The sequence below is a fragment of the Leiobunum rupestre genome, chromosome 4, assembly GCF_980474605.1.
Source record: "Leiobunum rupestre chromosome 4, qqLeiRupe1.1.hap1, whole genome shotgun sequence".
NCBI lineage: Eukaryota > Metazoa > Arthropoda > Arachnida > Opiliones > Sclerosomatidae > Leiobunum > Leiobunum rupestre.
This window is the reverse complement of record NC_143387.1, coordinates 47689613-47750560: the sequence shown is the minus strand read 5'-3', so window position 1 is coordinate 47750560 and position 60948 is coordinate 47689613. Positions and strand designations below refer to the sequence as shown.

General features: G+C 36.8%; 2 protein-coding genes and 1 non-coding gene across 4 annotated transcripts; all 3 read right to left on the bottom strand.

The window, feature by feature from the left end:
- Window positions 1–3456: 3456 nt before the first annotated feature.
- On the bottom strand, window positions 3457–20533 carry LOC149948050 (lysosome membrane protein 2-like). Of its 2 annotated transcripts, XM_090172736.1 has the most exons (13): window positions 20131–20533; window positions 19724–19884; window positions 14608–14755; window positions 11140–11379; window positions 10608–10699; window positions 10056–10108; window positions 7950–8019; window positions 7690–7862; window positions 7504–7622; window positions 6137–6210; window positions 5079–5130; window positions 4056–4202; window positions 3457–3973 (listed from the first exon to the last, which is right to left on the bottom strand). In XM_090172736.1, the coding sequence occupies exons 1-13, from the start codon at window positions 20272–20274 to the stop codon at window positions 3770–3772; spliced, it is 1677 nt and encodes a 558-aa protein (XP_090028862.1). In that variant the 5' UTR covers window positions 20275–20533; the 3' UTR covers window positions 3457–3769. The 2 variants fall into 2 exon arrangements, with proteins under 2 accessions (XP_090028862.1, XP_090028863.1); XM_090172737.1 differs by lacking the exons at window positions 19724–19884; window positions 20131–20533 and adding an exon at window positions 17694–17883.
- A 19815-nt stretch (window positions 20534–40348) lies between these two features.
- TRNAA-CGC (transfer RNA alanine (anticodon CGC)) lies at window positions 40349–40420 on the bottom strand. The gene has a single exon. It is a non-coding gene; the product is annotated as a tRNA-Ala (tRNA).
- A 415-nt stretch (window positions 40421–40835) lies between these two features.
- LOC149948048 (F-box only protein 47-like) lies at window positions 40836–43588 on the bottom strand. Its single transcript, XM_090171916.1, has 8 exons — window positions 43506–43588; window positions 43126–43362; window positions 42631–43047; window positions 42400–42573; window positions 42181–42339; window positions 41976–42118; window positions 41155–41308; window positions 40836–41083 (listed from the first exon to the last, which is right to left on the bottom strand). The coding sequence occupies exons 1-8, from the start codon at window positions 43522–43524 to the stop codon at window positions 40977–40979; spliced, it is 1410 nt and encodes a 469-aa protein (XP_090028042.1). The 5' UTR covers window positions 43525–43588; the 3' UTR covers window positions 40836–40976.
- Window positions 43589–60948: the final 17360 nt, after the last annotated feature.

Sequence of the window (60948 nt, the reverse complement as noted above, 5' to 3'; positions counted from 1 at the left end):
AAATTGTAATCGATTTTCCACTGATTGGATATTTTGGGCGGGTTTGACGGCTTATTAATTTGGGTGGTTTTTCCAGTTTCTGATCTTTAGGACGCTTGGTTGTTTTGATTACCTTTGGTCCAGCTTTTTGGGTTTTTTGGAACGATTTCGTTCTGAGACTAAAAACATTGTAACTTGAAAAACTTAAATATAAATTTAGAAAATATTTAATATATTTTAGGGAAAAACATTTTAATTAAGTTCGTACGATGAAATAAAATATATTTTGAGAAGGATCACGGCTAAATTAGTTTATAAAATGTTCATAACAAAGTTTTGTTATCATGTTTCTTATCTCAGAAATGTATTTTCATTTGGCTGTTTTTGACATTTGGGCAGGTTTGGCCGTTTTTGACAGTTTTATTGAATTTGTACGGTGACCGCGTATGAGTTACCGCACCGGACAACCAGGGTCCACCTTTCACGTGCCCCTGGGCTAATAATATCAGGCACTCTTTTTCATACCACCGCGTCATTATTAAGGGCCGGACGGCGCCCCTTCAGAGCGCAGCGCCCTAGGGCTTAGCCCTTCCTAGCCCAATGGTAGAGATGGGCCTGCGGACAACATCAACCTTAACGAAGCCGCTAAGTAAAAATCCACCAATTAGAAAAGAACCTCTGAAACGTTCCAATTTGAGGCACCACCGCCAACCGCCAAGGCACCACCTTAGGCCTAAGTCATCAAGCGACTTTTCAAGCCATTAATTCAGATGGTTGAGTTGAATTTTTGTTATTTAATGTGATATAATAATTGTAAACTCAGCCATTATCCTTTTCTTTAAGAAAAGAGAGATGTCGTGTTTAAACTTCATTTCTCAAATCATATTAGAAATATACTACATTGTGATTGTAGTAACAATGTACTGGCGCCATTGTATTTTGTAACGAGTAACTTCGCTTAAAGTTTATTATTAGTTACTTAACCAGAATCCTTACCCACAATATAGCCAAAAACCACACTATCCTTTTAGCCAACCTTCGGGATCTTAATAATGATCGATTGCGCATGACATTTATTTGACCTTGGGAAAAAAACATCGGCCCAGGCTTTTATACGCCCCTTTAATAGTTGCAAATTCTTCCGTTGCCTGTCAATCATTTATAATTTATGTGGCATTTCAAATTACATGGCATATTACATTTTAATAAATTTAAATTTAAGTTACGTACGCGTGACAGCGTGGGAGTAGATATCACGTTGCGAAGTGCGCCTTGTTTTGCCTTAGGTTGTTTGTGTTTGAAATTGACTTTAGATAATAGCTAAAAGTAGAATTTTTTTCCATCTCTTGAGTCCTTTGCGCGATTTGTATTGAGTTATGCGTTTTGCACGCTTTGTTTATAGCAAGCATTGCATTTTTTAAATATCGCATATAGATACTGCGGTTAGGCATGGTAAAATGTGAGGTGGCGGAGTGGTTAGCACTTTCGCCTCGCTGCATGAGGAGCCGGGTTCGATCCCAACTTGTGGCACTGTGTGAAAACTCGGAACAACTCCTTCCGCCTTGAGTTTGCAAGTTCTCTCCCCACTGGTTCAAGGGGTTTTCTTCCGAGATCTTCGGTTTCCCCTTCCATAAAAACTTGTTGAAGTTAACGGTAATAGTTAGTGTAGAGAGCTGTTGGCTCGAACGCGTGGCATGCAGGGCTTGTCACCACCCTCCTACGCGTTGTAACCCGGCCACCTGAATTAATGGCTTCAAAAGTCACTTGATGACTTAGGCCTAAGGTGGTGCCAAGGGTATTGGCCTAGCTGATTATTATTATTATTAATTGGCTTTTGGTTGCCAAGTTTTGAAGAACTGCTACTTTTATTACCTAGGCTTAAATCTAAATTATTACTAATTTTCGTCTTTTACCATTATCTCTAGCGAACATTCGTCTTTTACCATTATCTGTTCGTAGAGATGTTTTTGATATGGTCACGCTTTTGAAATTGATCAGAGATACGACTTCTGGCCCTTCATACTATATCAAGTTTGCTAGATGTTTAGCCCTGGATCACTCATTTTTCATCCGGAGTGCTAGAACCTGGAACACGTTGCCCACAGACATCAGGGAGGCCTCTGCTCAGTTCACTATTCCACATTTTCGCTCTTTAGTGTCTGAATTTCTTTTGACAAATTGGCTGAATCAAAATTATTAACTTTCACTCTTTTTTTTAAATAATTCTTAAATATTTTTTTTAAATTATTTCTGTATCTATTTATCTCGTGTAATTTTTTTTGTCCCGGTAACCACCACGACTAGGCTTTGCCTCCGTGGTTACCAGTAAAGCTTGTGTTATTTGCAAAATAAATATTATTATGGCGATATATACCTGAAAGTACATTTATAAACGAAGCGAGATCATATTATCTTCCGATTCAATCAGTTTTCATTGTTTCGACGAAATAAGCGTCAGGTAACATGATCAAAGCGTATTCCTCACCTGAAAGCGAGGGGTAGATCACTTCCTTGATTAACGACGCACCCCTCAAACGATTAAATCTGATTTAATCGTAACTATTTTGATTAAATTCAATTTAATCACGATTAAGTTGATTAAATCACGTTTAATCATGATTAGAATGTTTAAATCTGATTTAATCATGATTAAATGATCAAATCTAATTAAAATGATTAAATCCTGATTAAAAAATTATATCGTGATTAGTATGATTAAATCGTACTTTAGTTTTGATTTTAATGATAAATTCTCGATTCGACCGATTATATTGATTAAATCGTGATAAAAATTATTAAATATAATTAAAATTATCAAATCTAATTAAAATGATTAAATCTGTTTAAATGATTAAATCTTGATTAAAAAGATTAGATCTCGTTTAAATCGTGATTAGATTGATTAAATCGTGATTAGATTTTCTAATCTTGATTACCCTGATTTAATCATTTTACTATGATTAAGACGCACCCAAAATGGAAGTGACCTGCCCCTCGCCTGAAAGTTAAATGCAGTGCCTAGTTTGTTTGCGACGTAGTGTGAACTCCGTAAATCTACGGCCATAACCGTAAATCATTTTCGTAAAAAATACCGTGGTTTTTCAGTTTTTAACGATCTTAGTTCACTAGCACTGTTACTATTCGCAATGAAAATTTGTATAACGTGTAAAGAAAAATGTATTTTTTTTCTACTTGGGAAGAAGAACTATTTAAAAATGTAAAACGTCATCTTTGCGTTTCTATCAACTCAAAAGACGTCAATTTTAAGGAACGAATGAGATAGCGGGCTGATTTGATTGGCTCTTAAAGGGAGGAGCTTATTGGCAGACCAAGAGGTAAATTTGGAGGAGTGCTAAAAATCGTCTAAGCATTAATGTCATTCAACCCCAAGTAGAAATAAACGCATTTTTGGTGTAAATAAGAGACAATTCCAACACGAATTTCGTAGGAAAATAATGACAATATTTATTGATGACTGAAGTAGGTATAAAACAAATGACGAGCCCGACAACGTAGTTGGGCGTCAGGTGAGTATAAAATAGCGCGAGCTGGCGATGATTAAAGTCTATTTACATGAAAATATAACCGATTGAGCAGTGATTAAGTGGTCTTTCGTTGTGGTCGAATCTAGTAACATCCGCGATGAACGGGTACTCGACGGGCACTTTTGAGTAGTTTCACCGAATCCCTTTCCCTCTTTCTCTCTGTCTCGAGGGATTCGTGGTAAGATAATAATACTTATAATAACAATAATAATAATAATAATTAATAACGATAACGATAGAGCGCGCTATTTGGATATAGGAAGGCACAGTGCGCCGTCTTTCGCCGTTGGTAATAAATGGAACCCGTTTTTCAGCGTCGACTTGACTATTTTTCCGCTGAGTGACATTTCGTGGAGCGGCTGACATTCGATGTTGAACGGGCCCAAGTCTTTCCCGCTGCTGAAGGAAGCTCTGTTCTTGATGAACTGACCTCTGTGCTTAAAGCAACACTATACGCGGGGAACGATCAAATAGAGTTGTTATTGGGGGATAAGGTGTGACGGTAAACGAAAAATCGGATTGCTCTCATACCTTAACGACAGTGAAGAGAGACGCTGTCACCATAATCAAACTAACTCCGGTGTAGACCAGGACTTTGAGGCCCAAGAAGCCAAGTTCAACCGGAAACAGTAAACGATCTCGGATCTCGGCCGCTTTATCTTCGTCAACTATGCCTTCCTGAGAAAAGAAACAGATATTGCCATTATGATACATTTTTCAGATACATTAATTACAATTTAAATTTAGGAAATAGCCTAATCGAAGGAAGCGTAGCCAAATATTTCATTTGGTGTTAGCTTCCTTCATTCTCTTATTAGTTCGTGGATATTTGACGTCTCAGCGGAAGGGTCATCAAGATTTAATACCAGCACCACTAATAATGAGAAAGACAGCGAGCATTCGTGGCCAATTTCGCGATTCAACATGACATTTTCCATTTGCCAGCTTGGATCTGCTTCAATCAATTTTAGCTAGTTCTATTTGCTATTCATTGGATTTCCGAGATCTCATGAAAACGATCTGCCAATTCTGGCAATAACGGATTTAAATCTCTCTCGAAGTCCCTTTTTTTGCGAGTCCCATTCAACTCGGGAATAAAGCGCTAGAATATCCGAAACAAAAGTACGGTCACGATGCAAATCCTGATGAAGTATTTGTGTTGACTGGGTTAGCTATCAATTTATATAAGGAACTTCTATCTCTCTCACAATATTTCGGATAAAGTGGACGAATTTTGGAATTTCATTCTTATATTTGTCCCTTTGACAAATACCTACAAAATGGAATATTTAAAATTCCTACGTTGAGCTTTTAAGTTGATAAGTTTAAGTCGCTAGATGACTTGGGACTAAGGTGGTGCCTTGGGTATTAGCCTAGCTGATTATTACTAAATTTACGTTTCGATCCTTGTGTTACAAATAACCTTTGAAAAATATTAGACAGACATTCATGAAGAAATTTCCATCAGAAGATTCCACTCGTTACACGCCATAGACCCTAAACTGTTTTTCCCCCAAAATTATCGCACTATCAACGAGAGAAAAGTCAACATACCTCACTCAACCACAAGAGCGGGAAAACCATGTGCTTGGCTTTTTCCAAGAATCTGCGTAAAGAATATTAGACATTAATTGATACGAACATAAGAATCGTAATTAAACACGGCGTAAATAAATAAAATCGTGTCAATAAAAGTTTCGAGCGTTGTTTGGCGCATACGGTAGGTGTCGCGCTATCTGAGGGCATAATATAAATATTAATTTTAATTATTAATCAAGTTAATCAATTCCACCTTAGGTATTAAGCGCGTCAGTGTAAGAATTTTGTAAGGCTTTGTTGTAATCTTGGAAGCAATATGTAAATAAAAATAAATGTTCCTAAAATGATATAGCTTTGGGCGAAGGGCACTACTGACTAAAGCTATCAACGAGAACCTTTTATGTTTAAGATTCGAAACTGTTTAGCAACTGGGGCCAAGGCGTCAAATTTCATTTTCCTCGCAGTACCACGTCTATAAGTACGTGTTAATTTGAATATATCATTTCTAGTTAACTTAAGTATATATATAAAGAAGGTAAATTTTTCTTCATGGTCGCTGGCTCATGAGTTAAATCCACTTTTAATAGTTTCGGTTTCGCCCTTATTGGCGACGAAATTTCCTCCTTCTAATGACTGACTCTGGTACTTAAGACATTTCGATATCTCAGAAGCCCAAACAAAGTGATAGAGGAAGTTTACAATCGTCCCGCGGACAAATTTTACAGTCTGATTAATAAGTTATAACCTTTCTCAAATACGTCATTCAGAAAATAATAGACCCGAGTGGCGGAAATTTTTGGATTAATTTCTCCGAATTTTAATCTATCCGCGATATATAATTTGGAAACAGGAATTTCACGAAATTGACGCTCGCGCGGGGACGCATTCCCAGGCATGACCTTGAGGAAAGACCGCCCCGCGTGAAGCACGGAGCACGCGCGGAAACGAACGAAGGCGGTACTCGCTAACGGTACCGCCTCCGGTTAACGACGCGACCAATCGGATTACGGATATCACGCATTCAAATTAAATGACGCTTTAAGCGTTCAAATTTAATGAAATTTAAAACTTACTCGAAATTTTCATCGGGCCTGATTTCGATATTAGCTTGCATTCTTTTATAGCCTTGTAAAACGAGTCCCGTCATCTGTTTGAAAGAAAGGCGACGGTTAACAGTGGAAGCGACCTTTGACATTCTAGTAATCAATTAATTAATTCTAAATAAAACAAATATCCTGTTTCTAAGACAACTAGAAACTTGAAATGTGAAAGGGAAAATTTGGTGGTCTCCCTCGCTAGCTTATACAGTAAAACTGATTACTTTGTTAGTGAAATATTGTTAAAGTGTAGACAAAGGACAACGGGGAACGTTGGCTTAGATGAATTAGCGAAATAGCTATTAGGAAAACATTTTACAACGAGGAAAAAAGAATTTAGGAAATTTAATTTTCTTATAAAATAATAATACTAAAGAGTTCTTTGTGATATAAGGCAGAGCCAGAGAAAAATAATGATAAGGCAAGGTTTGTAAAAGGGGATTTCAATTTTAAAATTGGCAGAAAATGAAGAGATTTTTCAAATATTTCAAGGAAATATTTGTTTCAATATTGTATACGATCATTTATTTCTAGGAGCTTCATTGTTTGGATAACTAGATTAGCAGAAAATTACGTTTCTGCAAACGATGTTACATCGGGAAAATTGCAATAATGTTAGAAGTCAGCCAGGTAAAGCCAGATTGAAGAAGTTACGAAGAATTTACGAAATTTTGAGACTTTGGTGGAAAACCCCTTCAGTCCGAATTAAACTCGTTTAAGATACAGAGTAAATGTAATTAAATCGTGAAGCGATTTAAAATTTAATTTTCACAAAGCGTCAAACCTTAAAGCTTTACTAAACCTACTTCTAAACAATACACGAAAATTATAATAAGTAATTAATCAGTAATTAATTAATTACAAGGCCTACGGTAACATTTAATTCTCTCGTATTGCCTTCGTGCCCATTGTTTGGCCTTATATTGTCGTAGTATTAATTTTCGCATTGCAAATTACCTAAGACTAATTGAAGGTAGTTCGGCAAAGCTAGAATCTGCAATTCGTTTAAAGTTACGCGAACGAAAATTACAATTTTCCAGTTTCCATAACATTACCGTCATCTATCGGTTTGAAAAATTTAGCACCGAATAAGTTTGTCTCGCGCGAAGATTTAAGATTTATTGGTAAACCCATACAAAGTACAACCCCTTGAAATCGCGGTGTCGTCACCAAATTAAAGAGAGCACGGTTTAAAAAACAATACACAACATTAAACCAAATATATAATATATAGTACTGGAAAGTAACAAATTTAAGTTACAGAAAGTACCACTTGGCCAATTGCGATAAAATAAAAGCGCGTATCAAAACTATCGAAGCTGAGAAACTAGGGGCGTACTTACGGGCTCAATATCAAGATAGGAATCGTGTTTTTCGTGACTAGGCTCGAGACCCTCGAAGTGATCGCGGAATTCTCGGTCTCCCATGTGGAAGTGAGGCAACGACAGAACCACCGGAGCGCCTACATCGAGGACGATTTGAAAAGTTAGCGCCGCTCTTCGGAGTTGACTGCGAAATTTGGAAATTACCTTTTTGGCAAGTAGCGATGGGTAACACACCGGATCGGTTACATTCTTTCAAGTCTCGCATGCAAAAGCACATGTTTTCGTCATTGGCTTCGAATAGCTCCGGAGGACCCACATATCTGTACGTGTCGATTCCTTTCACTTTGGACGGCTCCGAGTACACCATTTTCAAGGACCTTCGCAATTATACGATATTACGATGTAACTTCTGTTTTAAATTTCGAATGATTCAATTTACACGTTTAAGTGTAAACAACACGTACCTGCAAACGTCAGGACTGAAAGCGTACAAGGGTTTGCTTCGGTCCAAATGTGGAGGAAACGATGTACCATCTACGAATTAAATAAAATTCTTTATTATAATCAGAGATAACACGAATAAGTTTATACTCGTAGAAAACGCGAAAATGCGAAGCCGTAGACTTAATTAGAAGGAACTCGTGACCCTAGACTAGACCTTATTATAGAGAACCCGAATATGCGTAGCCGAAAACTCTATCAGAGGGAACCCGAATATGCGTAGTCGAAAACTCTATCAGAGGGAACCCGAATATGCGTAGCCGAAAACTCTATCAGAGGGAACCCGAATATGCGTAGCCGAAAACTCTATCAGAGGGAACCCGAATATGCGTAGCCGAAAACTCTATCAGAGAGAACCCGAATATGCGTAGCCGAAAACTCTATCAGAGAGAACCCGAATATGCGTAGCCGAAAACTCTATCAGAGGGAACCCGAATATGCGTAGCCGAAAACTCTATCAGAGGGAACCCGAATATGCGTAGCCGAAAACTCTATCAGAGGGAACCCGAATGTGCGTAGCCGAAAACTCTATCAGAGGGAACCCGAATGTGCATAGTTATAGACTTTATCAGCGGTAACTCGAATTTGGGTTAGCGTAAGCTTTATGGCAGTGAATATGCACAGCCATAAACTTTATCAGAAGTAACCCTGATATGCTAAATTACCAGTTATTATATTATTTACAACGTGTAAGAATTTGAAATTGCTTTTAGATGCGCCACTTTAGGAATAAAATCACCACTTTTAGAAATATTTCCGTTAAAGAAAATATACTTGTTTTTTTTTATAATAAAAATCAGCTAAGCTAATACCCAAGGCACCACCTTCGGCCTAAGTCATCAAGCGACTTTTGAAGCCTTTAATTCAGGTGGCCGGGTTACAATGCGTAGGACGGTGGTGGCAAGCCTTCACGCCACGCGAGCCAACAGCTCCCTACACTAACTATTACCGTTAACCTTAACAAGTTTTTATGGAAGGAAAAACCGCAGTGGGGCATACGTGACGGAATCGTGGCACGTTTCGAAGGGTTATTGTCACCCCCGGAACGTCTAGTCGTCAAGTGACCCTGAGACCTACCCGCGACTAGACTCCAAAACTGCTCAACTATCAATTGATGGAACGTGAGATCGCTAAACCTTGGCACTATACACTGCTGCAAATCGGAAGGTGCACGAGATAGTTTAAGATTACCAGCCGGAGTTGAGGTGTAGAATATTAATCGCAATTACGGGAATTTTCGCAAATGCGTCAACAACGGGCGATTTTGCCTTTTGGATTCGAACGCGTATCACTGACGTAGACTTATATAAGTGGATAAAAAACTATAAACTCTTTTATCAGTAATTGGTCAGCCCTGAATGGTGCTAACTTTGATGAAAATATGGAGATTGAAATAAACATTTGGGCATTCAAAAATACCCGAACAATAAGTTATACAATTTTAGTTAAAACTCCCATAAGCCAGTTTCAATAATATCTGACACATGCGCAGTTAGACGAAAAAGCGGACGATGATGGTACTATGACGTCATACCTCAGCGTGACCTCGGGACCTATGACGTTAGATTAGACTTTCCTTTCTTGCGAAAAGTACCATCATAATAGTTAATTTTAAAGCCGATAGAGGGCGGTGCTGTTATTGAAACTCGCTTATTGCTCGCGTTAATTATTTTTAAGTTTTATTTATTATTTTAAAATATTGTAATTTTTTTAATTATTTTCAAATATTGTTATTCTTTTTAATTATTTTCTAACATTGTTGTTCTTTAAAATTATTTTGAATATTGTTATTCTTGAAAAGTTATTTTTTAATATTGTTATTCTTTAAAGTTATTTTTTAATATTGTTATTCTTTAAAGTTATTTTTTAATATTGTTATTCTTTAAAATATTTTTAAAACGTTACTTTCTTAATATTGCTTTAAATTGATATTTAATTAGTATCTTAAATTGCTATTTTAATTAGTTATTTTTGAAAAACAAATTCAATATATATTTAAATTATTTTAAATTGGACATAATTTTTGAATTTTAATCTTATCCTTTAAAGAGAATTGTTCAAAAACTTACCAGTTCCATTAAGTTCGGAGCAGCCAGTATTTTTAACCCAGTATGGCAGGACGCTAGAAAAAAACATAAAAAAGAAAGGAATTTTAATCCGAGTGGACTTTGAAAAATTAAGTTCTGATTGATGAATAGAAACAAGTGGGGGGAGGGAGGTAACAAAAAGTGGACGGCCTTAGCTGTCACGAAATTGAAATGAGAAAAGCGACAAAAAATGGAGGTCAAGTTAAAGGGGTAACGAAAGTTTTCAATGCTAAGGAAAGTAATCTGACATAATGCCGAAGAATCATAATACGTTAGAGAAAGGCGTTTGGTTGCTGGCGCTCAACCAAATCCATCCAACCGCCACTATCATTATATGCCCCGAGCGAGGAAAAAGTGGTCAAACCCCGACACCACGCCCCCTTTTTCATCTTTCTAAGGCCTATTCGACGCTTGTAGTCAAATCAAATGAATCGGAGGAGATGCTTGTTATAAATTAAATTGCTATTTACAACATCACTCACGGCGGGTTTTTCCCCGCCACGACAAAGAGAGCGTACATAAATTCCCACTTACTCGGAATCGTTGAATCTGACAATCTCTCCAAAGTTGGCCATGCCTTTTATCCCCGTGTTCACGGTCAAGTCTTTGGTTGGCGTGTTATTTCTCTGTGAAAGATTTTAAGACATTAGTTATTTAGATAACTTCGATGTTATCGGATAAGTCGCTCGTAGGACTTTACCCCCTACTTATCGCTCACAGTAACTGCCCTGTTAGATATCATTAACGTTCGCGTATAAAAACCACCCGTTAGAATCCCGATGATCATGATAGAGAGCTATTTTAATTAAAATATGACGGTAAATGTCAAAAAGGTCGGGAAAATAATTTAGTCATTTCTTAATTTTTCTTCTTTGGGGTACTTAATTTTTAACAATTACGTAAACTGTCAATGTACTAAATTAAAACCTCTATCCCGATAATAGTTATTTTGCAATATATTATCTCATTCGGCGCTTAGAAATTAACATCCTAATATTATTAATAAATTTGTTATTTAATTTTTATTATAAACCTATGAATATATTTTATTGTTAATTTAGCTTACCCCGTAGAAGACGCCGAAAGTAAAGTTTGGCATGAGATCCTCGGAAATTTGCAAGAGATCTCCGTATTGTACGAAAAGGTTCTCAAGTTGCTCGCAATGGTATCCGTCGAAGAGAAGTTCTCGGACAGTGTGCTTGACCACCAACGGACCGAATTCGATGCCAAAAGCGGCCAAAATTGAGGACAGCGGCAAGAGTGACCATCCAAACAGGCTACGGCCGCGCAGAAAATCAGCGACTCCCTGTTAAAAAATCGAGACGTTTTCGTCAATGTGGACCATTAAACATTTTGTACGGCCGGGAGAAGTGGCTCACTCCTGTAATCCCAGGCGTCCGAGAGGCAGAGTTTGTGGAAGGCCGTGTGAGGACGACCACTAATTCCCCAACGGGTGGTTGTCATACTTCCGCCACGGGTGTCCCAACCCTATCCCCAAGTATCCCCCCGTTGGCGTGGCCGTAACACATATCTCGCACCTGATTAATCAAATGGACGAGCGGACTGTATTGTCCCACCCGTCACAATAAAAAAAAACATTTTGTACGGCGTTAATCGCTAAGGGGTTTTGAACCAAAATAAATTCGCGTAAATGACATTTCATGGATACAAATTTTACCTTATTATTTTCACTTTAAACGTTTGATCAAAAATCTAGTTATCGAGTGTCGGTATACAAAACCAAACTATTTATTAAAAGTCATTTTAATCGCGTGTTAAGCGGAAAATCTTCAGCGTTAAAATTAAAATTTAATTAATTCGAATAAATACTTTAAAAATTTACTGTAAAACAAACTTAATTGTACAAAGTTCAATCTAAGAAACTTTCAGTGTCAGGTAATCATCTATCTCCCAGGACAGGTAAATGATCTTATAATGGAAATTTAACTATGTCCAAACATATTACATTAGAAATATTAATTGCTGGAAAAACCAGGTATCATCACGGCGTTTGGGAAAATTTGCAAATTCGAAGAACTGATTTGTTTTTCAATCCAACCGCACGAACCGCGATTTTAGCGCAGTGACTTTTCTTTCTACGAAATGTTGCTTACATTTCGCGTGTTCATACGAAGAGAAGTCTACGTAACCAAAATCTTAAGCTATTTAAACTTCTTTTCGCTTTGGACATTTCAAGTTGTTTTGCTCGTAAAACCGACGTGTTTTCTGAAATTTGCCATTGAACGAAAGCGTTAACAGATTGTGGAATTATTACTTCCATTCACATGAAGCAACTATATGAATATACCTATAAAGATATTTTCGTCTGGTGTTCCCGGAACAAGCGTATATACGCATCCCCTAAAGGTGTTAAATGGAAATTGAGATGAGCCTATTAGGAAACGTTTTTCTCCCAAAACTGATGTCAAAAAGGTCAATTGTCGATCATTTCATAGATAACAACTAACGACCGTTGGGGTAGAATATATCCATTGTCACTACGAAGTATAAATTATTTGTACTAGTTTCTACATACTGGTCACGCCATTAAAATTCATGATGATATTTCTAACACGGACTGAAAGGGGCTGGGACACTTTCGGAATTAGGGACGGTAGGTAATTACTACGCCTTTCGGCTTTGAAAATGAGCCGTATAATACTGATTAAATCCTTAATTTACCTTTAAAGATTTGCGAAATTACGAAAAAGAATGAATAAACTTTCCTAAGTCGGCGTGCTTAGAAAAACGCTCTTTATAACAGTGGTATTAATTATCAGGATAGAAAACATTTCTAACACGGACTGAAAGGTACTGGGAGACTTTCGGAATAAGGGACGGTAGGTAATTACTATTTACTACGCCTTTCGGCTTTGAAAATGAGCCGTATAATACTGATTAAATCCTTAATTTACCTTTAAAGATTTGCGAAATTGCGAAAAAGAATGAATAAACTTGCCTAAGTCGGCGTGCTTAGAAAAACGCTCTTGATAACAGTGGTATTAATTATCAGGATAGAAAACGAGAATTTTGATGGAAAGCCATTTCAACTAAATTGAATAAAGTATACAAGCGGAAAGACGCTCATATTTCTTTATAAGAAAGTTAAAAAATGACTAATTGATTGTTTTCCGAAAAATATCGTATTATACGTCAAATTCGCCAAAGATAAATAGTTAACGCAAACTAGTTTTTTTTCTCTTCACACTCAAAAAATGATTATATAGACACTTTTTCCTGTTTGCTCGCGGAATTTTGGTAGAACGGAATAATAAAACGAGGATAGGGAGGGATAATGTCGAAAGAGTTTGACAACCAGAACCAGACGTTTCTCTCCTCGCGGTTGTTTTTCCAAATTGCGGTCCAAGTGCAAAGCCCAGGGCGTCAGGGATACCCGCTTTTTCGAATGCGAATGCTCGTATACTTTCACCTTTCTCTGACGAGTAGCCACCGGAGATATATCACTTTCTTTATTGTAAATAGCAATATAGACCCTGAGAAGAACTGGTCGTCCTCGACTTATAACCCTTGAATTCCCTTCTCGATTTTTTTGTAAGTACGCGACGATACGAACGAACTGTTTGCTAGCAAAATTTACCGGGAGAGCTTAGTCTATTAACCCGAAACATTCCAACTGCTAACCTATCTCATCAATTTTAGGGGCCCACGGGGTTCTAGTGAGGCCCCAACAGGACATCAAACGAGCCAAACCCAAAGAAGGAGCCTCTTCGTATTTCAATTTTCCGTTTAAAAATGTCACGATTTTGAGGGTTTTGCCCGATGGCTCCGAAGAATTTCAGCCGAGACGCCCGCGTTTGACACGACATTTACAGATAAGCTAAAACACCGAAAAAAGATGTTAGCCGGCCAGACCGTCTGTGGATTGTTTCTAATGATGCCTCTAGGCTTTCACGTTCACTTTCATCCCGCAAATATCCACCTTTTTACTTAGAATGTCGAGAAATTTCATAAATGCACGAGGCCTCTGGTCGGGGATCAGTTTGCGTGATATTGACATTGATTTATATTACGTTTAGTTGTTCCCGGAGTTGATGTCAAACCGATAAATACTCGGAGGAATGAATGTTTTTCTTACAGTCGAGAAATAAGCGAAGTAATTCATTTTAAACCAAAAGTAAAGATAGGACATGAAGCGTGGTTGACTATTTAACGCAAAAAGAGAAATGCTCCAAACGCTCTGACTTTTTGACTTTTGTCGCGAGTATTGAGCTTCTCTTCAGGGCTATTGGGATTAATTTGATATTAACAAATTATCTAATTATTGCACTTTGATTAGTTTAATAAAATTAATATTTTAATAATATAAATTAGTAACTGCGTGCAAAACTATAGAATGTATTTTTATAGCTAACTACTTATAATTTATAATATTTTTGCAGTTACAAATCGGATTTCCAATAAATTTACCGCGAGTAATTTTAAATCCAGTTAATCATTTCACACCTTTAGGAACCTTGAATCTTAAGTTTCAAGTGATTAAGATGATAGCAAGAAGAAATAGAAATAAACGTACCACATCGGGCGCGTTGACGTGGTAAACTTCCTTGTCCAAGCCGTCCTCCAAGGACATGGATTCTTCGAAGTAAAACGTAGGAACTTCTTGATAGGTAACAGTACCTAAAGTGTCGTTCCATTCCTTTATGACTTTACGTTTCTCTTGCCTGTAAACGAGAAAAGAAAAAAATTGAAGCTTTCGCGTCATTTCGCATTGAATTGTTCCCTATCGCGACTATTTCTTTCAGCCGATCCTTGTCCCTGAAAAGTCATTTGAGGGGAAGGGAAGACATTACCACAATCACATTACTAAATTAAATTAACATATTTATTAATAATAACGTTAATAGCTACCTTATTCGGCTACTGCATCATTATAGAAAAAATATCGTTGGCTACTATTGTAATTATATAGTTTGTTATTGAGACTCGTAATTATTTTTCACTTTTCAATTTTAGAACAGTGTTAACTATTACTTATATATAATTACAAGAATGCATTCGCGTTCGTGTTAATTTGCCAACTTATTTTCAACACTAAGCAATTCGAATTAAACGAATTTGGGGGTTTTTTTTGGCGATTCTCGAAAGACTTTTGCAACCTTCATTTATAGTAAAACCGTGAAAAATTGATGTAAAATTTTCATGATTAAAAACTCAATTTGGTCACTGTTCGAAACAAAGTTTAATAAATTTAAGATTCGATGTAATAAATTTAAAATTATTTCTAGAACAAGTTAATTCAAAGTGGTATTTTTGTTAAGTATCAGGCAAAAATTTCATTAAGAAATACGTGTTAAGTTTGCGTTTGTATTTAATTTACGCGTGTTGGAATCAAAAGGGGTCAAATTTCGTTTATTCCGTAGCGCCAGGCGGAAACATACGATGATAAAAAGTGTTTCAAGTTTAAGTACTGTTGAAAGAAGTCAGTAATTTGTTTGGTAAAGACACAATTATTAACTGGCGGCTTAAATTTGTTAAAACCAATCCAGTTATTTGTTAACCGCGGGGCAGCCGCTTTGGACTGACGTACCTTAACTATATTCGAAGAAATTTACGGAGAAGCTTATATTTAAGGCTAGTGTCGTAACAGCGTATTTAAAAAGAAAATCTAGGATTGGGATATTATTTTCCAAATGCCCCTTTAGGTATATTAAAGCGGCTTAAAACCAAAGGCTGACGCGGGGGGGGGGGGTAATAATTTCAACATATCCAAGGTTTCATATCGGGGAAAATTGTTGTCGAAAAATAACCCAAACGCGAATTAAAAGGAATTAATGCTAAATCCTTATTTATTCTCTATAATGATGAAAAAGTGGATGTTTAGTTTGTTTTTATAATATATATAATCTTTAAGTGACCTCCAATGGCGCATCAACCATTTCCTGGCTAAAAGTGGAAAGCAATCTAATTTCCAAAGTGAATTTTCCGTTTCGTCATTACCACGCGATTCATCATCGTTTTTCGCACTTTATCGTGAAAATTAATTTCACTTTCGACATTTCTGAGACGTCCGCTATTTCTCACGATATTGCCTCGCAATTTTGTTTAACAACGAATTTTTTGGGGAAATCGGGGGAAATTTTCCGATTAAAAAGTGCGAATGAGAGTTTAAAGACTCGGTAACAGGTTTTTCCGTCACAACAACGCTTATAGAGCTTTGGGTACGTGACGGGAGTGGTTAATTAAATAAATTTCTAAGCACACCTTTAAGCGTAAATGTTTTTGTTTTTCTACTTACGAGTATTATACGGCTATTTTAATTTGTAAGCCAAGTGGTATTGTTAATGGCAGAAGTTTATACTTTCTTACGAGTTAGGTAATCGTAACCCTCTTTTGCTTATGCTATTATGTTATTCGTTTGAAACATGTTTCTTCGCAAGCTCCGGTTGATCTTTTTTAAACTTTCGAAAGAGAAAATAGTGCGGGGCGCATAATATCATATAGTAATTTCAATAGTGTGGGGTGCATAAAATATCATATAGTAATTTCAATAGTGTGGGGTGCATAAAATATCATATAGTAATTTCAATAGTATGGGGCCATAATATCATATAGTAATTTCAATAGTACGGGGTGCATAATATATCATATAGTAATTTCCATAGTGCGGGGCGCATAATATCATATAGTAATTTCAATAGTGCGGGGTGCATAATATATCATATAGCAATTTCAATAGTGCGGGGCGCATAATATATCATATAGTAATTTCAATAGTGTGGGGCCATAGTATCATAGAGAAATTTCAATAGTGCGGGGCGCATAATATCATATAGTAATTTCAATAGTGTGGAGAGCATAATATCATATAGTAATTTCCATAGTGTGGGGCGCATAATATCATATAGTAATTTCAATAGTGCGGGGCGCATAATATCATATGGTTATTTCTTAAAATTATTGCATAGATTAAATGAGGTCTACAAATTATAACAAATTCCTACGCGGTGTAATTTATACGTTGATTATCTAATATACATTCAGGGTGCCCTATATGTGAGCAGTCCATTGCAATTTATAGTGAAATATTTCACCAATTATCGCATGGTGGTCGCTAAGCAGCCAATATCTTTTACGCTCGGTCTTAAGTTGAAATCATAAGATGATCATATCAAAGATATTTGATATCACTATAAATTGAAATGGACTGCTCACATATAGGGTACCCTGGAATAGATTTACTGATATCGGCAGTTTCATAGAAAAGCTAGAGTTCCGACACAGTACCAATCTACGGTTGGAATCTCTGACTGAAATTTTTTACTTTTGAAATTTAACATTTTAAAGGCTCGTTTCCACTAGGGCAAAAACGCGGGAAATTCGCGTCCATTGAAATCTGCGTTTAATTTTAATTTACTTCTCTCGTAAGATATAAATTACAAATTTTGCTGATATGAAAATATAAAATTTCAATTTTCATATACGAGTCTGTTTTTAACATAGTTTAAAATAATGTTAATAGCCAACTACTTTCCTTACGAAATTGTTTAAATTTTTCCTTTTTACGCAATTTCGCGGCTATTTTCTAGATCAAATTCGTGCTTTAGCACGGCAGTTTATATATCAGTCTATCTATCACAATTACCGACGCGTTCCAATTACCTTTTTGGAGAAAAAACGGTTGACCTTTCGAGTACCATAAACAGCGCAACGTGTAGGATATTTGACCTCGGAATCTTTGCGCGTAACTATATAGCCAGGAACGAGTTTAAATATCGCTTGAAATATTTGATATGTCCGGTATTCAAATTTATCGTCGTATTCCCCGTTTCATATTAAACTGACTAATAAAAATGTGAGTCAGAACAAGTATACTTCCGTATAGACTAATACTAATCATTTTTAGCAAAGCGTTGCGTTAAACGCAACAACGACCGCTTAACGAGATGCGCCGTAAGTGCGACGTCACCCGTAGCTTCGTTGAGAAGGTCAGACCGTTACGTTTCATAATTCACGACCAAATATTTTGGGAGTTAATTTGGAAATGTAAGAATCAACCTCAATATTTTTTTACAACTAATAATAAAAAGAAAAAACCCATTTAATTTCGCTTAATTGTCTGGAAAATTTCCCATTTAAAACGTTAGTTTTATCATTCGCTTGACTTTTTAGCACAAGGATTATAATGTTACCCACGAATCAATAAAAAGTAAAAACAAATACTGAAAAAATTCCCTCATTCTGGAAATCGGACCGTGTGACATCGACGAAGACATTGAACACATTCAATGAAGAAATCGACGGGAAAAAAATTACGCGTCTGACGAAACGGCGGATTTACGGGGCTCTGCGTTATTCGACGCCCATTTGGAGTTTACGGAAAACCGTACTTTTAAATACATCTGGAACGTGATCTAATAAACGTTTGTCAATCGACTAGTCTCTTGATATTATCCCAAGTGTTGTTTCTAAAAGAGGCGAGCGCTTTTACGTAATTTTAATTACGCGGTTGTCTAGGCAAAGTGATTTCCCGTTTTTTTTTTAAAGAAAGAACGATGAAATTTGGCGGGCGATAAATTCTTGAAGGAAGAGTATAATAGTCCCTGCAGAAAACGGGCATCCTTGACGTCGATCGGGGACAAGGTTAGAAATATCTGGCCCAAAAATCGTCGGGAAAATAATTATCTACGAACGGCGATAACGTAACTTATTTAACCGATTTAATATTTTATTTTACGCCTGCTATAACAAAGAAAACCGTTGGAACTAGCGTAAATTTATGTCTCGGGAATCTACGAAAAGAGGAACCTTTATGCAATTGCGTACGCTTATTGCATATTTCTGTTGAATGGACCAAATTTGTTTGAGTTTACGAAACCCTACAAACATTACAAGATTTATCTCTGGGCATCCGAACCTTTCCCGATTTTAATTTTTAAAACTATATTGTTTATTCGTAAGAAAATGTCAAGTCAATAAACAAACTGTATATATTATACTTAATGATTCCGTCGATATTTAATTCGCCTAAATTATTGGTAAATGAAATAACATTTATTTTTGAAATTTAGTCTTGAAAGTAAATAATTTAGTTTTGGACATTCGGTTTTTTGGAAACATTTACCAACAAACTATTAAAAAGCGGAAATCAATTCTGAAATTTAGAAACTAGAGATTTTTCTTAGCTTCGATAAACGGTGAAAAACCAGCAAAGTCGAGGCGTAATCAGAATAGTGCACTTTCTGTTTTAAAAAAAAACTCGAACGCCTCCAGGCGGAGACACGCAAAAGTTCCACTTTCATTTTTTTTTTGTCCGGGGAATGAAAAGAGAGTTTTAAATATAACTATAGAAAATCTGGCAGAAGCGATAAACACCGGATTTTACCTTTTTTCTATAATCGAAGAGGAAAAATATTTTTGTGAAATTTGTCGACTGACCATTCTTAAGCGATGATGTATAGTAATATCGGCGCGCCAAACACAACGGCGCGCGCGCCGGTTGATGTAAATTTGGGTCACAATTCGAAAGGTCGGGCCGTGGATTCGGGGGCTAAAAAATTTGACGACTATTACGTCGAACCGCGATTGCCAGAAGCCAAAGTACGTTTAACCGACATTATACGAAAACGTTTTTTCTGATATTTCTATAAACGAAATCGAAACGAGCGAAATTTCAAATAAAGAGTACTTACCGATAAACGTAGGGTCCAACTTCGACCAGTTTGGGCCTGGTGAAATTAAAATTAACCTCTTCGGGATTGGTGACGTTGAAGAGGTGAATCCTGAGGTACGTCGGAAGTGGAGGATTCTCGAATCGCTGGGCCGCTTCCGTACCCTCAATCAACATCAATTGCTTACGATACCAAAATAAAGAAAAAAAGAGAGAAACAGAAAGTTAAAAGAAAAGTTTCAAAGGGGAAAAAAAAGTCGTATATCATTCCGCGGCGGAGCGCTCGCTGGCTCCCAGGGCGATATTTCGCTCCAGTTTCAAAGGGGACAGGAAATTAGGAAATCCGCGTATACCCGAAAGAGCCGAATTTAGATAAATGGCGCGAGAGATTTAGTCGCGTCGTCGAAAAAATATCTATATAATATTCACCTGAGATATTTGAGCGCGTAAAATGTCCGGAAATTTGTACAACAGAATACTGCCTCCGCAGATGAAGAGTGTTCCCAACATCAACAAACTGCAGAAACAGACGTTTCCGGTGATGCAACGGTTGCTTTTCAAATTCTTTTCCATGGTAACGACGCCAAGAACCGGACTGGATTCGCGTAAGTTAATAAATGTCTCGATAAACTTGGGCGCGATGATTTTTTGGTGAAACCGCTGGGCACGGCGCGACTCGTGGATTTGGATTGCGGAGAGAGTCGAAAAGATAACCCAAAAATTGGAGCCGAATTGGGAAACGTCGAAACTACTAAACGGGTTAAGTGACTGGTGCGCGACTCCCCACTAACGACTGCGTCAGACCGACTCACTGTTATTGTCAAAGCAGGGGAGACTCTCTACCAGGACTGACCGAAGAATCGCTTCATTTATCCGTTTTAGCACTTTTATCCTTTATCATCCGCTCGGGATGTTTCGGTCTTCCCCCGACACGCGGTCGTCGAGCTATCCGGGGGGGCACGCGCCATCATCCAGACGTCAATCCACCCCGCTTTGATCGCGCTAAATCCAAATAGGGAGGCGGAGACGTGCCAGGTTTCCCCCATCGTCGCGAAAACACCTTTCTCTCCCCCCCCCCCCAAATCTTGATTCCTTTATTACGTATTTTAAGCAAAGAGGTTCTTGTTATCCAATAAGCGGGAAGAAAAGAGGCCCTCCTCTAACGCTGTTTTGGATTCCCCCTTTTTTCCCGTAATATAATACACCGATTTTGGTAATCGTTTGAATTTTCCCGGTAACGTTGTACGAATTTCATTACCAAACGTCACGACAACGTCGCTACTGCGTCACTGTTGGCCGCCGTACAAACTCCCTTTCGCGTAATTATAATCATTATTGGGAAGCTGACAATTACTTTTTCGGGTGTCCGAAGCTGGTTTTTATCGAGATGGTATTTTCAAAGGGGTAACCTCAGATTTGAAAAGATATTAATTGAGTAGTGTAATAACGTTTCATTTCTTATTCAGCGCGTAGATAAATGTGATTGACGTTCGTAGACGGCTAAGTTGATTTTCAGGCAGGTTGCTTGAACGGGAGTGGGTTGGCTCAAGGTATCGACAATTATCGAAGAATAGAAGAAAACATTTCAATAGTTCCCGATAAAATTAAAGATATGTTTTTGCGTCTGAAAATGTTGGTCAAGTGCAAAGTTGTTTTGAAGGGAGTAAACTTTTTTAAGAGGGGGAAATAATTTTTCTTCAAAAAAGCATTTCCCCCCTTTAATAACGTTATTACATTGTTAATCATTTTGTTGTTGATGGTTTTCAAGGAAACTTTATAACGACATTTTTGTAAATTTGGTTATAAGACCATTATAATGCTAAATACGAAATGGATGTTGATGCATTAATCTAGCACTGACTAGAAAGGATTAGTATGTTTGATCAAGTTTTTTCCGGTTAAATCCGGAATTTACAAATAACATATTTTCCCCCTACTAAATGTATTTTAAGGCAGTAATTTTAGAGCTAAAATAATAGATAAGACAAGTCCAGTGTAGCGCTTGGACTGGGGGGTTTACGCTATTGATATGTCCAATTGTCCATGCAACCGTGCAATTTATAAGAGTTACTTTCCTCTCCAGACAATGAAAATTGCGTACATAGATATTAGGCAAATTGAAAATAAAATGTCTCGATTGCGCACATACACTTTGTTGATCAACGAAATCATTAGGTAAAACCAGTTAAGGCTATAGCTATTATCGGTAGCAAAACGTTAGTTTAAATGGAAAAACTAACAGTTCGGTTATCAATATTTAATTTTAACTTTAAACTGCCCAGAAGGTCCTGGGGGTATTTAAATCTTGTTATCAACATCTTACTTATTTGGACAAATCTTAGAAACTGGTTAGGTTACTAAACAGGCTGGAAATATAACAAAATGAATTACAGGGTTCGTACAAAATTTCCGGAATTAAATTCCCTGACATTTTTAGGTTTTCCCTGACTAAATTGCCAAATTTCCCTGACCATTTTTGTAGAATAAATGTATGTTTTGAGGTAAAATCTTGAAAAAATGTTAATTATGTATTTTTAATACATTTTTCAAAAATTTATTTGCCGGAGTTGTTTTTGGGGTCATTTTAAAATTCCCTTACTATTTCGGACCATTTTAAATTTCCCTGACTATTCCCTGACCATTGGCAATCATTTTCAAATTCCCTGACTTTTCCCTGACCTTTTGGAAACATTTTCAAATTCCCTGACTTTTCCAGGTTTTCCAGGTATTCCAGGTCGTGTACGAACCCTGAATTAGTTATTACGGGAAATTTAAATTAAAAACAATCTAACAATTTGTAGTACTTTAAATTTAATATTTTTATTCAGAAGAACACGTACAAGTAACTAAGAACTATTTACCGTAACATTGTCCCCCGCCGACATGATGTTAAAGGTTTTATTTTTTGCCGTATATAGGATACACCCTTTTGTATCAGGGCAGCTCCTCTCGGAGCACAGCAGGTAAAAATACATAAAATAGTCTGAGATAAAACACAGAAATTGAATATTTACATATCACAAGAATTGCTCATAAAACTGTCCACGTTTTAATTTTTTTTTTTACATTGAGCCATTATGCTGACATCATCACCAGTCTTGCTTTTATATTTTACATTGTTTATATTGTGAGTCTTTATTTTACTAGAGTTCACATATCACCAGCATTGCTTTTAGACTATTTAGGAACCATCTTACTTTTTTACTTATTTTATATATATATATATATATATATATATATTTTTTTAAACAATAATAATGATTTACATACTTAAAGGGGCATTTTACCTTTTTTAGGTTTTATTTACATTCGGGCTCCCTACGCTTACATATCACCAAAACCTTACTTATAAATTTTAAATTTTGTTTAAATTTTAAGTTCATATTTTACCAAGATTTCACATATCACTAACATTGCTTTTACACTATTTAAAAAACATTTTGCATTTTTACGTTTTGTTTATATTTTATATTTGACCCTTTTTTCACTAGAAATTTACACATCACACATATTGCTTTGAAACTGCTCAAAATTGAAACACCGTAAATGTCTGTGTAAAGCGCCATCTGGAAAATCCAAAAGTGGGATATATTTTCCCCATTCTGATTGACGATTCAAAAATTTAAACATACTTTTTTTAATTTGCATTGGTGCCAGAAGTATTATAGTTTATAATTACAAAATAATGATAATAACAATAAATAATAATAATAAATTATAACTTATAGACCAAATTTTCAGGGACGGCATTTCAGGAGGAGGCAGAACTTGAGCACAGGAAAACAATTTATTAAAGTGCAAGAACGCGTCAAATTTAATATTTTTTGGATTTTAAATCAAAAGAGTTATTGCATAATCGCCAGAGATTTTCAGGATAATAACATTTTCCCAAGATATTCCTTGTACTTCTTGAGTTGGTATTAGATAAATAGTAAACCTTTTTAGCTCATAAAAACTCAGGGGGGGGGGCTTACCCCACCCAAATGACGTACCAGTCAGGACCACGACTATATGTAAATGTAAGCACTAGAGGGCACCAGTAAATTCCCCGAGTTTGAAAAACGTAATTTCATTCTACCAGCTAGGAGCAACAAACACAAGGAGAACGCAGCTAACCTTTAAACACGCTAACGCAGTGTTGTGTACGAATTTCATTGGACGAGCCTTTTCGCTGAACATTTTACGGGTGGGGGGAAGACAATTTCCGAATTTTCCCCTTCCGACGGCTGCAGGCGCTAAAGCGTCTAACCAATGAAAACTGTACACAATAATATCCACGACTTTTGACGGGTTGCGTTCTTCTTGTGTGAGGTGCTATGTTTTTTGCTCCTAGGTGCCAGAAATTAATATCTTCATAGTTCTTAGTTACTTAGTATTTTACCATTTGTTTTAACAATCAGGGTATTTCTCTTTTAGTTTTTACAAGTTCTTTAAACCAGATTAAAGCAAACTGGTCAGGGGATGCTTAGCGCCCTCAAGTGCAGACTTGGTCATCTAAAACTCGACTGACCAAAGAGGTACCTCGAAGGAAAAAATTAGGCGATTACTCAAAAAAAATTCAAAAAGAAAAGGGAGTTGAGGAGGTCAGTATTCAACTAATAATAATAATAATAATCAGCTAGGCTAATTCCCTAAGGCATCGAGCGACTTGTAAAGCCTTTAGTTCAGGTGGCCGGGTTACAATGCGTAGGAGGGTGGTGACAATCCCTTCAAGCCACGCGAGCCAACAGCTCCCTACACTTACTATTACCGTTAACCTCGACAAGTTTTTATGGGAAGGGGAAACCGAAGAACTCGGGGAAAATCCCTTAAACCAGCGGGGAGAGAACCTGCAAACTCAACGCGGAAGGAGTAGTTCCTATAGTTTTCACCCAGTGCCACAAGTTGGGATCGAACCCGGCTCCTCTTGCTGCGAGGCGAAAGTGCTAACCCCTCCGCCCCCCCCCCCCCCACTAGAACCTCAATCATTGCCACACTACAGATGGCGTTGGCTGACTTGACCACCGGACTACCTATGGGTTGTCTATAAATTAAGTTATTTACTATACCGATGAAATTGTCTTGACTTCCGAATTTCGTTTTTTTTTTGCGGATTACTTAGTAGTATAAGTAAGAAACGCACACAGACCAATTACGACTCCGATTAATACACGTATATAAACGATTATCCGGTCACATATTTTGTTTAAGACATTCAAAGCGTATAATAGCGTTATCAATTCTCGGACCTCTATGCTGACCTCGGACACAGCCTGGTTACAACATTTTCCCAAAAAATAAAACTATTCTGTTTTTAAAATTCGTATAAGATATTAAAACCGTCATTAGAAAGACCACTTGATATTTTAACCCAGGTACTTAAATGTATAAAAAAGACCTTGCTAGCACTAGATTTTAAATCCGCAGATTGACCTGCGCCTCCACAAAAATTTCTGTATAGACAGGAAATAAATCTATGTTTTCATTAAAAGTGAGAAATATAAAATATTACGGCGGCTTTCGATCCAAATGAGACGGCCGATTCACGTCATATCATTTTTTCGTGAAAACGGATGAGCTTTAAAAATGTCAGAAGGAGAGTGGCAATTGGTACCAACACCATCGACCCGGATGAACTTATAATGGAAATACCCCTAAAAATAATTTTAGTTCAGTAGCTGGTGTTGTTAGAATGAAACTATTTGATACCACATACCTCTTACCCCAAGAGGGACATGTATAAATTTAAAAATGTTTATGTTTCGAATGAAATGTGGTTATTTTAAGAGCTCGCCATCTCCCGGCCAGTAGAGGCAGTTTTAAAGGTACAGAAACGATCACGCGCAACAATGAAAAATGTATTGCAGAAGCTGGCTCACGCACGACTTTTTTATATTTATATTGCATAATATAAATAATTTCCACGTGCTATTTTCTGTTTACTGTAAAAAAAAGCGTATCACTTTTGAGACACCTTTTTTCGAGGGTGATGCAAGTCCTTCTTCGGGTAGGTGGTCTGTGTTGTAAATTCTTGGCAGTTATTGACCTTTCAACCAAAACAAATCAATGGATCTGCCAATCCTCAAAAACAATTTTGTTTAACCTTCAATTCTAGAAGTTTCCGGAATAAAAATGACGTAAACAGGATAGGTGCACTGACGAGTTTTCAAGCACCACGTTTAATACTTCTGCAATTCGTAGTACGAATTTAAACCAAATTCTATTCTTGGGATTCCACCAAATGGCCTATCCATAAAGTTATAGTAGACGAAATTTTGCTGGCGTTAACGTTTTTTGCGTTCCGTAGGAAACCTAGTACTTCCACTTAAAAAATGCCTAGGCAGTCGTCTACCACTATTTCTGAAACATTCTGCGATAGAAAAAAAGGATTTGCCAATCCAGTCGATTAGTTTTGCTTTTCCCGGAATAGAGACTTGGCACTCCGTAGCTTTGGCCATGGCCGCCATTGTGGTATTATTTTTCTCCCCACGATAAAAACTATTTAAAATAAACTGTGACGTAGCACTGCCAAGTCCCTATTTGTATTTTTTTCAGGATTGAAGAAAATATCCAAAATTAATGAGTATTCTTAAAAAAATTGGATTTGTGGATTTTTTCGCGAAGTTGTTGGATTTCTGAACTTTTATCTTAGATTTGTGAATTTGGTGATATTTCTCGGAATTTGTGGACTTTTCTCCGAACTAGTAGACTTTTCTCCGAATTAGTAAACCATTCTCCGAATTAGTAGACTTTTCTCTGAATTAGTAAACTTTTCTCCGAACTAGTAGACTTTTCTCCGAATTAGTAAACCTTTCTCCGAATTAGTAGACTTTTCTCTGAATTAGTAAACTTTTCTCCGAATTAGTAGACTTTTCTCTGAATTTGTGGATTTGTCTCCGAATTAGTAGACTTTTCTCCGAATTAGTAGACTTTTCTCCGAATTAATAGACTTTTCTCTGAATTAGTAGACTTTTCTCTGAATGTGTGGATTTTTCTCCGAGTTAGTAGACGTTTCACCGAACTAGTAGACTTTTTTCTGAATTTGTATACTTATGTACAAAACAGACAGGTAAAATTTAAGACGCGTTTCGGGTTGATTAGTCGTATTTGATATCCCACTGTAACGCGGGTTTCTCCAAATGTACCGCATATTTTTAAGACTCGTTCTTACGAAAACAAGTATTCTATTCCTATGGTCCTTTTAAAAGATCTCAGCGTAAATGTACACGAAGAAAACTGCTACTCAAACTGTAGCCCAAAAAAAAAGACCTTTATGAATGGACACGGTAGTCATAAAGAGCGATATACGTTCTTCGAGGTATGTTGGCGTCATGTGGTTTCATTTCTTATTCAAAATAAGAAAAGGGCTAATAGGGTCTGAGAATAACGCGAGCCCAGCAAGGTTGCCAAAATTATTGTGAGCGGTCAGGGTAAATAGAAGCAGGTGGTTTCTTTTCGCCTGTTCTTGGACTAAAAGTGTAATCTTTTTAACCTAAATCGTTTTATTCGCCTGTTCCGGGCATGAGAATTACTCCGCCACATAAACTATTTGCTTGTTCCGGAGTATTAGGGCTACTCTTTTTACTCCTTCTGAAAAGGAGGTGTTAAAAATACAATATAAGTAAAAACACGATAATATTGCGTAAGTAAACCGTTTACTTACGCAATATTATGGTGTTGTTACTTATATTGTATTTTTAATTCACTAGCGTAAGGTGTTTTTAACTTATTTCATAAAAGGAGGTGTAAAGAAATTGGATTTTGTCATCTGCTAGCCAGAATTTATCTGCTATAAAAGGCCACAAGCAGCCATTTTGGAATAACGTTTTTACTCTGACTCAAATTATTCGCCACCACAGAATCGGAGTAAATATTACGTCATAGACTTAAGGTTGGTTTTCACTAGGACAGAAACGCAACGACGGTGAGAGCGGACGCAAAAATATTGTATTAGGCCTAACGCGGATTTTTGGCGTCGAAGCTAACCGTCGTGGCGTTTTTGGCCTAGTGAAATTACCCTGCTCCGAAATCCTTGTGAACTAAGGCTTAACATTTCATTGACAGCCACAGTACTAGACAGTAGTGTATTAGGCAAAGATTGTTGCTTATCATAAAATACTAGCTAATAAATATCCAAGTATTAACAATACTTTAACAGAGTTGATATGAGTATTGCAAAAATAATTCATTTAATTAGTATCGAAAATAAATTAAAATCAGTTTTAACTCCGAAGTCACTAAGCCTAACCCGAGCTCCTTGTAATGTTTTTGGGTAAATCTTACCGGAAAATTCAAAAAGTACAGCCAATTTTTTGTTTAGTTTTAGCGAAATTGGCGGTGGGTGACGTAGAAAAAACAGTGAAAGCACGTAGAAATTTTTTATGCAAAGGCCTATTGCGAGAGTGTTCGTAGAGAGCAGACTTGGAAATAGTGATATTTTTAACAGGGGTCCTACGGGCTCCCGACCCCCCATAACTTTATTTTTATTATCAGAAGCACCGTAAAAAAATAATTTCCAGAAATTTCCATCATATTTGTTAAATATATTTTTTTATTTAATTTGGGAGCCCCGGTGGCTCACAACCCCTTTCGAATGATTTATTTCCAAGTCTGGTAGAGAGGGCAGTATGAAGAATAAGCCTCGCAGTGGATTCCGATAGACTTTACAGTCCTACCAACCTTCGACTAACTTTCAGAATTAGACTAAATATAATAAAATTACATCAACGACTATCTCGATGCATTTCGGAACAATTACTTAGAGTATAAATTGTTTCAAAGGAAAATATACAATAATTTTTTTAAATAAGTGTGTGGGTCAAAAAAAGTTTATTACGTTCATTTTAAACAAATAGGAAAGGACACCGTAAATGGTTTAAACTCATTTAGTAATTCTTTGAAAGGTGAAATAATAGTTTTTCGCGCTCGGAGGTCAAATCTACGTTTGTACAGTGCTTGAAGCATCCAAGTACAGCTGATTCGTTTATGTTGGGACGATATTTAACAATCAAGGAAATTGACCTAATACCTCATTGGTTGCCTGAATCTGACGTCTCAATTTAAAATAATGCGGCGGACGTTTTTCCTTCTCCGCTCTCGCGACGTATTCTCGAGAAAACTAGATAATGATGCCCATGGATGATCACTATCCCTAACTATCAGTAAATACATTTTTCGTTGGGTATTTTCGTACGGTGAATTCCCCATCATAAGGAGAAAATTCGACCCAGTGAATAGCCCATAATAAACATAATAATTATAATCAGCTAGGCTAATACCCAAGGCACCACCTTAGGCCTAAGTCATCAAGCGACTTTTAATGCCATTAATTCAGGTAGAGGCTGGTGGCAAGCCCCTCATGCCACCCTAACTATTAGCGTTAACCTCCACAAATTTTTATGGAAGGGGGAACCGTAGAGTTCGAACGAAAATGTTCTTCTGTTTTTATCGAAATGCCCCGCGCTTGTTGTACCAGTGTTACGAAGAACTGACGTTCTCATACCTATTTAACTATTTTATTCATAACCATAGTTATGTTTCTTAAAATGGAACTTAGACACGGATAAAACGTAAGGAGTCGTGTTGTAAGACAATTGATAAAAATAATAATAATAATAATTAGTTAGGCTAATACCCATTTTTAAAGCAGAACCCAGATCCCATCGTGGTAATGGAGGCTTACAACTCCGGGTAATCACCAAGCGTGAATCGTAGTGATGACATCAATAGACTCAAAGAGATATCACCAGCGGAAGCATATGTGGCATTGACGTCATAGGTACGTACAGGGGCCTCACCAACGTCTTCCAGAGCTAGTTGGTAACCTTGAGTTGGCGAAAGCGAAAGTTTGAATAGCTTTGAGTAACACGGAATTAAAAACGCTAATAATCTCATTAGAGGACTTAAAACTTTAGCTCCTGTGTGAACGATAACGCATTTTACGTTAAACTAACAAGGAGACTACCCGAGGTGATAATCACCGATTTTGTTGAAACTAGGTGGGTATGTAGACCTTATGGTAACATGAAATTTCACCCAGCGAAAAGTTGCAATGGACATTAGTTTTGCCATGGCAACCGAAAATATTTTTTACAACACAGTACGTATATTTTCTCATTGAAAATAACATGGGAATCTGAGCACTTCTAAGGGTACCCCCCCCCCCCCCTGTGAAAAATTAAAAAAAAATTGTAAATTTGAAAACCAAAAAAAATAGATCAAAATTGACAAATGAAATGAATTTTATGATATTTTGATGAATTTTGGTCAATTTGATAAAAATATGTAATAATTGATCAGATTGTTATTTTCAATGGGAATATATCCACACTGTGTTGTCAAAAACATTTTCGGTTGCCATGGCAAAACTAATGGCCATTGCAATTTTCCCCTTGGTGATATTTCATGTTACCATAAGGTTCTCATTAACTAAAAATTGTGTTTAAGAGACGAGCTAAGGCCGGGAACGGTTAATCCTACCAAAAACCTTACCCCATAAATTATGACTAGTCAGCGGGCGACTTCGAATTTGTACCATAGGTGGTTGTATATGTTTTGGCACGATCTTTAGTGGTACCATCATACCAGGTATATTACCAGAAAGAATAACGTAAATATAACCTAAGACAAATACTTTACTGCAAGCCTGATTTTACTGCAGGCTGAACACTTAGGGTTTTTTCTTCTAAAAACAATAATGAAAAGGTTTTTACACGGATAACTAAATCAATTTAAAATTTTGCATTAATGTTTATTTTCAATATCATAATATTAGATGATAACATTTTCTAAATGATAACTAATTACTATTTAAAAATAAAGAAAGTTACTCTCCTAAATCCTTGACCTTTCAAAATTCACAAACAAGAAGCGCAAGGATTTGACAACCACGAGAGATTCTAAAATCTACTTTATCCCATCATCGTACCTGACTTCGTACTTTCTTATTTCGCCAGCTGCACTTGAAGAAAACTTTCGTAACAATATCGTATATAATTTTAAACAATTGCTCAAAATTAAAGAAAATTAATGCAATGTTAATGGTTAGAGCCTCATTTGTTCTCGAAATAAATAACTATTATTACGTTCAGTTCACTTTAAATAGACCAAATTTCCTTATTTTTGTAAAAATTTATAAAAATATAATATACACGATTAAAGAAATAAATTCAAGGTCAGGTTTCCCAAGAGAATTTGATTCGGTTGTCCGTCAGAAATTTCCTCAATCCCAAAAATAATAATTAGCTCAAACGAAATGGACGTCAAGTGATAACTCCCTTGACGCACGGTAAACGCAGATTAGTGACATTCTGAAAATATTTAAATTTAATACCAAGCAAAGATTAAATCGACTTAGTAGTACAATAGGATTAAATTTACAAATTTTAAATGTTTATTAAGTACAATACAATATACTTGTTAAAAATCTTGTTTTGTAGTTTCGAAACGCGTTTTTACATTACAGATGCTCTTGAATCAAATTTCCAAATATCATTCCGCTGCCGGCTAACAATAATAGCATAGCATTTCCTCTCAAATTTGAATTTTTTAAATTTATAAATTGTTTTTTACCTAAATTTGTCATTAGGGTTAGTTGAAAATAATAACGTAAGAAAACTACCTTGGCACTTTTTTCGTGGATTTTCTCCAGACAAAGAGTACACTATTTACAAGATTAAACTTCACTCAATTTTACGAAAAGCATAACAACCAATTTAAATGGGGAAAAAAGATTGAAGGAAACCAATTAGAAAACAACTTTTTTGTTGTTATATTGATTCTCGAAAATATCTCAACGTTGTATATTATTTTATTTATGCTGTTAATGTTTACCCTTTTAGTTTCGCTGGAAAATGTCATACGTTGAATGTATTTGGTCATCTACAAATTTAAGAATAATCCTACTATTCTACAATAAATTCAAGAAAATTTTTAAAATATATCAAATTATTTCTACCCCAAAATAAAATAAATATTAAATTTACTCATTACCAAGAACGAATTTAGGTAACTGAGAACGTTTTGAGAAACAAGATCAAATTCAAATTGAAACAATAATGCCAAAGTATTGTGTAAAATCAATTTTGCTTGGCATAATAATCGGGATAATGGCCCAAGTTCTCTGAAGCATTTTATAATGATTAAATATAAAGTTAAAAGATGATTAAAATTCTTATCCGCGAAAAAGTATTATCAGAAATATGAATATTAATATGCAAAATTCTTCGTAGAAGACGTTTTCACTGTATAAGCAAGGGTCCATTGGCACCTTACTGCGGATGCATCTTGAGATAGAATGGTTCTTAAACTACGTCAAATGTTGGACGGTACGCGTATTTTCTAAAGCCACGTTCACACTAGAGCCTAAAACCCAGTTTAGGTCGGTTTGTATGCCAGTTTTGACCGCCTACGATAATTCTTAGTTCACACGTGTGAAATCGCTTCACCCCGGTTCGCTTATAGCCAAGGCTTAACGCCATTTCAAATTATGACTAGAATTTTGAAAATACTAAAATATATCCCAAAACAATTAGTTAATCATGTTTACTATACATATAGTAATATTATTTGACATTATTTAGAATTTTATCCTCATTATTTTAGAAAATACGAGCAATTTTACTTCCCCGCCTTGTCGTTGTGAAAGTGATTCTAAGCGAAACCAAGGTTCTTACAAGCGGCACCGACTTGGACGAGTTGCTTCCCGAACCAACACGAAGCGATTTCTCACGTTGGTTTTAAAAACCAGTTATCTAAACGAAGTGAATTTAGGGGTAAGTGTGAACGTAGCTTAAGTCTCGGCTGTAAACCACGTTCGTTTCTATTACAATCATCACAGCCTTCCTTAGGCATTTCCAACACAGAAATTCATTTATTTCAATTTCGGGAGAATGCCTACGCGGAGACGACTTTTAGCCAGGAACGTCATTTCAGGATTTTACAGGAGGGGGCAGAACTATAGAGCTCCGGAAAACCAGTTTTTTAAAAGGACAAAAACCCATCAAATTTCATATTTTTGGGATTTTTAATCGAAATAGTTATTGCATATTTGCTATTGATTTTCAGGATAATAGCGAGAACCAAAAATTTCCCAAGATATGCATGAACATTTTAAGATCATAGAAATCCAGGGGGGGGCAATGCCCCCCCTTGCCCTACCCAAATGACGTCCCTGCTTTTAGCGTTGCTAATGCAATCCACTTCACGTTCGAAGAGTAAGCCCCTCCCCCCTAACAAACATTGAATCAGCCCGGTAAATCCATTGAATTGGGAATAATACTGCTAGAATTACAATTACCATTTCGGTTGCCATGGTTACGCGGGACCTGTTCTGAGAAGACTGTACGATATTCATCTTTATAATTGGGTGTAGCGCCATCTATATTTTGTAAAGTTATATGATTCGCGCAAAAATTCAATTGCAATATAGTTGCCACCACTAGAGACAGATGCCGCCACGGTTGAACGATATAGTTTAAAAAGTCTCCATATTGAACGAAATTGGTCCCGCGCTAGCCAGATTTATTTGTACCTCTATTTATTCCCAACTCAATGGGTAAATCATTGGTTCCCTAACACTTACGTCTTTCGATGCCATCTTGGATTAAAAACGTGTTACCAAAAGTGGATATAAAACAGAAAGTCTGGGAGGAAAAGGGTTCGTTAGCTTTCCCAGTGGTTTCCTTCAAAAATGAGGAGCTGTTTCCCCTATACAATGATTGAGCCAATCAGGAACGACTCTGTTACGTTTGGCCTATGTCTCATGACGTCACGGTCAGAGGAAATAGTTCAGATGGGCGATGCTAGCTAACCTAGCGGTAAAACCAAGAAGCATATCATCCTTGGTAAATCTCCCGAAAACGTTGTCTCGTTGGTTAATTTATTCCTTTTTCAAAAATTTGCCTCTGTTAAGTTCAAGAGTCACTGTGGCTCAAGCTCGTAAGAAACATACACCAGAAGAGTTAGCGTTAATGCCGAAAAGTAAATTTAGTCAGTGTAATTTATTTATAAAAGATTTGTATTCAATTGGAACTATACAAACCAGTGAAGATTTAAACCAAGGCTTAACTAAAATTCCAGTAGATAGGGTCTCGTGTTCCATAAATAAACCTCCGTTGTTAATTGCCTTCAAAACTACAGGGATTTTATTGAGGTTTTTTTGCCAAGCTATACAATGTACTACATTGGAGAGTTCATTTGCATATATTACGTCACAAATTATAACTGGGTCAATTCCTTCAACATTAAGTACTAAATTGTATACCCAATTGTTCCATGCGTACAGAAAGCCACTATCTTCCTCTTTCTTCAGAGTAATGCGAATGTAACAACTCGCGTTGAGAGCACATCTTCTAGTAGTTCTTTAAAGTTCGATTGTTTTTAAATTCGTTAAACACTTTAAGCCGCACACCATATTCAAATAAAACAAAAACGTTTTTATCAATTATCTACCTAAGCCTTGCCAAACGTGAATTTTCACAAAGAGCAGACGCACCAAATCCAGCCCAAAGACTATATAATCAGGTGGATAAGGAACTGAAGAAGAACTATAATATATAAGCCGATTTACGCAGGTACATGCGAGTAAAGCGCCATTTGTAATGCTCCGCCAAAGGGGGTAGGCACAAACTAGGGGCATGCTTGGGGGATCCTCATTTTTGATGGAACAGGGCTACCGGGTCCTCCCAGACTTTCTGTTTTATATCCACTTTTGGTGTTACTGGATATTGCACTCCGGGAATTTAGTGATTTTCAAAAGTCTGAGATGCCGCTCGCGCCATCTATTGAATTTTCGCGTTTTGGTGATACAAACAAGACGGCGTTTTAGGTTTAAGGAATTACCGAGGGGCAGATCACTTTGTTACAAGGTGTCCTAATAATCATGATTAAAACGTTAGTCATGATTTAATCATTTTTAATCTTTGTACAGCCAAAGCTACAGATTTAATTTTAATCTAATCTAATCATGATTTAATCATACGAGGGGTGTCCTAATAATCATTGGAGTGAGCTGCCCCTCGGGAATTACACACAGCTTGGATCAAAAACGTTATATCAGTTTTCAGGTACGTTAAAACGTAATCAAACTTCTATTCTTTTGTATTTATAACGCACTGTAAGATTTTATATAGTCTTAATAATTTTAGGTATTAGTTTCAATGGGAAAGCGAAAAAGGATACCCCTAACATATGTGGTTTCCTATCATACCTGGGGTCGCTGTTACATTTGGGATAAGCACAGTGCTTAGTTCTTCCCGTAATATTCAATAGTATTTGCTTAATTTGAAGTTAGCGCAAATATTATAAATCTCTCGTAATTTCTATATTTACCACAAAATAATCATAACAAGAAGGATCTAAATGGCGAAAAAACCAGTAACTTTTTCAAATCACTGTACGTTATGCGCATGCGCCCAGATTTACTTGTATCACCATTTCCATGACAACAACACCCCGCCCCGTTTTTTTGGGGGCCATTCGTAAGGCGCTCGAGAATGCATTGCCGAAGGTAGAGTGCAATATCCAGTAACACGTTTTTAATCCAAGATGCCATTGGAGCACATTTCGGTGACGTTTTTCATTCCCCCTTGCGTCATTCTCCCTACGGATATAAATAAATACTTGTTCTAAATGTCTACGTATATTGTTTCCTGTTATAAGTATTTAATCAAACCCCCCCTTTTTGGAAATTCGAGCTGCTGAGACGCGATATCTCGTATTTATCACGAAACTGGGTTCATCTGCACTCGTATCAAAATAAATTGAATTTATAAGAATTCATTTCTTATACTATTACGTTCCTTATCTAATAACTAGTTATCCCAATCCTCGCTTTGCATTCTATGTAATTACCAAATATAACACTATATTGCGTTAAGATAATCATAGTACATGATAAAACAATTTCACCTCATCCTTGTGTGTATTGGAACTATAATTTCCTTATAATAAACCATTAAAATATTTAAGGCGTGAAATTGTGGTTAGAAAAGTATTTCCTGCTGATAGTTAAGATTTTAAGGAAAGTATCTTCTAAGTTTCGAAAATGGTTTAAGTTTAATTAATTCAGTCACCAATTAAGTTATTAACGATAAGGTGACAATGTCTAAACCTTAAAAAACACTATTTATTTCAACAACTCTTAAGCAAATATCAGAACAGTTATCTAAAGTACAGTACTTACACGAACGATTTTAATCAGATGATTTTTTAATACTCCTTATGCGCTAATGACGATAATTTGAAAATAATTTAAAAGAATTGTTCGATTCCGTACGTCAATTTGTGAATTCTTTTGGCTTGTTCTGGAATTTCGGAGTAGGGTAAGAGTAACCCTATGACGTCATTTTACTCCGATTCTGTGGTGGCGAATAATTCGAGCCTGGGTAAAAACGTTTTCCCAAAATGGCTGCCTGTGGCCATTTATGTCTCATCCCCGGAACAGGCGAAATAAAAAGTTTTCAGGGTTCAAAATGATATTTTTTTCAAAATGCAAAATACTTTCTCCATAACTCAAAATGCAAAATGTAAAATGCAAATACTTTCTGCATAACTCAAAATGTAAAATAGCTTTTGCAGCTCAAAATAAAAATACAAAATGTTTTTACAAATGTACTCTGTAATAATTAATAATTATTATTAATTAGTAATTAATATAGAGATTTCAAAATCATCCTCACAGCCAGCGCGGAAAATAAAGCGATGGCACTGTACGAATGTTCGTCTGCTTCTGAGTAAGTGAGTCACTTAGTATTGGAACGGACGCCGTGACATAATTTCGCGTTGCACGATCACAGATCACGAGGCAAAACGCCAGACGATCCTACGAAAAAATCACGTGACTGCCATGAGCGTCTTAATGCCATGGCCGACTTATACGCGTTACCGTGGCAACGAACACAAATCACACCCACGAGCAAGCTACGAATCGCCATCTACGATTACTTGGGAGTAAATAGCAGACGAACTTTCTCTACAAGAGCTACGATGAAAGTACCAGAGTAAAAACATTTTGAAAAAGTATTTTGAAAACGTTTTTCCACATATCAAACCCACAAAATGTAAAATAGAAAATAGTTTCCTAGAAACTCAAAATGCAAAATGTCAAATACAAAATAGTTTTCGAGAAACTCAAAATACAAAATGTAAAATGCAAAATACTTTTTCTAACTCAAAATAGATTTTGAACCACCCTGAACGTTTTAGGGTAAAAAGAGTTTTAGTCCGAGAACCGGCGAAAAAAAACCAATCTAGTAGCTGCAAACGATCTTATCTCCAGTGGCAAGTGGGCCCTGTGTTCTTCTACTGAAGTGAGCCTTCGTGAATATTAGACATTACTGAAACTAAATAATAGCCATTTGGTGTAATGGCAACCAATACTTTTGGTCACAGTCCGTTACTGCTTATTCCTATCTCGTTAGAACTCACTTCTCCTACGTCATAACGTCGTCTTCTTTATCAATCGCTAAATATCCCTACGCAGAGTAATTTTTATATTTTACGTTTTCAAGCGAAGTAATTCGCGACCGAAACGAGTCTAGGTGGCGTAACGGCGCTAGCTTCTCCGAGGTAGCGCCTAGTTAGTAGCCATGGAACCTAGCGGTAGTTGGTTCCATGTAGTAGCCGTCTACGGTCTACCGTTTGCTACAGACAAATTAGAGTCATAAGAACGTTTTTTCTTAAATAAACTTATTAAAATATAAGCAAACGATGCAAAAATTATATTAAAATTCAAGTATCATTATTTATAAAGTCCAATATACGAATAACGATGAGAAAACAAATAGCGTCTGCTTTAACCGCTACCTATCTAGGTTTCAATGGTGAACCAAAGTGGGCGAAGCACAAGGTCCGTAGAAAATAGACTAATAATGGCGAAGCGATAGTTTTCAGTCGCGAATAGCCTCGGTAAATGTTTAGCCCCAACGAAAACCACGTCAAGCCTGCGAAGGGACATTTTAATGTCTAAAATAGATACTTATGTCGTAAAAGATAATATATTATAAATTTCGGAGGAAATTAGTCGACTGAATTATAATGGTTGTAATGCCAAGCAGTTTTCCATGGTATCTCATTATACAGGGTGTCCATTTTTAATCGAAAAAGTGATTTTTATCAATAACCGTTGTAGTTAGAATTTTGAATTTTTTTGTGTGAATTGTCAGTACCGGGGGCCATTGTTGTACATAATGTTTATCAATTTTAAAATAATATTTTAAAATTTTGAAAAAATAAATTTTTATGTATTGGAGCTCGTAAAATTTTGTCAATGAGAAAAATGTAGAGCGACGTCGAAAACGTAAGAATAACGTTTGGTCGTTAAAACCACAATCATTTTTCACGAAATTACACGCGTTTGAAAATTGAATTAACGGGTAAACAAAATAATTGGAAAAATCAAAAACTAGAATCTTTTGGATGCAGTGGAAGTCGTAAGACAATATTATTTTTAGGATGAACTTAATATTATTTTTATTTATTTAATAAAGATTCTAAATTTCTAACTCTCATTTAAATGCTATATTACCATAGACATTTTCGTTCAGTAAATAGTCGGGGAACCTTAAAGATATTGTTTTTGGACTTTCGGTTATTTTTCATTAAATTTAATTTAAATAAATAAAAGTTCAGTCTAACAATAATATTGTCTTACGACTTCCACGGCATCCAAAAGATTCTAGTTTTTGATTTTTCCAATTATTTTGTTAACCCGTTAAGTCAATTTTCAAACGCGTGTAATTTCGTGAAAAATGATTGTGTTTTCAACGACCAAACGTTATTCTTACGTTTTCGACGTCGCTCTACATTTTTCTCATTGACAAAATTTGACGAGCTCCAATACATCAAAATTTATTTTTTCAAAATTTTAAAATATTATTTTAAAATCGATAAAGATTATGTACAACAATGACCCCCGGTACTGACAATTCACACAAAAAAATTCAAAATTCTAACTACAACGGTTATTGAGAAAAATCACTTTTTCGAATAAAAATGGAAACCCTGTATATTACGTCAATACCTCGTTATACAGGGTGTCCACTAAAAAAAACGATCCAGGGCGAATATCTCAGAAACCGTTTTATCTAGGAATTTAAAATTTTTATGTTACGTGCAGGGGGCCAAAGAAGAATGATGATTGATGAACAACCTGTTTTTAGCATGAAATTTTTAGTCTCCCAAGGGATAAAATTAAGTCGGTTCAAAGTTATTTAGACATAAAATTTGATGAGGAACAATTTTCTAATTGGAACCAAGTTTTTAAATCTAACGGTTCTCTAGATGATTTTTGAATGACCTTGAAGATATGGTTCAAGGTCATCGAGGCTATCATTCTTCTTTGGGCCCCCTGCACGAGCTACGTAACATAAAAAAATTAAAATTCCTAGAGAAAACGGTTTCTGAGATATTCGCCCTGGATCGTTTTTTAATGGACACCCTGTATTATTTCACTTGAAAATAATTTAAAATATGAAATAGTGGATAATCCCCCCACACCAAAAAAACGCTTGAAGGTCTTTGTCCTAATGTTCTTAAATAATTTAATTTCCCCGTGATTTCAAGCTCGTAGACACCTAAAAAAATAACACCGTATTCGACCTTCGAAAATTATGAGGAAAATAATACTCGGAAATATATTATAATTTTTCGTTTAAATTATTCTACATTACTCTGTTTCTTATGACTATTAAAATTCCTTATGATCGTGTTCAAAACCCAACAAAAATAAATTAATATTTTGCACCCACTCTACGGTATGGTATTCACGCTTTGATCGATTTTATACACATGGTCAGAATATGGGTGTTATTACTAACAGGAATTCATACATCTAACTTGGAATGGTTATCCGGCCGTATTCCCTATCTCGGGGACCGTTTTCAGTGACGTGTATGAGAAAAAAAAACGCCCCCTCGCACGCGTCTCCCCTCTTTAGGAGTTTTTACCCCGCGCAACCTCCCGTTTTTACAACTGTAGTTTTTTGTTGTTCGATTCCCCGGCCATTTCGAAATTTAGGGGTTGAAACCGCACCATAGCGACGGGTCAGCTCGCTCTCCCGACCTCTCCATGTGGAAGGATTAAGTCCGGCATTGTTAGCGCTGTCAAAATTGTCAGCAGTGACAATGCCCTTGAGAACCGCGAAGTCCGAATGACGAGGGGACCGTCGCTATCAATACGGGGATAGCGAAGGGAAAAGCAAAAAGATGTTTGAACCCTTTTTCGACACTCGGGGATGAAATTATCTGAAACTAGGATTTAATACCATTGAAAATCGTATGAGAAAACACGTATGCTCTGACGTCAAAATGATGGGGAAAAAACGGTCCCCTAGATAGAGACGGAAATCGGGCGAGATAACCATTCCAAGTTTGAGGTATGAATTCCTGTTACTAAACATGGTAAAACCCGCGCTAGAAGCCTAGAAAACGCCTATGGTTAACGTGGAGAATGAACAGTCTATACACAATAGAGCTTGGGAAGACCGTACATAAACTTAAAATCGACGTATTTTGGCAAAATATGCTTTCTAGGCGGTACAAGATTTTTAATTCTTCAGTAACTTTATAAATATTATGGTAAAATGGAAAGAAATTTCTAATAATAATATAAAATATAATGATTTTAAATTATCAAACCCGTTAGTATGAAGTAAAAATTGAATTTATCTTGGAGGTGCCGGGGTTCGAACCCGGGGCCTTTCACATGCGAAGCGAACGCTCTACCACTGAGCTACACCCCCAATTGACATGCGATGGTGAAATTTTTCACCTAATGTGTGCTTTCAAAATTATAAAATATGATCTACCTCGAACGTTATCATTTGTTAATCGATAATACATTCTAAATTATGGAAGATAAAATCGACGTTAAGTAGTTGGTTTTAATCTTGAAAGACATTTGTCAAATTGGTTTTTCGAATTTTCTCCTTTGCCGACGATGCTGAACGGCCATCTATCGCCTAGAAAGGAAACTAAAGATAAAATGAGCCGCCACCTATGAATACATTTAAAAAAAACTAAAATACGAATAATTAAAATTATTTTATTTGTAAAACTGTATACGCAACACTTGGTACAAATATTTTTATTTGTGTACAATATGGTTAAATTAGAAGTGTTTATAAATGAGAAATGTATTATTTCTTTTCGCTTGAATATATTAAACTTTGAAGTTTTTTTAATGTCAAGAACAATCAATAAAAACAATGAAAGCTCGCTTTCAACTAGGTTGTTACCTTAAAAATAGGAAATATTAAAAACAAAGAATAAATAAAACATTAACTTTCGAGTAAAAAGTTATTCCTCAATGTGCTTGTTGGCTTCAGAGTCAATTGAGAGAAGACACAATAAGAATCGCTGTTCGAAGACCTTGTATTTAATGTAATCTTGAGTTCGCAAAGGATCTGATTTGAAAAAACAGTGATAATTATATATGGATTAAATCCTCAATTCTAAAATTTAGGTCATAATTCACCGTGTAGAGCCTTCACTTGCAAAATGATCGTCAAGTTTTGGAAAGCTTCTGGTAGGACTGATCCTAAATTATTGCGAACCACGATAGAACAATTCAAAAGAGAGTGGACCAAATCCACAACGACTTTCAATTTAAACTTGTGTCGACTGCACATCTGTATTAAAATAACAGGAAGCAACAGATTGAAATTTTCTTTTATCAGAAAATTCGAATCTCCCGCCTTTAGGCGACATCTAGTGACATTATTTTTAAGAATGGGATTTTGTCGATTAGCAACGTTGCCAGCCGTACTATAATTATAGTAAAACTCGATAATATTACCGCTCAATTTCCTCCGTACTATAGTTTCAATCGCGTACCTTATAGTACGCTTTTTGCGATTATTTTATTATATTTCCGATATTTGTGCGATTATTAACGAAACTTTAGAAAGAACCTTTCTATTAACTTGAGAACGAAGTTTTCAGTATGTTATATTACTCCTGGTAGGCTAAGAATGGAAATATTATATTTGGAGTGTTTGGTTTGTACCTTCTTAGACTCGCAAATACGGACGACTAATCAAGCGTGTTATAGGATCGAAATAGGCCGTGGAACTTGGAAGTGTTCAAGTGGGTGACTGATGCATTACCCACTTCCAAGCAACTATGATCATAGAGAGTTGGCCGTAGAAAATTCGATAATTTTTGAGCTTCGATACTATAATTTCAGTTTTGGGGCTTGGGAACGTAGCGATTAGTCTTCTAAAGAAGGAAATTACAATGCTAACCTATTTTTGTGTAAGTATTATAATGAAAAAAGAGTTTAAACAAAATACATACTAGCACCATATTTGCAATCGCGTTCGCAACTTCGTGTACTTTGCCATTGACCATTTTGTTGGCCAAATAAAGACGAGCTATGCTGGGACCAGAGGCTAAAAGAAGATGGGCAATATTGGCGTTTGTCCATCCATCTGGTATGTCTGGTAGTATTTTCAATATTTAAGATTGTGAGTTTTGTGACGGTGAATTAATTAAATCTTACTTATCAATTCCTGGAAAATAGATATAATGTCATCCTCATTCCATTCATCGCTAAATTTGTCAAGCAAACGAAAGCATATTGCCATTTCAATTAAGTAAGGCTGAACTTGGAAAATAACATTATTGGTATCACTCGTTACTAAATTCCAGTTTATTAAATCTACGAATAAAGGATTTAGGAAATATATTTGGTGTAGTTTCTTTAAATTCAAAATCATACATCCGTCAAATGTTGGTCCAAATAGAAGGAAAATCAGTTTTGCCTGATGAACAATAGGGTGTAATTTTAGAGCGCGACTAAGCCAAAATGCCTGGTCATAATTTCCTTTTGTGGTACGAATGTAAACTAAGTTGTAATACATGCGAACTTGGGCTTCCTCGAGTGGTTTAGCACCTGCGATTTTAAATATTAATTATTTAAAGAAGCTTCCCTAAAAACATTTAAAATTACCTGGTGCTTCTTGAATAATATTCTTAACGATGGCATTCACGTTCCAAACTTTATCCAAAACTTTTTCAACCAAGAAACACTCGCTATGGTCCCAACCCGCGATAAATGAATGCAAAAGATTACCCAAACATTTCATCATTTGACGTAGAGTAACGATATTTGAAATGGAGCAAGTCAAACTCATTTTCTTCAAATATTGAAGCATTATCAACAGTCTCTCTTTTGTCGGGTATAAACAAGTACTTCGCTTGATGTAGAAAGCCAGATTATTGAAATCTTCGCAAGTAGCTTTCTCCCCTTGAATCAGCAGGGTTTGAGTATTTGGTAAGCGTTTTATGGCAGTACACGTATTAATATACCTATCAACTGTGTCACGCATTACTTTTGAGCATATCGTTAGCATGCTTAAATCTAAATCTAAAAATATAAACACCAAATAGAAATTAAATGGTCTATCACTTGATTAACTAAGAGGCCCAATTTATTTTTTCTTACATGTTAAATATTGGAAAATTTGATGTTGTTGCTCTACTGGTAGAAGATCTAAGTATCCATTTGCACTAGTTGGTATAGTATAACTTTCCTTTGTTTCAACTTTAATAATTGTATCTGGTTTGCCAAGACCTTGGTTTTTCAGTCTTTCTGACCTTCTCACTGGCAATAAAAGGCTTGGCCTTTTTCTGGATTTATTTATTATTTTTGCGCGAAAATCGTCTTTGTTATCATTCTCCTCTGCCATTTCGTCAAATAATAACGTTACTCATACGTTTAAATTAAAAATAAAATGTTGTTATAACTTAAATGACTATAAAGAATTTTGCGTTTTAAATCTCCCTCTTCCTTCACCTGACCAGAGAGAATTTAGGGTTTCCTACCTTGGAGAATCATGGGCATACGACGAAATAAAATTGTTTTTTTTTGTTATAAAGTATTAAAAATTATGTCAACTGATAATCAATAAATAGATGAAAACGTTCTTATAATAGAGTTCGATTTTTTATAATATTTCTTTAACTGAGGAAATGTAAAACTTAAGTTTCAATTCAAAAACGCGTCTCGCAAAATGATTGGCTAAAACTTTTGTATATTGCCCAACGCTGTCCAGGACATTGAGTTGGGAATATTAATCTAGAGATCCAATCAAATCTGCTCCCCGCGAAACAAGTTTTTGAAAAATACGAATGTGCCGTCTGCTCTAAAATGACGAGCAAACGTTATCATATGACCCGTGGCGCCATCCATTATTTTGAAGAAACAAAATATTTTTGCTTGAAAACGCGTCTTATTTGAACGAACCATTGAGAGATAGACGGCGCCACGGGTAGAATGATAACGTTTTCTCGTCATTTGGGACGCCGATGGGAGCAGACGACAGTATTCTTATTTTTAAAAACTTGTTTCGCGAAATACTGAAATCCGACGTTTTGATTGGACCTCTAGATTAATATTCCCAACTCAATGGTCCAGGACACAACCAATGCGAAAACGTTGAAAAATGATTAAACTCCAGTTTTTAAACAGGTTTATGGGTAATTTTGGGCGAGGAATCCAAATTTTGATGTTGTCACTCCGGCAAATTTGAATAACCCTTTTAAAAAAAGCCACCATGTTACGTTTTATTGTTTTTCCCTAATATTGGCGAAACGATAAGTATGACAATGTTTGTCAAAGTTATAGTAACAAACCTCTGATGATATCTAATAGCATATGTAACATAATTAAGTAGTTATGTTACATATGCTAATAGCAATGCAGCGCCGCATATGCACAGTGCCATCTACAGGTGAAGCTCCCATTACGGCGACCATTTTTTCGTTTTTTCTCACCTTGTTTTTCTTCATTATTGACTTTTAGAAAAAGGTTGTAGGACATTTATTTAAGTATTCATCAATAAATATAATAGTGCGTTGAAAAATGACAGCCCCAACAACCGGATAAAATCGTGATTACTTTAATGGAAGTTATTCCTATTTCCTCTAAGTGGCGGATTTTGGAAGCTGATTAATATAATTGGGGAAGCAAACGATAGTTTAATCGCAATGAATTTTTTTGCTCTAATTTATTTATTTAACATCAAAACCTTTACGGCAACCAAGTTTCTGTGTATTTTGTTAACCATGTTTTAAAGTCATTGCAGAACAGTACTGTTTTGCCCATAGAAATCTCATAGGTAACTAGAATGCTGCCGTGTAACTGGCAAATGGGTAAAACGCCGTGGCAGACGATAGCCAGATCTCAGCCAATCAGAGCTCAAAGAGTGGTTCTGCCAAGAATTTAATGTCACCAGAGAGATTGAAGTGACCTATCGCCCGCTATAGTAGCGGATCCAAGGAGGATTATTATCCTCCTTGGCGGAACCACTCTACGGCCTCTCATTGGCTGAAGGTTCAAGGCGAACTGGCGTCAAGCTCGGCCGTAGGCGGCAGCATTCTAGTTACCTATGAGATTTCTATGGTTTTGCCAAGCATCTTTTGATGTATAAGAACGATAAGTGTATGGAAACACTGTTAAAATATCGTCTGCTCCCCCAATTCTATTCATCAGTTTCCAAAATCCGCCACTTGCAAGAAATACGATTAACTTCCATTGTAAATCGGGGATAATTTATTACGCTTCGTAAATTTCAGCAGTTGATACGATTTCTTTGGATATTCTGGTTTAATATTTACTAGTTACGTCTTAAGAATTTTCCAGGTTTTGCAATATTTTTTTAATATATTGCAAAACTTGGAAAATTCTTAAGACGTAACTAGTAAATATTTAACCATAAATTTTAAAAGATTGTTCCATGGTATTAATTGACAATAAAAATATTTATAAAAGACTGCTACTTCATAATTTATTAAAGGTGAGTTTAGCAATAGACGCTTCAATAAATCATAATCCCAAGAAATCGCCAAGAAGGAATATTTCCGAGAGCCAGGACCTGCAAGCCACTGTTTATATAGTGCTTGTTAATATAATGGAAATTTTTCACCTTTACGGCAGCAACAAGCGTTCCCCATGACGTTCCCTTTTAACCAGGTAGCTTTTTTGACATATTAATTATTAAGTCTTTTCAAAAACACGACGTTGTGTTTACAGGTGAAAAGTTTTCATTATTTCCACAAGCACTATATAAACAATACCTTGCGGGTCCTGGTTCTCGGAAATATTACTTCTTGGCGATTTCCTGAGAGGATGATTTATGGCGTTTTCCTTTGGGTTGCTCCGAAACCGCTCTCCACTCCCTTTCGGATCAAAAAAATTGACGTGTGACGTCATCGATCCTTAAGAGAGTGGACGAGAGTACTTTTCCAATGATAAACGTAACTTTTTTCGAATCAGTATTTTTGGCGCGCTTTTCCCAATGAGAAACAATTGTTTCTCCAACTTTTTTGTATAGAATTCGGACGCGTTTTATTAGGCCTAGAACGCTGTAAAAATGAGTCAAAAGCTGATTTTCGGCAGAAATAGCACAAAGATAATTTAAACTCGTACCCTAGATTCGAATACTGAGAGCTTTCCCATTGACGGTTTTGTTACGAAGCGTTTACCCTCTTCCGGCACGTGACCTCAGAAAAATCGGGCTCTATCGGTTGTGGCACGGCCAACTTCGATCAGGCGATATAGGGTGGCAGCGCGTGATTGAAGTTGGCCGTGGTTGCGGTAAGGCGCAAACCATGGAGCGAATTTTTTCTGAGTTCCGGCGGGAAGTGGGTAAACGCTATCGACAACGCGCGAGAGAGTGATTTCGAATCTAGGGTACGAGTTTTAATTATCTTTGATAGCACTACGGCCCCCATGTCCTTCATCGCTTGGAAAGAACTCTGAAGCTTCAAATTCCGCGACGAGGGAAAAATTTATGTACATCTTCATTTGAAAATCTATGCACTACATTTTCAATAAATCCCTCAATTTTCGGATGTTCCACTTTATCCTTAAAAATATGTTCCAAAAAATCTTCCTTCTCTGAACTTGATGATGAAGATTCTAATAATAACTAAAAGTAATTCGTAAATCTTCTTCCCTGACCGCCGCCATTTTCCACAAAACTTGCTCCGAATCCGTGGATCCGTCACTTATGTCGGATCAACAGAGAGCAAGAAATCAGCCCCTTCTCTCGCGGAGCAACGTCCCAATGGTAAACGCCAATCTCTGCGGGATCTGCTCTCGAAAGCCCAATGGGACACGCACGGACTTTCGGAGCACTCCGGGAGCAGAGACAGCAGCCCAAAGAAAAACGCCATTATTTAAGTGCCTATTCTCTGGACACCTTTATAGGAGCCATTTTTTTTAAAGATAAAATTCGCACCGCCCCTTCCCCCCTCGTTACGCTCTTGGTTTATTTTATTTTTTTCATTATGTCTATTCAAGGTGGGGTGGCGGAGTGGTTAGCACTTTCGCCTCGCAGCAAGCGGAGCCGGGTTCGATCCCAGCTTGTGGCACTGGGTGAAAACTCGGAACAACTCCTTCCGCGTTGAGTTTGCAAGTTATCTCCCTACTGGTTTAAGGGATTTTCCCCGAGATCTTCGGTTTCCCCTTCCACAAAAACTTGTTGAGGTTAACGGTATTAGTTAGTGTAGGGAGCGGTTGGCCCGAACGCCTGGCATGCAGGACTTGCCACCACCCTCCTACGCATTGTAACCCGGCCGCCTGAATTAATGGCTTCAAAAGTCGCTTGATGACTTAGGCATAAGGTGGTGACTTGGGTATTAGCCTAGCTGATTATTATTATTATTATTATCATCTCGTTTCCTGAATGTATTCAAAGATACGAGCGCGCCAATCACTACTATTAACAATATCTTATTATTTGCGTTGAGAAGTTTAGCGATTAAGAAAAGTCAATGAATCAGTCTTTTTATTAATAGCGAAGAATTTACTAGGTCATGCAAGTAAGGAAGTAGGCCTAATAAAAATCATCCGGCAAGGGCCAAAGATAATATTCGCGACCGAAACGATTCTAGGTGGTGTAACGGCGCTAGCTTCTCCAAGGTATGATCTAGCTTCTGCTACATTCATATTAAAAAGTCACCAGAACATTTTATTTTAAATAAACTTATCAAAATATAAGCAATGATGTTAAAATTATATTAAAATGCAAGTATACTTTTATTTCAACAAGCACTATATAAACAGTACCTTGCAGGTCCTGGCTCTCGGAAATATTACTTTTTGGCAATTTGTAATTGAAGATGTTTTATTACGCCCCTAAATAAATAAGATTTTCAAACTTATAGGATTTTATAGGAATTATAGGACCACTGAATTGCCTGAAGGGTGCCAAGAAATTACAAAATATTAATCGTCCAAAAATGTCATCGAGGGCTTTCAAATACAGCTATAAATGAATTGCCTTTCAGAACCAGGATGCGCTTTGACGATAACAGTAATCCCTTTTGATCCTAGTCTAATATCTACTAAGAAAATATGGAACCCTAACTTTCTTAGAGCAGTCTCTAGCAGCCTTGTCCGTAAAATGAGCAAATATTGCGTTTTTAAGTATTTCGCCTACGTTATCAGAAAACGTCATTTTCGAGGTGATAACGCTGACTTGAAATAGACGCTTCAATCGTGAATTAATTAATCAATGCTCTCCCTGAATTTATCTGGCTTGCACCAAAACGTTTGCTAACTGGCCTCTAGCGTCAATAAAGTGCAAACCTACAAATAGATTAATTTCGTGGTCCGTTTACGCGTTTGTTTCAATAAAACCCATTCTGAGATTTGATAGCAACTATTAATACATAGAACAGGGACGGGCAAAGTACTTTTTATATTTCCCTTGCAAGTTGCTAGAGCTGCTATTTTATCACAGAGAAAAATAGAAATTTCCTTAAAAAACACTTGACTACGGTGTCACTACAATTAGTCTAAGAGCCCATGACAAAATAAGCATGTGATAAGCTACACGATTGGTCAAGGTGTTTTTAATTAGGTTAGTGATTTGTAACAAAGAACTGTTTGTCTTAAGGGTCAAAGTGGGGGCTTTCCGGAAATATGAACCACGTGACGTCACTTCCGGTGACCTTGAAAATTGATACGACCCGATATAGGTATCATTCGATTGGTCTCAACATGCTCTTACCATATATCGCTAAATTAACCTTCAAATCTGAACCAAGAGGCGTATAAGAAAAAAAAAACTAATTTCGAGCCCCTCCAAAATTTACATGTATAAGACAAAATTCCTTTTTTTAGTCTTATACGCCGTTTGGTTCAGATTTGAAGGTTAATTTAGCGATATTTGGTAAGAGTACGTTGAGACCAATCGAATGATACCAATATCAGGTCGTATCAATTTTCAAGGTCACCGGAAGGGACGTCACGGGGTTCGTATTTCCGGAAAGCCCCCACTTTGACCCGTAAGATAAACAGTTCTTTGTTACAAATCACTAACCTCATTAAAAAATACCTTGACCCATCGTGTAGCTTATCACATGCTTATTTTGTCATGGGCTCTTGGACTAAATGGTGACTGCCTATTGAATAACGTTGAACGTTGGATATTTTACGACGGAACAATTTAAAAACCTTTCAGTTCACTTTTCTGTCGTGTTTAAACTGTACTTTTACTCAACTTTTTATACGTTTACGTTTCAGTTTCATTTATCGTGACATTTTTACAGATGTGTGTTCCAGTTTTTACAAACGTTTTGACACGCGTAAAGAAAAACACATTATTGGGCGCTAATCGAATCTAAAATAGGCTTAACGGAATTTTTGGCGTTGTCGCGAAAACGTTGAGTTGAAATATATGTATTCCTATACTGCTAATGGAATAAATACTTGTCGTCAAAACTACCAATGTAAAAAATACTTCTTGTCAATTCTACCAATTTCAACAAATACTTGTCGTAAAGACTACCAATGGAATAATCATATGATGTCTGTTCGCATTGGACGCTTCAGAAATCTTTGGTAAGATAAGCCAAGTACTTTTCCTAAAGCTAGCGGCCTCCCAGCCCCTTTCGCCCTGATCGTACTAGTGAGGTGTGCACAGCCGTGATTCGAAGGGAAATTCCCTGGAGCCTACGAAGGTACCAATTGATTAAAACTGATAAACGAGAAAGTTTACAGTCACTAATTTAAGCCGTTTTCCTTCACTAGTTTAAATGCAAACTACCCCCCCCCCCCCCAGCAGCACACAAAAGTGGTATAACAGTCGCACAGTCGTAAAAAAAGTCCCAGTTATTTTAAAGTATTTTAAAGACTAATTTAAGTATAGCCAAAAGTAAAGCCTTTTAAGCATTGGTGTTCGAAGTAGCGCTTTCTGACGTCCAACTGTCATCCACTGTGGCAATGTCTGGTCGAAATGTATTAGCGTATCTCCATTTACCTTGGGCCAACCACACATTTTATAGTCCCGATGTAGTCATATGCGGTGTACTTTTTGACTAAATAAAGACTCCTTTTATTTGTACCGAAACCAATCGTTAGATGGCGATATGCTCAGGGCCTACGATACCTTTAATATTTAAAACGCTAGCCTGATATATCAAGTAGGAAGTCATAATTCTAATTAATTCGGAGCAACTTGTATGCCTTACGTTTAAACTTCTATCAGAGATTTTTGAGGAAGGTGAGCCGTTTAAGGTTAAATTATTATTATTTTTATATTTAATGGATTATATAGTTATACGTTTGTAGTCAAATCCTAATTATTCCTAGGAGGATGAAAGTGGAATTCCGGAGTGGAAATCGGGGTGCCAACCTCAAACTCTTGGACATAGGTTAAAAACTGACATCTAGCGTAGAAAATTTGCAACTTTTAATTTTTTTCTGCATTGGTTCATTTAATCGGGCTGGGAGTCTGAAACACGTGGGAATGTTTGTTTTTAACGGATAATAATTTTTATTCCTACCAGGTTTAGGAACTGGGTAAAAAGTTATATTCTTATAATCACTACGACAATTATCAAAGCAGCAGTATTTCCCCATTATTTAACTCCTATAAAAACGCATTCTACCTAAACTACTGAAACACTCGTATTGAATTTTTTTCTACTATTAAAAACCGTTCGGGGTTCTTTCACGGCTAAAATCCGTTTCCGTCTGAGAAATTAAAAATTCCAAAGTCTAAAACCACTAGCAGACGAAATTCCCAAAAAAAAGTAGTTGCTCTGGCTGTCATGGGATGGAGCTAAAAATCGTGTGTCCAAAGGTTTGAGTGGCCTTAGAGAGATCGGGGAGCCCGTATTGGGGGGATACAATTTTCTATTCCAGGATGCGTAGTCTTAATCTTCCTAGATTATTCTATGCCTTATTGACTTCAAGCCTGCCACTATGGTATAATGTGGAAGAAAATAATTTTACGATGAAGTAGGATACGTGACGGAAGATAATATATTCGATCGTTGTAATTATTACGAATGTTTTGTTTTATAATCTAATTTGTAGATAATATAATTAACTGCAACGCGACTATTAAGTGTGCAGTCACCGACCATGACATTTCGCCTGATCAGCGAATGGGGTTTTGGCAAGTAGAGCCGACGGAAAAACGACACCGTCGGGGCGACGTTTTTGCGCTGCTGGGGAAGATACAAACCCCAATTTCCTTCCGCCCTCAAATATTCAACCAATCAGTAGTCTCTTGAAATATTGTAATTTAAGGCGCTAATTTCGGAAAGTAGCGTCAAGCGACACCAACGACTCTGGCTAGGTTTTGCGTAAGTCCTTTCAACTTCTTTGGTTCGTCTTGCCAGTTTATGCAGAGTCGATAAGTAAATTCTCAGATTACACGGCGCGGCCTCCTTCGGATGATCTTGCTTAAGATTGAGACCTCTAGTGGCGGGTTTTCTCAACGGCGAAATTGGTTTTCCATAGCGTTACGGCCTTTTCGTGGAGCTTTGAAAGTGAAGTCATACTTTTCATCACAATTATCACGAATTACCATAAAATGACGTTTATACCACTTGAAGTCCCTTGTCGCGTGAAATTTTGGGGCTAGTTTTCAACCCTGATCTCTTAAGTGTTTTGTTTTTCATACGTTAAAGGGAATATAACCTCAGGTATTTGGTGTGGAACACCAACGTTTGCAGCTCTAGTAAAGCGCTCACTGCTCTTCGTAACGTCTACGTACTACCTTCCACAAGCCTTTGCTTCGTAACGGAGACAATGCCTTGGGGAAGGCAGGACGGGTACGAAACGGAGAGCCACTGGGCGCCTAGCCTAACGCGTTATTGCGAACGGCAGCGGCGGCCGGGGCGAGGACCATAGCGGCTACGGGAGCTTTGCACAAGCCTATACTGGCTCGTGTAAAACTAAAAACTAATATCAAGCCTTTCCTTGACGGTAAAACCAAGCTACTAAAATAAAGTGGGCTTAAATTAACGATGGGGTAGGCTAATTTAGGAAAAAGATATTGCCAAGCAAAGGATCGCGCTTTAATTGGTAACCTTGGCCTAGCGAGGGCTGCAAAATATGTCTTGGGGTACGATTAAGGTTGCGAGAAGTAAACATACATTTAGAGAGTTGTCAAATTTAATTAAACCTGAAAAAGGTCTTCAAACAGGGGGAAACTCTGCAGAGATGGTTCACATAACAGGGGTAAATTATTCAAACTTGTAGCGTTTTCCATTTGATTGCTTGAGATTTGATATTTTTCGTCCGCTAGTAATTTGAATTTTCGCGTCTTGCTCTGCCATTTGCCAAAAAATCTAAAAAGAACACGCAAAAATTGGCTCCGATTTCGATCTCGATCCATTGATCTGTCGAAACCGGCATATCGGTTTTGGACGATCCCCGAGCACTCGAGAGCGGGAAATGGAACACGTGAAACTCGATCAGAGCAGATCCAAGCACGCAAATGGAAAATCAAATGTTGATCAGAGCGATCTAGAGCGCTCGAGAGCAGTCAAATGGAAAATGCAAAATTTTGTACCGATCTCGATCTCAATCCATTTATCTGTCGAAACCGGCAAATCGGTTTTGGGCGATCCCCGAGCACTCGAGAGCGGGAAATGGAACACGTGAAACTCGATCGGAGCAGATACGAGCACGCAAATGGAACATCAAATGTTGATCAGAGCGATCTAGAGCGCACGAGAACAGTCAAATGTAAAATGCTATCAAATTTATAATATTTACACTAACACTACATTGTGCAGTTTTCTTCAACATTTTTGCTGAATTGGATGACACTTCGCGGCTACACGAGCAAAGAAGTAAAATAAAATGAAGAATACTTTTCCGTATGGGTAGAAACTAAATTGGAACTAAAATGGCTTAAAAATAACATCTATCAGTTATCACCTAGGCTAATACCCAAGTCATCTAGCGACTTATAATGCCTTTAAACAGGTGGCCGGGTTACAATGCGTAGGAGGGTGGTGGCAAGCCAACAGCTCCCTACACTAACTATTACCGTTAACCTCGACAAGTTTTTATGGGAATGGGAAACCGAAGAACTCGGGGGAAAACTCCCTTTTAACCAGTGGGAAGAGATCTTGCAAACTCAACGTGGAAGGAGTAGTTCCGAGTTTTCACCCAGTGCCACAAGTTGGAATTGAATCCGGCTCCTCGTGCTGCGAGGTGAAAGCGCTAACCGCTCCACCACCCCCTAAAGATTTCTACTTCTCATCCCTAGATTGTTTGATTATAAATGATATTTTTGAAAACGTAACAATGCTATTATTATTTAAAGGGGAACAGCCAAGCTTTTCCAAATATGGCCTTATTTCCGTATCAAAAGATTAACAAGACGTTCAATATACTAACACGTACCTTTTTTGTCTTGAAAAAATAGATTTGGCGCAAAAAGTTGAAACGAAAAATAACGCCAGGCGTTTGGGTTTGAATTTTCGCCGCCATCTTAGAGGCTGCCGCCAGCGCCCCTAACCCCGTATGAGCGATTTGGGAACTATCCTAACTTTTTGAAATCGCGCAATTTAGGCTTAAGTCTCTTATAATTGGAACGCGCCGCAAAACAATTTTTTTGCGTCTTCAGCAGCGCGCGCTTTTACGTTGTTTTTCTGTCTAACTGACTTCTCACCAGGTGTCGCGGTGGACGCGCGCTTTTCGATTTCCCGAAATTTCTTTATTTTATTAAAAATTAACCACTCAATATTTTTTGATGCGGTTTTCGCCATAAATTTTAGTTTTTAACGGGCTATAGGGCTATCTAACTGGTTAAAGCTTGACCGTTCCCCTTTAATAGATCATTATAGGTTTTGAGGCGCTATTCGAATTTAACGAAATTATAGTATATTTAACTAGGTTGTCTCTAGCGTTACCCGATACTTAAGCAAAGTAAGCTAGTTTGTAACCTGGTTAATAAACGATTTAAATGGTCATGTTACAAAAACGGAGATTTTTCCTATTTACACGTATAACATCCGCTATATTCTGGCGGATGCATGACCATCCGCCTCCAATTCCCCTTCCGGGTACCGAGATCGATGCCCATTTTGAATTCCAGCTCTTGCAAATTCCTCGCTTGCGCCTGGGTGTGACCTGTTTCGGTTGCCAAGGTAACGAGTGTAAGTCGGCCATGACATTAAGACGCCCATGGTGGCCATCGCGGGTTTTGCCTCTTGGTCTATGACGTTGAATATTGTCATGGCAGCGTAGCTACGACGTAGGCCTATGCCGAATAGAAATGATCAAACGCGGCCATATAGATGCACTTTGCGTAGCAACCTATTACTACAATCAAAAGTGACATAATTACCAAAAGTGTGTCAATCGGACCTATTTCTTAATGAATGTTACGAGCGAAATACAAGTTGGGAGGGGAGAAGGGAAAGTATGCCTTGGGGAGGGAAGGAAGTTAAAACCAACAAATAACGCCTCGTAGTGAGGAACGGAGGAACTAAGTAGCACTGGTCAAAGTTAGTGTATTTTTTGATTTTTCGTCGTTCTGTGGAGATGCTATCGCCATCTACCTACGATATAATACCATAGACTAAAAAAAGATCCAGAAAGGCGACAATAAATAGTCTTTTATGTGGTCGATCTCGAGTCGAGCATTCCTTAAACCTTTAGCATACGAAAGTACTGGGATTGTCACGCTTTTGGTAATTATGTGGGGTGCTGTGTTTGTTGCTCCATGGACTAATTAATTAATTAATTAGTCCATGGTTGCTCCTAAGTAGAAAGCAGCGTTCAGACTATGTGAAAATGTTACGTTAGCGTCGGTTTATCGTTTCGGTTATGTTGGTCGCGTCGGTTCGTTCATTTCACTGTTCAGAAAGGAACCAACCTTGCACGGAGATTAAAATAAAATGTGATTGTTCACATTGAGTTGGGAATATTAATCTAGAGATCCAATCAAATCTGCTCCCCGCGAAACAAGTTTTTGAAAATTACGAATGTGCCGTCTTCTCTAAAATGACGTGAAAACGTTATCATAGGACCCGTGGCGCCATCCATTATTTTAAAAACAAAAATATTTTTGCCGGAAAACGCGTCTTATTTGAACGAACCATTGAGAGATAGACGGCGCCACGGGTAGAATGATAAAGTTTTCCTGTCATTTGGGAGCAGACGGCATTATTCTTATTTTTTAAAAACTTGTTTCGCAAGATACTGAAATCCGACATTTTGATTGGGCCTCTAGATTAATATTCCCAACTCAATGATTGTTCATCCAATCAGAACTCAGTAATAACGGCGGAAAAATTGAAATAGGCTACAATGGCGACAGATAATAGAAAGACGCTAATTTTGAATAATAACAATTTACTTGCGGCCTACATGATCAAAGGTGGGCATTTCGTGACATTTTGGTTTTCGTTTCATTCACTGGCTCGAACAATCTGACCTTAAATACCCTATAATGAGACGTTCATCTGTGAGGCAAATCATCTACAAAATACCTGGTATTAGTACAAAGCCCTTGGTTATTACCATCTAATTTATAAAAGTGATCATATATTTGAATACTAATCACTGGAGAATCGGTTTTTGTATGGATCCTCAATCGAGATCAAGGGCTGAACTGGTGGTTTTAAATATTTAAGTACAAAACCTAGGTATCTTTCATTCACGACAGTATTTTATAGATGAAAACCAATTAATTTTGATTTTTTAGCAAAATATCAACGTACGAATAAGCTATCGGCGAATTTCAACAGCGGATATCGGAGATAACATTAGCTAATTATTTCTGGTCAATATTTTTACTCATTTTTTTGCTAACGTTCTATTTCGTAGCTTGAAAAAATATCGTTTTTTAACTATAATCGGTTCGTAAAGGATCTTTTTACTGAACACAGGTTTTTTTTTAAAAGTGTTGAATAATCTTTTATCAAAACAGAATTCTAGAGTAATAAAAAAATGTATCGCTCGTCGTCATTCAGGTTTTATCGAGAACAACGTCCAGCGCCGGTATTCATAAGAAATCGAAATCGACTCTACGAATATTTTTCATTCAATTGTTTGTTCTAATAGTTCCAAGCGAGATCGACCTTGAAATACAATCAAGGTTGTTCAAGATATTTATCATAACCTTACTCAAATCCACAAACACTAAACAAGAAAATAATCCAACAACGGTTTAGGGACGTCAGTTCTGTTATGGTCTAGTTAAAGCGTTTTCGTTTCTGGAATACTAGACTCGACACAGAAAGCTATCGAATTTTACTTATAGAATCAGAATCGCAACTAAATTGAAACGTTGGTAACTATTAGTTCGGTTGAGTTATAGCTGACAAGGGGAAGGTAAATAACGATAGGCAATATATCCGAAATATTGGGTGTCATTTGAGTCGTTGACCCTTAAATCAATTACTTGGACAATGGGACCCATACAGTAAATTATTCAATTTGATTGGAAATTTCCATACATATCCGAAAATATTTTCTTTCCTTATTATTGGTTTTTTAATTATTGAATAGTTCTTCCTCCCATTTTGTTAAAAATACCACTATTTCCGTCAGTTTGAAAAATATGAAAACGCTTCTTCCCCAAAAGAAAATATAACAAGTTGGCAAGCCAAAATATACCTCTCCTCGGAGGAGTTTTTAATTTTCAATGAAGCGTAACTGTATCCGTGGTTCTGCGGTAGAACGCTCACCTGTCGTACAGGAGAGCTCGGGTTCGAATCTCAGCCTAAGAAAATTTTATACTACACCCAATGGCAAAAAGAGGGCGTTTTTGGAAAAACCTTTTCCCTGATTCTAAGAAACTGCGTACGCAGCGATTACACTTTGCTCCGAAAATGCGAACGCGTTCGCAGCTCAGACAGACAGACCCACAGACAGACACGGTGGTTGTATAACCCCTCCTAGGGTATAAAGTCCCCTCGGAGAGGTAAAAAGGGGTGGGGTGGCTTTGCCAAATTCGAATGATCTTAAACTATGTCTCCAAGGTCATAAGAAATATATATCGAGACCCGATAACTTAAGGTATATATAGCGCGTACTAAATAAATGTACTGTTGTATCAAACACCTCAGTACGGATAATTTGTGGTGTTTATTTTTTGATCAGCTGAAAGATTTAAATAGAATAAAAATGATCATAAAAACTCAAATCTTTTGAAATTGCGAATAACTTAATATTTAAATTGTTAAAAGAACTCGTAGAGGTCTTCCGTATGACCAAAGTGTTTCATAAATGGAATCTGGAGTAACATTTTTCTTGAAGGGTGAATTGGCCACCTAACAGCTAATGGCATGTTATCAGTAATCCAAAGATTAAAACGTTAACTAAGACAATGCCAAACTTACCTACTTATACACGCCTACCCATCCATACACGCCTGCCTACCTATACACGAGTACCTATACCTATACACGCCGACCTCTTTATACACGCCTACCTATTTACACACGCCTACCAACTCCCACACGTAAACTTACTAACCTTTACCTAGATACTTAATTACAGTTACCTAGGCGCATACCTAGCTACTTTCTCATAGTTTATTCTATACACATTTATTGTTGCGAAAATATATATTCTTTTGCATTTAAAAATATATCTCGAAATAAATAATCTGAATGTGGGTGAGCTTTAGTTATCTTACCGACTTTATGCATGATATAGACACAAATAGGAATATACATTTTTTTTCACGTACATATGTTCTTGGAAGTGTATGCGGTATGTGCATTAAACTTTAGGCTACCTGACACAACAGTAGGACCCTATGATAAGTGTAAATATCCATTCTTCAATTCTAATATAATGCAATCTGAATAACACTAAAATTAACAAAATGTTTTAACAATCAATTCATTGTTTTAACCTTTCAGCCTTAGTAGATGTTTTTACCTCTCCGAGGGGACTTTGTACCCTAGGAGGGGTTATACAACCACCGTGTCTGTCTGTCTGTCAGGCCTGCGAACGCGTTCGCATTTTCGAGGCAAAGGGTAATCACTGCGTAAGCAGTTTCTTTGAATCAGGGTAAAGGTTTTTCCAAAAGCGCCCTCTTTTTGTCATTGGGTGTAGTATAATTTTTTAATCGGCCGGGTCCAATATTTGTTACTAAACTAGAAACTTACTGTCGGGACCAGTTTTTTAATATTATGGTTCACCCAAACCGAAAATATTATTATAAAACTATGTATCCCCGATAAAGATTTTCAAGATAACAGCGGTATTATTAGACGAAAAATCTATTTGAAATGATTTCGCCGGGAACGATCTTCGCAAGTTATTATAATATCTGATTACGGTAGTAATTTTCAAACTGATCGCAAAATATATGTTCAAACCAAATTTATTTCGAAATATCTTTTGATTAGTTAGTGTTCTGACGTAATTTTTCTTAACGAATAGATTTCTAAAGAATATTTGCTAGGTTTCATATCTGGAGATATTCATGTTTTAAATTTAAGCTCGTAGTTTCGGAAGTAAATATTATTTACTCCCATTATTGGATTTTCCCTGTTCAGATACAGCTTTCAAAATGTGAATGAGCAGAAAGTGCCCACCTTTGTACATGATCAATAGAATTAAAAACCGAAGAAATAGGGAAATTTGGATGAGTGATTTTTACAGATAGAGAGAAAGATGGAGATTTCCACAATCTTATTACGACGCGAATGGGTGTTAGAGGTCTGTGCTCCTCCTAAGCCGATGTCTTCCCTGAGTTCCCGCGTTAAAATCCTGAATTGTCTGCTATGAACGTTTTGACCTTTAAACCGAGACGCCATCTAGGCAATCCGCAACGAAATGAAAAAATGTAAACGACACGCGCGAAAATTTAAAGTCTCTGTTGAGAAGTCTGAACGGTGTAAGAAATCGAAAGAAACGTAAAATTTTCACATAGTCTGAACGCTGCTTAAGGTCTTGATCTTTTTAAAGTAACGTGACCTTCTTGTTTAAATGTTGCTCTTACGTCACAGTCTCTTACAAGTCTACGAGAGCAAATTGCTCGTGCGAAGAATATACTAATAAAGCTGTGTCTTGTGACGCAAGAGCAACATTTTAACAAGTTGAGTAAGACCACTTTATTTTAGTTTTTCAAAAATTTAAATTTTTCAACTCGATCCAAAATTATCCGTTATGCCTAAGCCTTGGTTTCCACTAGTGATGTAACGTACAAACGTTTCGACGCAGGTAAATAAAAATGCATTATGACGCGCGCTAGTGGAAACCAAGCTTTAAGCCTTGGATTCCACTAGCACGCGTCATAATGCATTTTTCTTGGCGCGTATCAAAACGTTTGCACGTCCGAAAGTTGAGTGTCGCGCTAGTGGAAAACAAGCTTAACACTAGTTTTTCCCGTCAACACTCACCATTGCCGCGTTTTTGCCTATATTGAATCTTTACATAAAATTGACTGCTATAAATACTCGCTTCCTTTCGATTTTGTCGATTGGAAGGTCGCGAGTTCAAATATTTGTTCTGAGAAGAGTGAAAATTTTCAATTTTAATTTTTTAAAAGTTTTTTCAAATTTCATTTTTTCGATATAAACATGATTTTAATTATAATTCTGTACATTATAAAGTGTTTAAAAGTTGAAATTTTCTGTTTAAAGGGAATATAACCTCAGGTACTTGGTGTGGAACACCAAAGTTTGCAGCTCTGGCCGCTCTTCATGAATCATTTCCGACTAACGACCAAATGCTCATTATTCTAACTATATATTACAATAGGCAATTGGACAACTAAAGCTAAGGGGTCTCGCGGTGAGAGAACGAAGAAAAAACTTCTGCAAAATCTTTACCAGGGCCCGATTAACCAATAGGCCGAATAGGCCTGGGCCTAGGGCACCAAGCCTAAAAGGGGCACCAAGAGGGTTCGAAAAAAATAAAAGTACAAAACTTTCATCATTTGTTTTTCACAAAATATTTTCCGGAGTAATTTTAGTAAATGCGTCCACCCCTATGAACCAAAAACGTTTGATTGTCACATTATCTGACGGACTGCCGTCTAGCCCCTGACGACATACTAAATCTGGCAGCAAAATGAATTTTCCTTCCATTTCTCAATTATAAATTGAGGAAGCGCCTATCTCGCTTCGCTCGCTATTGAAAGGGGCGCCAAAATTAACTTGGGCCTAGGGCCCCATAAAGTCTTAATCCGGCCCTCATCTTTACCGAAAATAACCACACGCTTTCCGTACATAAACTAAATTGAACAATTAATTCGCAACATTGAAGTACTTAAAGCTGAACTGGAACATCAGTTTAATGCCAATGGTATATTGCGCCATCCAAATTTGGAACCCGGGGGCTTGCTTTATCGCCTTTTTGCAGAAGAAAATAGGGGAAGTACGTATCTGTAGCTTTGAGCCGTAGAAGTCGTCGTGTGACCCACGAAAACGCATTTTTACGCATAATAAACCAAACTGAAAAAGTAGTCCTACTTTTGTTTTGATTCAACACGGCTATAATCGACGAAAGCAAATACGCCTTAGCTCAAATAGCAGAGAATGAGAAGGGCAATATGTTACAATTGTTCAATTTAAGAAAAATGACTTTTTAAACGATGTATTCATCCGCGATTTCCCGCCAAACCGTTTTGGCGCGAAAATTCGTGAAAAGTGACGCCTTTCCAAAGCTGACTAGAAGCGTACTTCCCCCTATTTTCTTCTGCTTTTTGGTAATAAAAGAAATTCAACTTTGAAATCGAACAGACACCAGGAAATAATCAAGGAGTTTTCTTAACTTCTTTCGATATGGCCTGGGAAACATAATAAACATTGCTACGAATTTATTTCCATAAACCTAGGAGACGCGCTTTCCAGTGTATGCCAAGAGGAAACGTACATTTCGTCAACAAAAAAAGTAACCGAGAGAAATATCAGAATCCAATGCTATTTGAAACATTTTGAAACTTGTGGCGATTGTTCTGTTTTTAATTCTTCATGTACCCTTGGTTAGCGAAAGGCGCGCAATTTGTTAAAATTCAATTGCAAATATACTTGATTGCGTCTA

Coding starts and splice junctions, on each gene's coding strand:
- LOC149948050 (XM_090172736.1), bottom strand. CDS start 20,274: ATGGAAAAGAATTTGAAAAGCAACCGTTGCATCACCGGAAACGTCTGT. Junction 10,700..11,139: donor CTTTCGGCGTCTTCTACGGG/GTAAGCTAAATT, acceptor AATCTTTCACAG/AGAAATAACACGCCAACCAA. Junction 7,623..7,689: donor CATCGCTACTTGCCAAAAAG/GTAATTTCCAAA, acceptor TCCTCGATGTAG/GCGCTCCGGTGGTTCTGTCG.
- LOC149948048 (XM_090171916.1), bottom strand. Junction 42,340..42,399: donor TGGACCAACATTTGACGGAT/GTATGATTTTGA, acceptor CTTTATTCGTAG/ATTTAATAAACTGGAATTTA. Junction 41,309..41,975: donor CGATTGCAAATATGGTGCTA/GTATGTATTTTG, acceptor ATTTTAATACAG/ATGTGCAGTCGACACAAGTT.